Source organism: Lasioglossum baleicum, unplaced genomic scaffold (genome assembly GCF_051020765.1).
Source record: "Lasioglossum baleicum unplaced genomic scaffold, iyLasBale1 scaffold0664, whole genome shotgun sequence".
Lineage (NCBI taxonomy): Eukaryota > Metazoa > Arthropoda > Insecta > Hymenoptera > Halictidae > Lasioglossum > Lasioglossum baleicum.
Window position 1 is genome coordinate 26 of NW_027469724.1, and position 72,089 is coordinate 72,114.

Sequence of the window (72,089 nt, forward strand, 5' to 3'; positions counted from 1 at the left end):
TCAAACCGTTCGACAACGTTACCCCGTTCTATGAGATTCAAAAGGCCAATTCAGTAGCTTCAGCTATCCTGTACTTGTGAGAGTCAAACCAGGTGTTCAGGGAGTACATACGCTGAAGGATATTGGAAATAGATACCTTAATTCACGGTGTAACTTTAAAGGTACTGGGTCAAACCGCCAGAGAAAGCTATGAATTAAAACAATGTAATTCTTTTTACCCAATACCTTACCTTCCGCGAACCTATACCGCCCTAGCGAGTGTCTAGTTTAGTGTTGGCGGAAACAGGTTAGCAGACATGCTAGCATACGGACACCACATTTTCATCTATAAATATCAAAACTGAGTATCAAACCCTTAGAGATAGATACCACCTTCCTTGGGAGTCCAAACGCAAGGACAATCGCTTCACCAATCCGGTGATTCCGAGAGTCAAACCAATTGTGCCATGTGTAAGTCCACTGAATAGTATTGCTAATAGACACCTTAATTCACGGTTTGATTATTAAAGTATAGTATCAGAGGGCCGTAGTGCGTTACGAATTAAGTTAGAGTCAAACATTTTACAGGAGGCCATACCTTCGGCGAACCTATCCCGCTGTATCGAGAGTATAACTTCGCGTTCAGAGAGGCTACCTAATGTACAGTTTAGTGACGAAAATCGTAAATTCAAGTATGAATATGAAGATCGAATGTCAAACCGTTCGAAAAAGTTACCACCTTCTATGTTATGTGAGCGGTTGAGTCAATAACTTCACCTATGCTTGGATTCCGAGAGTCGAACAAGGTATTCCGGGTGTAAGTCCGCAAAAACCTATTGGCAACAGACTCATCACCGCGCGGTATGTATATTAAAATTGAGAGCCAAACCCTCGCAGAACATTACCAATTGTTATAAGGTCAATTTATTCCTGAATTCCTTACCCTCTGTGAACCTAACCCGCTATATCGAGTGAATAACTTCGTGATCAGAGAAACATGTTAGTATGCATTATAATTCCGGACACCTTGTTTTCATACATGAATAGTAAAATCATGAGTAAGACTTTATGAGAACGTTACAATATTCATTGAGAGTTGAACGGCTAAGTTAACAGCTTCACTCATCCTGTGATTCCTAGAGTCAAACCAGTTATTCTGGGAGTAATTTGGATTACAGTATTTGCATTAAACAACCTGATTCAGGGCATAAATATTAAAGAACAGAGTCGAACCGCTGCAGAACCTTACCTACTGGTATAGAGGCAAACTTTTAACCGAAGTACTTAACAGGCGTGAAGCTAACCCGCTGTGCCGAGAGTATAACTTCGTGTTCAGAGAATGACATTAGTATACATTTTAGTGATAGGCATCATTACTTCATGTATAAATTAGAAGATAGAGAGTCAAATCGTTCCAGAGCTTTACCACTTTCTTTGAGAATGCAACAGCTACGTCAAATTTTTCACCTATCCTGTCATTCCGCGAGTCAAACCCGGCATTCCTGGTGTAAATTTGCTGTACAGTATCGTCAATAAAAGCCCCACATCCAGGTATAAATATTAAAGTACAGGGTCACACTGTCGTGCAACGTTACCAATTGGTATTGAGTCTGACCTCTCACCGAAGGCCGCTGCTTCCCAGAATCTAACCCCCTGTATCATGGGTATGACTTCGTGGTCAGAGGAGCAAAATAGTATTAATTATAGTGACGGGCAACTGAACTTCATCTATGAATCAGAAGGTGGAGGGTCATACCGTTCGATAACGTTGCCACCTTCGGTGAGAGACGAACGTCTGCGACAATAGCTTCATCTATCCGACCAAACCGAGAGTCACACTAGGTATTTCTGGAGTAAATACACCGAACAGTTTTGGCAGTAGACACATTGATTAGCGGCATGAATATTAATGTAGAGAGTCAAGCCGTCGGAGAACATAACGAATTGGTTTGAAGTAATTCCTTTATCGAATACCTTACCTTCCTGGAACCTAACCCGCTGCAGCGAGTGTCTTGCTTAGCGCTGACGGAATCATATTAGTAGACATATTAGAAGACGGACATTTTGATTTCATATATCAGTAGGAAGATCGATGGTCAAGCAGTCCGAGAACGTTACCACCTACTTCGAGAGTCGAACAGCTATGTTAATAGCTTATCCTATCCTGTGATTTCGAGAGTCAAACCTAGTATTTCGGGAGTAAATCTTCTAAAAATTGTAGGCAATAGACACATCAATTAACAGTATGAATATTAATGTAGAGAGTGAAGCTGTTGCCGAACATTACGAATTGGAATAAAGTAATCCTCTTTACCGAATACCTGACCTTCCTATAACCAAACACGCTGCAGTGTGTGTCTTGCTCGGTGCTCGCGGAAAGAAATTAGTAGAGATTTTAGCAGACGGACACATTTTTCATGTGTAAATAGGAATATCTATGGTCAATCCGTGCGAAAACGAGACCACACTCTTCGAGAGTCGAACTCCTTAATCAATAGCTACACCTATTCTGAGTTTTCGAAGGTCAGAACCGGTATTCCGGGAGTCAGCCCGCTGTAATGCAACGGCAGTGGACACTAATTCACGGTATGAATACTACAGCAGAGGGTCAGAGCGTCGAAGAATATTACAATTTGGTATTGCGTCAAACTTTTACCGGAAGGCCTTACCCTCCGAGAACCTAACCCGCTGTATCAAGAGTATCACTTCGTGTTGAGAGGAACAAGTTAGTATACAATTTTGTGGCGGCACCTTAATTTCATGTATGAGTTAGAAGATCGGGAGCAAACCGTTCTAGAACGATACCAACTTCCTTGAAAGTGGAACGGCTATGGCAACATCATCACCTATCCTGAGATGCCGAGAGCCACACCAGGTATACCAGGCGAACATCCGCTGTACAGTAATGGCAACGGACACCTTTATTCGCAGATGGTACATTAATGTAGAGCGTCAATCCGTTTGAGAACGCTTCCAATTGGTACAACGTCATACTTCTTACCGGATACCTTACCTTCCGAAAACATAACCCGTTGAATAGTGAGTATTAGTTAGTGTTCAGAAATCAAATTAGTAGACATTTTAGGAGTCGGACACATTAATTTCATGCATTAATAGGAACATAGATGGTCACCCCGTCCGAGAATGTTACCAACTTCTTCTAGATTCGAACTCCTAAGTCATCAGCATCAGGTATACTACGATTCCGAGAGTCCAACCAGGTATCCCGGGACTAAATCCGCTGTAGAGTATTGGCAGTAGTCGCCTTAATTCACGGTATGGATATTAAAGTAGAGTCCGTTTGAGGACACTACCAATTTGAATAAAGTTTTTCTGAACAGCTTAACATGCCAAAGCCTAACACGGTGTACCAAGAATATAACAATGTATTCAGAGGTAGGATTTCAGTGACGGGCATCGTAGCTTCATGTATGAATGATGAGGTCGAGGGTCTTACCGTTCGAGAACGTTACCGCCTTCTACGAGAGACTAACGGCTAAGCCAACAGCTTCACATATCGTGTGATTGAAAGTAAAGCCGGATATTCCAAGAGTAAATACGCAGTACAGTATTGGCAATGGACGCCCCAATTCAGGGTTTGAATATTAAAGCAGGCGGTCAAGCCGTTGTAGAACATTACCTATTCTTGTAGGGTTAAACTTCTTACAGATCACCTTAGCCATCGATAAACTGACCTGCTGTATCCAGTGCATAACGCCGTGTTCAGAAGTACCAACTTACATACATTTTACTGACGAGCACCTTAATATCAGGCTTGAATTAAATGATCGGTGTCAACCCGTTCGAGAATGCTTCCACCTTCTTTGAGATTCAGATAGCTATGTCAATAGCTTCACCTATCCTGTGATTCCGAGAGTCAAATCAGGTGTTCCGGGAGTAAATCCGATGAGCACTATTAGCAATACACACTCTAATTAACTGAATCAATATGAGCGTACAGAGTCAAACCGTTGAAGAACTATACATATTGGCAGAGATTGAAATATTAACCGAAACTCTTACCTTCCGAGAACCAAACTCGCTGTATCGAGAGTACATCTTTGAGTTCTGTAAAAGACATTCGCATTCGTTTCAGTGGCGGGTAACTTAATATCATGTGTGAAATGGAATTTCGAGGGTCAAACCATCCGAGAACGTTACCACCTTCTGTGGAGACGAACTGCTATGTAAATAGTTTCACCTGTCCCGTGTTCCGAGAGAGAACCCTGGAAAACCGAGAGTAAGACCGCTGAAGAGTATTGGCAATTGACTCCTTAATTCACTCTATGAATGTTAAAGTAGAACGTCAAACCGTTTCAGAATGGTACCAATTTTTAAATGCCATACTCCTTAACGGATATCTTATCTTCCGAGTGTATATCCCGCAGTATGGTGAGTATTACTTCGTGTTCAGAGAATCAAATTAGTACGCATTTCAGTCACGGTTCGTTAATTTCGCTTATGAATTAGAAAATCGAGAGTCAAACCGATGGAGAACATTACCAGCTCTTTCAGGAGTCGAACTGCTGCGTCAATAGCCTCACCTGTACTTGCGATTCCGAGAGCCAAGCCTGGTGTTCGAGAAGTAAATCCACTGAATAGCATTGGCAACAATTACCTTGTTCAACGGTATGAATATTAAAGTACAGAGTAAATACGACGGAGGGCATTACCAAATGGTATAAAGTCTAACTTTTTACGGGATACCATGCACTCCGATAGCCTAACGCGCTGTATCGAGAGTATAACATGGTGTTCAGGGTGTGAAATTAGTATTAATTTTAGTGACGAGAACCTTAACTTCATGTACGAATTAGAAGGTCGAGGGTCAAACCACTCGAGATCGTTGTCTCCTTCTGTTATGGACGAACGGCTATGTCAATAACTTCACCGATCCTGAGATCCCGAGAGTTAACCCAGGTATTCCGGGAGTAAATCCGCTTAAGAGCATTGGTAATAAACACCTTAATGCACGGTGTGAATATTAAAATACAGCGTCAAACCGTTTGATAATAATACCAATTCGGATAAGGTTATTCAATTTTTGAATACCTTACCTTCTGAGAACCAAGCCTGCTGTAACGAGTCTCCGGCTTAGTGTTAACTGCAACAAATTAGGAGTCTTTTTCGCAGACGGGGAACACATGTTTGTGTATAAGTATCAGCATCGAGAGTCAATTCGTTCGAGAACATTACCTCCTTCTTTGAGAGTCGCAAATCTAAGTCAATAGCGGCACGTATCCTGTGATTCCGAAAAGTAAATCAGGTACTCACGAGTATACCGTGAATTAATGTGTCTAGAGCCAATGCCGTTCTGCGGACTTACTCCCGGAATAGCAGTGTTTGACCCTCGGAATGTATGTAAATGACCCTCCCACGAGAGCTGGAGCTTGTGACTTAGTTGTGCGACTCTCAGAGAAGGTGGTATCGTTCTGGAAAGATTTCACCTCGTATCTTCTTATTCATACATGAAATTATGATGCCCATCAATAAAATATATACTAACGTCTTTCTCTGAGTGCCGAAGTCAAACTCTTCATGCAGCTGGTTAGGCTTCTCGGAGTGTATGGCTGTCGGAAAAAAGTTTGTCTTTATACAAACTGTTTACGTTGTACATGGTTTGACTTTGTGCTTTGACATTTACAACGTGATTTATGGTGCCTCTTGCCAAAACTGTTAAGCGGATATACTCCTGATATGACATGCATGACTATCGGAATCACTAGTATAGGTGATGCTGTTGACTCAGCCGTTCGTCTCTCAAAGAAGGCTGTATCGTGCTCGAACGGTTTGACACTCGATCCTCAAAATCATGCAGGCCATTATGGGGCGTGACACTAAGATGTATTCTAATGTGTTTCTCTAAACACGAAGTTATACTCACGATGCAGCGGCTTATGTTCTCGGAAGTTAAGGCCATCGGTGAAAGGAGTGACTCTATACCATTTTGTAACGATGTCCTACAGTTTGTCTTTCTACTTTAATGTTCAAACCGCGACTTAAGGTGACCATTGCCAATAGCATACAGCGGATTTACTCCTGATATGCCTGACGTGACTCTCGGAATCACAGGATAGGTGAACCTTTGACCTAGCCGTTAGACTCTCAAACAGAGTGGTAAAGTTCTCGAACGGTTTAACTCTCGACCTCCGAATCCATACATGAAATTAAGGTGGCAGACACCAAAATGTATACTATTTTACTTCTATTAACACGAAGCTATTCTCACGATACTGTGCGCCAGGTTCACGGATGGTAAGGCATTCGGTAAAGAGAATTTCTTCATACCATTTGGTATATATCGCAATCGATTTCACTCCTTACATTAACATTCAGTCCGTGAATTAAGGTGCTTAGGGCCACGATAATGCCGCGGATTTACACCCCGCATACCGGGTTTGACTTTCGGTGTCACAGGGTAGGTGTGACTATTGACTTAGCTGTTCGATCTTCAAAGAAGGTGGAAACGTTCTCGATCTGTTTGACTCTCGGTCTTTATATTTCATACATGAAGGTACGGTACCCATCACAAAAATGTTTACCAATCTGATCCTCGGAACACCAAGTTATGCTCTCGACAAGACGGGTTAGCTTCTCGGAAGGTATGGTATTCGGTAAACGGGATGACTTTATACGAATTGGCAATGTTCTGCAACGGTTTGACTCTGTACATTAATATTTGAGCCCCAAATTAAGGTATATATTGCTAATACTGTTGTAGCCGATTTACTCCCGGAATACTCGGTGTGACTCTCAGAATCACAGGATTGAAGCTATTGACTTAGCCTTTCGAACCTCGAAGAGGGTGGTATTGTTCTTGTAAAGTTTGTCGCTGGATCTTCTTATTCATACATGAAATTAAGTTGCCCTGACAGAATTGGGTACAAATTTGCTTCACTGAAAACGAAGTTATACTCTCGATACAGCGAGTTAGGTTCTCGGAATGTAATATATTCGGTATGACAAATGACTTTATTCGAATTGTTAATGTTCTCCGAATATTTTACTCCATACATTAATATTCATACCGTGAATTAAAGTGTCAATTGCCAACACTCTTCAGCGAATTTATTCCCGAATTACCTGACATGACTCTTGAAATCACAGGATAGGTGAAACAATAGACTTATCCCTTGGACTCTCAAAGAAGGCAGTATCGTTCTCGAACGGTTTGACACTTGATTTGCTTGTTCGTACAAGATATTAAGGTGACCGTAACTTAAATGTATACTAATATGTTCCGCTGAACACGATGTTGTACTCTCGATACAGCACGATAGGCTTTCGGTCGGTACGGCCTGCAGTGATGCGCTTGACTTTATACCAATTGTAGAATTCTCAAAATGGTTGACGCTCTACTTTAGCATACATATCGTGAATTATGGTGTCTATCGCCAATATTCTTCAGCGGATTTATTCCAGGTGTACCTGGATTGACTTCCGAAATCACATGATAAGTGACGTTATTGACATAGCAGACCGACTCTCATGGAAGTTGGTAACGTTCTCGAACGGTTGGAAACTCGATATTCTAATTCATACAGGCAATTAAGGTACTCGTCACTAAGATGTTTATTAGTTTGTTTCGTTGAACACGAAGATATACTATCAATACAGCGCGCTATGCTTTTCGACGGTAAGGTCATCAGTAAAGCGATTGACTTTATACCAACTGGTAATGTTCTTGAAAGGTTTGACGTTATACAATGTTATTCAGGCCGTGAATTAAGGAGTCTATTGACAATACCGTTCAGCGGATTTACTCCCCGAATATCTGGTTTTACTGTCCGCACTACAGGATATATGAAGGTATTGAATTAACCATTCGTCTCTCGCAGAAGGTAGGTACGATCTTGAGCGGCTTGAGCATCGACCTTACAATTCGTACATGAAGTTAAGGTGCCCATCACTGAAATGTACACTAATTTTTTTTACGTGAACACGAATTTATACTCTAGATAAAGTCGGTGAGGTTCGCGGAATGTATGGCCTTTGGTAAAAGGTTTGACTTTATTCCAATTAGTAATGCTCACAAACGGCTTGATGCTCTACTGTGATATTGAAACCGTGAATTACGGTGATCATTGCCAATAGTGTATTGCGGAATGACACCCGGAATACCCGGTTTGACTTTCGGAATCACATGGTAGGTTATGCTATTGACTTAGCCGTTCTACTCGCAAGGAGGTTGGTAACGTTCTCGAGCGGTTTGACACTCGATCTTCTTATTCATAATGAAAATAAGATCCTCATCATTAAAATGTTTACTAATCTGATCCTCTAAACACGATGATATACTCTCGATCAACGGGGTCAGGTTCTCGGAGGGTAAGGTATGCGATAAAGTGTATGGACTCTATACAAATTGGTAATGTTCTCCGACGGATTGACCTTCTACCTTAATATTTATACCGCCAATTAAGGAGTCTATTGCTAATACTGTACAGCTGAATCATTCCCGGAATAACTGATTTGACTATCGGAATCGCAGGATGGGTGAAGCCGCAGACATCGCCTGCTGACTCCAAAAGAAGGTGGGAACGATCTAGAACGGCTTGGCACTCGATTTTGCTATTCATGCATGAATATGTGCTGCCCGTCTACTAACAAGTCCACTAATTTATTTCCGTGAACACTAAGCAGACACTCGCTACAGCAAGTTAGGTTCTCAGAAGGTAGGGTATTCGGTAAAAAGAATGACATTACACAAATGGGTAACTTTCTCCAACGGTTTGACGCTTCACGTTAATAATCTTACCTTGAATTAGTGTGTCTATTGCTAATAATATTCAGCGGCTTTACTCCCGGAATACCATGTTTGACTATAGGAATCCAAGCATAGGTGAAGCTGTTACCTTAGCCGTTCGAATCTCAATGAATGTGCTAACGTTCTCGCACGATTTGGCCCTCGATCATCTGATTCATAGATGAAATTATGGTGCCCGTCACTGAAATTATAAAATTTTCCTTCTCTGAGCACGAAGCTGTACTCTCGATACAGCGGGTTAGTCTTTCGGTGGGTAAGGTCTCCGGTAAAGCGTTGGACTTTGTAGGAATTAGTAACGTTCTCAAACAGTCTGACTCTCTGCCCTAATATTCAAACCGTGAATTATGATGTCTAATGCCAATACTATTCAGCTCTCTTCCTGCCGGAATACCTGGTTTGCATTTCCGAATCACAGGACAGGTTGTGCTATTGTCGTAGCTGTGCGACTAGCGAAGAAGGTGGTACCGTTCTAGAGCGGTTAGACTCTCGATTTTGCTATTCATACATGAATATGTAGTGTCCGTCTGGTAAAATGTCTACCAATTTAACACCGTGACCACTGAGCGAAACACTCCCTACAGCGGGATAGGTTCTCGGACAGTACGGCCTTCAGTAAATAGTTAGTCTCTATACCAATGGTTAACGTCCGGCAATTGATTGATACCCTAAATTAATATTCATACCGCAAATGAAGGAGTCGATTGACAATTATGTTCAGCAGACTGAAGCCTGCGTTACCTGGTTTGACCCTAGGAATCACAGTATAGGAAGAGCTATTGACTTAGCTGTTCGACTCTCCAAGTAGATGGTGACGTTCTTGGATGGATTGACTCTCGATCTTCCGACTGATACATGAAAGTAATGTGTCCTTCTACTAAAATGCCTACTAATATGTTCCCGTGAGCACTGAACAAGACACTCGCTGAAGCGGGTTAGGTTCCACGAAGGTAAGGCATTCGATAATGGAATTACTTTTTAGCAATTCGTTATGTTCTCCGCCGGCTTCACTCTCTACTTCCAAATTCATGCCGTTAATTAAGTTGTCTATTGCCACTAATGTTCGGAGGATTTACTCCAGAAATACCTGGTATGACTCTGGGTTTGAAAGGAATGGTGAAGCTATTGACTTAGCCGTTCATCTCTCACAGAAGGTGGCAACGTTTTCGAACCGTTTGGCCCTCAACCTTCTAATTCATGCATGAAATTGAGGTGCGAGTCACTAAAATGTGCAACAGTTCGCACCTTTGAACACGCTGCTGTACCCTCGATACAGCGAGTCAGTGTTTTGGAAGGTAGGGCCTTCGTTAAAACGTTTAACCTTATACCAATTGGTAACGCTCTCAAGCGATTTGGCACTGTACATCAATATACGTACGGTGAATTATGGTGTTTCTTGCCAACACTGTTCACCGGATTCACTCCCGGAATACCTGGTTTGTCTCACGGAATTACACGATTGGTGAATCTACTGACTAAGCTGTGCAACTCGCGAAGAGAGTGGTATCGTTCTGGGATAGATTGCCTGTAGGTCTTCCAATTCATACATGGATTTAAGGTGCCGTCAACAAAATGTATTATAATGTGTTCTGTAATCATGAAGTTATACTCTCGATGCAGTGGCTTATGTTCTCGGAAGGTAAGACCTTCGGTAAAATGGATGACTCTCTACCATTCGGTAACGATCACCTGCAGTTTGACCTTCTACTTTAATGTTCAAACCGTGATATATCACGCCAATTGCCTAAATTGATGTGCTCATTTTATCCCGTAATGATTTGACTCTCGGAATCACAGGATAGATGAAGATATTGCCATAGCCGTTCGAATCAAAAAGAGGGTGGTAATGATCTCGAACCGTTTGAAACTCCTTCTTCTAATTTATACATGAGGAAAAGGTACCAGTCACTAAAATTTATACTAATTTGTTCCACTGAACACGGAGTTATACTCTGAATACAGCGCGCTATGACTTTCGACGGAAAGGTAATCAATAAAGCGATTGACTTTATACCAACTGGAAATGTTCTCAAACGGGTTGACGCTTCACTGTAATATTCAATCAGCGAACTAAGCTGCCTATTGCTAAAAATCTTTAGCGGACTATCTCCCGGAATACCTGGTTTGCCTCTCTGAATCACAGAATTGGCGCAGCTATTGAATCAGTCGGTCGAGTCTTAAGGATGTCGTAACGTTCTCGAACGGTTTGACTTTCGGTCATCTAATGCATATTTGAATATAAGGTGTGCTTCTGCCATAATATCTACCAATTTGTTTCCGTGAAAATTAAGCAAGGCACACGCTACAGCGGGATAGGTTCTCGGAAGGTAAGGAATTCGGTAAAAAGAATGACTTAATACGAATTGGTAATGTTCGCCGACGGTTTGAGTTTCTACTTTAATATTCATACAGCGACTTAATTTGTCGATTGCCAATACAGTTCAGATGATTCACTCCAGGTATACCTGGTATAGCTCTAGAAACCACAGCATGGGTGAAACTATTGACTTCGCCGTTCGATTCTCCGAGAAGGTGGGATCATTTTCGAACCGTTTGACTCTCGACTGTTCTATTCATAGAAGAAAATATGGTTTCCTCCTGCTAAAATGTCTAGAAATATCATTCCGCGGACATTAAGCTAGCCACACGATACAGCCGGTTAAGTTTCCGGAAGGTAAGTTTTTCGGTAAAAGGAATGACTTTATATGAATTATTATTGATCTTCTATGGTGTGACACTCTAATTCTATATTCATACAGTGCATTAAGGTGTTCATTGCCCAATACTGTTCAGCGGGTTTACTCCCGGAATACCTCGTTTGACATTCGGAATCACAGTATAGGTGAAGGTTAGCCGTTCGACTCTCGAAGAAGCTGGTAACGTTCTCGATCGGTTTGGCAGTAGATCTTCCAATTGATACATGAAATGCATCCGTCTGCTATAATGTCTGCTAATATGTTCCTATGAACCCGATGCAAGACAATCGCTACTGTGGATTGCTTTCTCGGCATGTAACGTATAGGTTAAGAAGAATAATTTTATACCAATTGGAACTGTTCTACGACTGTTTGACTCTCAACCTTAATATTCGTACCGTGAATTGCGGTGTCTATTGCCAATAATGTTCAGCGCATTTAATTCTGGAATACCCGGCTGACTCTTGGAATCTTAACTATAGGTTAAGCTACTGACTCAGCCGTTCGATGCCCGAGAAGGTGGTCACGTTCTCGATCGGTTACAGTACCGATTATATTATTCATACATGAAAATAAGATGTCCGCCTGCTATAATATCCACCAATTTGTTTCAGTGTGCACTAATCGTGACTGTCGCTTCAGCGGGTCATGTTCATGGAAGACAAGGTTTATCGGAAATTTAGGTGTCGATTGTAAATACTGTTCAGCGAATATACTCGAGTAATTCCAGGCTTGCCTGTTGAAATCACAGGTGTAGGTGAAGATATTCTGATAGATGTGCGATTTCACAATGTTGGTGGTAACATTGTGGAATGGTTTGACCCTCGACTTTCTCATTCATACATGATGTAAATGTGCCCGTCACAGAAATGAATACTAATTTCTTTCTTTGCACACGAGGAAATACTCTCGATACAGCGGGATAAATTTCGGAGGGTATGGTCTTTCGCAATGCGTTTGATTTTATAACAATTGGTGACGTTCCCAAACGGTTCCACGCTATATTATAATATTAGAACCTTGGATTACGGTGCCTATAACCAACGGTGTTCAGCCGATTTACCCCCGGAGTAACTGGTGTGGCTCTCTGAAATACAAGGGAGGTGAAGCTATTGACTTAGCTGTGCGACCCTCGAAGAAGATGATAACGTTATCGAACTGTTTGATACTCGATCCTCTAATTCATACATGAAATTACGGTGCCTGTCACTAAAATGACTACCAATTTGTTTCTCTAACATGAAGTTGTACCCACGATACAGCGGATAATGTTCCCGGAAAGTAAGAAATGCGATAAAGAGTATGACGTTTTACCAATTGGATATGTTGTCCGAAGGATTGACTCTCGACTTTAACATTCATTCCGGGAAGTATGTTGTCTATTGCCACTACTGTTCAGCAGATGTATTCCTCGAGTACCAGATTTGACACTCGGAATCATAAGTATAGGTATAGGGGTTGACGCAGCCGTTCGACTCTCGAAGATGGTGGCAACGCACTCCAACTGTTTGACTCTATATCTTCTAATTCATAGATGAAACTAAGTCGTCCTGCACTAAAATTTCCACTATTTTGCTTCGCTGACCACGAAGTTATACTCTCAATACAGCTGATTTGAAACTCGGCGGGTAAGGTCTGCAGTAAAACGTCTGACTTTATACGAATTGGTTACCTTCCCTAACGTAGCGACGATCTACTATAAGATTCAATCCGTGAATTATGGTGTCTATTGCCAATACTGTTCAGCGGATTTACTCCTGATATACCTAGTGCGACTCTCGGGTTCTCAGGTCAGGATAAGCTATCGTCATAGATGTGCGATTCTCCTTGAAAGTGGTAATGTTCTGAATCATTCTGCCTCCGATCTTCAAATTCATACATGAAATTAAGGTGCTCGCCACTAAAATGTATAATAATTTGATTCTCTGAACACGAAGGTACACTCCCGATCCAGCGGGTTAGCTTCTCGGAAGGTCAGACCTTCGGTAAGTGGTTTGACTCTATACGAATATGTAACGATCAGCGACGGTCTGACGTTCTAATCTAGTACTGAAGCCGTGAATGAAGGTGACTATTGCCAATACTGTTGAGCGGATCAACTTCCGGAAAACATGGATTGACTCTCGGAATCACAGAATTGGTTGAGCTATTGACTTAGCCGTTCGATCGCAATGAAGTTCTCATCGTTCTCCGAAGGTTTGGCACAAGATCATCTAATTGATACATGTAATTAAGGTGGTCGTCGCTAAAATGAGTACTAATTTCTTTCTGTGAACTCGAAATTATAATCGCGATGCAGCGGGTTAGGTTCTCAGAAGGCGAGGCCATCGGTAAAAAGATTGATCTTGTACCAGCAGGTAGTGTTCTGCAATGGTTCGCCTCAGTACTTTTATATTGAGACGGTGAATTATGGTGTCTAATACTGTACTGTGGATTTACTTCCGGAATACTTGATTTCACTGTTGGGATCACAGGAAAGGTGAAGCTATTGCCTTAGCCATGTGACTCTCACAGAAGGTGGTAACGTTCTCGAATAGCTTTACCCTCGATTTTCTAATTCACACATGAAATTAAGTGTGCACGGCACTAAAATGCAAATTAATCTGTTCCTCTAAATACGATGTCATACTCCCGAAACAACGGATTGGGGTTTCGGTGGGTGAGGTCATCAGTAAAACGTTTTACATTATACCAATTGTTCTCGATCACAAAATTGTAGAAGTTCTAGTTTAAAATCAAACCATGAATTAAGGTGTCTATTGCCCGTACCATACAGTGAATTCAGTTTCGTATTATCTGGATTGACTCTTAGAATCACAGGACAGGTGATCCTACTGACTTAGCCGTTCTGCTCGCAAAGAAGGTGGTAACGATCTCGAACGGTTTGAAAATCGATATTCACATTCATACATGAACTTGAGGTGCCGTCGCTCAATAGTAAATATATGTGTTTCCTTAAACACGAATTTATACTTTTGAGATGACGGGTTAGCTTCACTGGCGGGAAGGCATTCTGTAAAACGATTGACTTTATAGGAACTGGTAAAGTTTTCGAAAGGTTAGACGGACTACTTTAATATTCAAACCGTGAATTATGGAGTCTATTGTCAATACTGTACTGTTCACTAACTCCCGGAGTATCAGATTTCCTATTACATACATGAAATTAAGGTGCGCGTTTGTAAAATGTCAACTTATATGTTTCCATGGACACTAAGCAAGGCACTCCCTACAGCGGGTTGGACTACTCTGTAGTTAAGACCTTCAGTAATGAGTCTGATTCTGTTCGTATAGGTAAGGTTTTCAACGGCTTTACGCCCTACTATAATACTCGACTAGTGAACTATCGTGTCAATTACCAATTCTGTACAGCGGATAGACTGCAGGAGTAACTGATTTGACTCATGGAAACACTGCATACGTGAAGCTATTGACTTCGCCGTTCGACTCCCTAAAAAATGGTGGCATCGTTTTCAAACGGTTTTACTATTTATTTTGCAATTTATACATGAAAATGTGGTGCCCCTTGCTAACACGTCTACTAATTCGTTTCCGTGCACATTATGGTAGGCACTCGCTACAGCGGATTGCGTATTCGGAAGGTAAGGCATTCGGTATATTGAACGACTTTACACCAATTTATAATGTACACTGATAGTTTGAGTCTCTACCTTAATTTTCAGAAAGTGAATTAAGGAGTCTATTGAATATATTGCTTAGCGGTTATAGTCCTTCAATATTTGGTTCGAATCTCGGAATCGCGGGGTAAGTGAAGCTAGGGACTTAGATGTGCGAGTCCCAAAGATGGTGATAACGATCTGGAAGAGTTTGCCCCTTGATCTACTAATTCATACATGAAATTAAGGTGGCCACCACTAAAATGAAAACTAATATGTTTCTCTGAACATAAAGTTACCCTCTCGATACGACGGGTTAGCTTTTCGGAAGGTGACGCTTTCGGTAAAATGTTTGCCTGTATTTCAATGGGTGCGTTCTACTTCGGGTTGACGGTTTGTATTAATATTCATACCCTGCACTAAGGTTTATACTGCCAATACAGTAGCGGGAATATGCCCCTGGATTACCTGGTTTGACACTCGGAATCGCAGGATATGTGAAGCAATTGAATGAGCCGTAGGACTCTGATAGAAGGTGACATTATTGTCCAACGCTTTGACTCTAGGTGATTATATGTACACATGAAAATGTAGTTTCCGTCTCCTATATTGTCCATTAATATGTTCTCGAGAACATTAAGGAGGACACTCGCTACAGCGGTTTGTGTTCTCGGAAGGTATGGTATTCGGTAAAAAGAATGATTTTATACGAATTTTTAATGTTCTGCCACGGTTTGACTCCCTACTTTAATATTCATACCGTGACATAAGGTGCCTATGGGCTACAGTCTTCAGTACACATACTCCCTGAACTGCTGACTTCATTCTCGCAAATACAAGACGGGTGAAGCTATTGACATATCCGTTCGGGTCTCAAAGTCGGTAGTAACGTTCTATGTTGGTTTTGCCCCCTATATTGTAATTCACACATGATATTAAGGTGCCCTACACTAAAATGTATATTAATGTGGTCCTATGAACACGAAGTTATATACGGATATATAGGGATATCTTCACGGAAGGAAAGGCCTTTGCTAATAACTTTGACTCTATCCCAAATCGTATCCATCGACAACGGTTCGACTCTTCGCTTCGAGATTTATACCGAGAAATAGGGAATCGAATGCCATACTGCACAGCGGATTCACTCCCGGAATACCTGGTCCGACCCTCGGATTCTCATGGTAGGTGAAACTATTGATCTAGCAATTCGACCCTCAAGAAGGTTGTTACCGTTCTCCAAGGGTTTGATCCTGGATATTCCTATTCATAAATGATACTAATGTGTGCGTCTTCTAATGTGTCACATAATTTGTTCCCGTGAACAGGAAGCAATGCAATTGCTACAGAGGGGGTTATGTACTCGGAGGGTAATGTGTCTGGTAAAAATTTGTCTTTCGATCAATTTGTCAAGTTCACCAATAGATTGATCGTGTACCCTCATATTCATACCGTGAGGTGAGATGGCTATTGCCAATAGGACATTTACTCTTGGAACACCCGCTCTGACTATTGACTTAGCTGCTCGATTCTCAAAGAAAGTCTATGGTTTTCGAAACGATCGACTCACGATCTTATAATTCATAGATGAAATTATGGTGCCCGTGACTGAAATGTATGCTAAACTGCTTCTGTGGTCACGAAGTTACACACTCGGTGCATGGTGTGATGTTCCCGGAATGTAAGGCCTTCGATAAAAACTTTGACTCTATAGCAATAGGTATCGTTCTACAGCCGTTTGATTCTGTACATTGATATTCGGGTCGTATATTCAGGTATCCATTGCCAATTTGTTCAGCGGTCTTGCGCCTGGAATACCACGTTTGATTCTCAGTATTACAAGATATGTGAGGCTATTGGCACAGCCGTTCGTCCCCCAAAGAAGGCGGTAATATTCTCAAACAGATTGTCTCTCGGAAATGCGTTTGACTTTCTATCAATTTGTAACGTCACCAAACGGTTAGACTCCCTCCTTTAATATACAAGAAATAAATTAAGGTGTTTATTGCCAATACTGTTCGGCGGATTACACGCGGAACACTAGGTTTGACTCTCGGAATCACAGGATATATGTAGCTATTTATTTATCAGTTCGACTCTGAAAGAAGGTGGTAACGTTCTTCAAGAGTTTGGCACACGGGCTTCTCATTCGTACATGAAATTAAGGTGCCCATAACTAAAATGTATACTGATGTGTTCCTCTATACACGATGCTATACTCTTGATGCAGCGGGTTAGGCTTCTCGGAAGGTAAGGCTGTCGGTAAGACGTTTGCCTTTATACAAATTGTTTAAGATGTACATGGTCTGACTCTGTACCTTAATATTTATACTCTGAATTAAGGTGCCTCTTGCCAATACCCTTCAGCCGATTTACTGCCGGAATTCCTGGTTTGATTCACCGAGTTACAGGACACGTGGAGCGATTGACTTTGCTGTGCGGCTCTCACAGAAGGTGGTATCGTTCTCGAATGGTTTGACCCTCCATCTTCTAATTCATACATGAATTAAGGTGCCCGTCACTGAAATTAATACCAAAATGCTTCTCAGAACACGAAGTTAAACTCTCGAAATAGCAGGATAGGTTCTCCGAAGGTATGGCCTGCGGTTAAAAGTTTCACTCTATAACAACAGGTTACGCTTTAGAACGGTTTGATATTTCTACTTTAATATTCATACCGTGAATTAAAGTGTCTCCTGCCAATACTGTCCAGCGGATTGACTCCTGGAATACCTAGTTTTACTCTCAGAATCACAGGATAAGGAAGCTATTGACATAGCTGTGAGACTCCCAAGAAGGGTGGTAACGATCTCTAACTGATTGACGCTCTATTTTAGTATTCATAGCTTGATTTATGGTGTCCATTGCCGATACTGTCCATTCAACATACTCGCGGATTGCCAGGTTTTATTCTCGGTATCTCAGGATGGGCGAAGATATTGACATAGCCGTTCGACTCTCCAAGTGCGTGGTAATGTTCTCAAACGCTTTGACCATCGATATTCTAATTCATATATGAACTTCAGGTACAGTCACTAAAACATATACTAATGTGTTCATCTGAACACAAGGTAATACTCTGGAGAGTGAGGGTTGGATTCTCGGAAGGTAAGGCCATCTGTAAGAAGTTAAATCTATAGGAATATGTAACGTTTTACAGCCGTTTGCCTCTTTACTTTAATATTCATACCCTGAATTAATGTGCCCATTGTCACTTCTGTAAAGGGCATTTACTCCCCGCGTTCCTGGTTTTGCTCTCGGGATGACGAGATAGGTGAGCTATTGACTTAGCCGTTCGCCTCTCACAGAAGGCGGCAACGTTCTCGAGCGCTATGGCCCTCAATCTTCATATTCATACATGAAGTTAAGGTGCCCGTCACTGAAATCAATACTAACTTCTATCTTTGATTGCGAAGTTTAACTCTCGGTTCAGCGGGATAGTTTTTCGGTTGATAAGGTCTTCTCTATAACGTTCTACTTTATACCAATTGGTAACGCCCTCAGACGGTGTGTTGCTCTTCTTTAATATTTAAACCGTGAATTCAGGTGTCTATTGCAAAAACGGATCAATTGATTTGTTCCCGGAATACCCACTTTGATTTTCGCAAACACAGCAAGGGTGATTCTATTGACTTAGGAGATCGTCTCAGACAGAAGGTGGGAACGTTCTCCAGCGGTTTGACCCTCAAGCTTCAACTTCATACATAAAGACGCCCGTCAGTGAAATGAATACTAACTTCTTTCTCTGACCACGAAGTTATACTTTCGATACAACGAGTTAGTTTTTCGGAGGGTAATAGTCTTCGGTGAAAGTTTTGAATTTGTAGCATTTGATAACGTAGTCAAACAGTTTGACGCACAATATTTACTTATTCATGCCTTCAGTTAAGGGGTCTGTTGCCAATACTGCTCAGCGGATGGAATACATGGTTTGACACTCGGAATCAGACGGTAGGTGAAGCTATTGACACAGCCGCTCGACTGTCTCTGTAGGTAGTGTCGTTCTCCCACGGTTTGACCCTCAATCGTCTAATTCTAACACGGAATTAAGCTGCTCGTCACCCCAATGTATAATAATTTCTTCCTCTGGAAACGAAGTTATACTCTCGTTGCAGCGGGTCAGGTTCTAGGGAGGTACGGCCGTCGGTGAAAAGCTAGACTCCATACCAATAGGTAAAGTAGCACAACTGTGTGACTCTGTGCTTTAATATCTATGGCGGGAAGTAGGGCTTCTAATCCCGATACTGTGCAGCGGATTTACTCCCGGAATGCATGGTTTGACGCTCGGAGTAACAGGATAGGTGAAGCTGTTAACTTGTCCGTTCGACCAATGCAGAAGGCAGCAACGTTCTTAAAATGTTTAACAAATGATTTCTTTATTCGTATACGTAAAGAAGGTGTCCGGCATTAAAATGAAAACTAATATGTTTCACTCGACACGAAGATTGATACAGCGAATCAGCTTCTAGGAACGTAATGCCATTGGTAGAAAGTTTGACTATGTAGCATTATTTAACGTTCTGTGACAGTATGACGGTCTGCTTTAATATTCATACCTTGAGATATGGCGCCTCTGGCCAATACAGTGCGGCGCATTTAATTCCGGAATACCTACTTTGACCTTCAGAATCTCAGGATAGGTGAAACTATTCAATTTGCCTTTCGTCTTTCACAGAAGGTGGCAAATTTCTCGAGCGGTTTGACGCTCGATCTTCTATTTCATACATGAAGTGAAGGTTCCCGTCCCTGAAATGTATACTGATTTCTTTTTCTGAACACGAATTTATACTTTCGATGCTACGGGTTAGTTTTTCGGAGGGTAAGGTCTTCGGTAAAACTTTTGAATTTATAGCTCTTGGTAACGCTCTGAAACGGTTTGACGCTAGATTTTAATATTCAAACCACGAACTAATGTGCATGTGGCCAAAACTCTTCTGCGGACATTCCACCGGAATACAAAGTTTGACTCTCCGAACTACAGGATAAGAGAAGCTATTTTCTTAGCGGTTCCTCACTCACCGAAGGTGGTAACGTTCTCGCACGGTATGGCGCTCCATTTCATAATTCACTCCGCAAAATGAGGTAAATATTGCGAATTATGTACAGAGGATTTACTCCCAGAATACCTGGTTTGAATGTCGGAATCACAGCATGTATGAAGATATTGGCATTGCTGTTTGTATCACAAAGTACGTGGTAACTTTCTCGAACGGTTTGACTCTTGATGTTCTTATTCATAATGAAATTAAGGTCTCCGTCACTGAAATGTTTTCAAAATTGATTCTGTGAACACGAAGTTATACTCTCGATAAAGCCGGTGAGGTTCGCAGATGGTAAGGCATGCGGTAAAATGTTTGACTTTATACGAATTGGCACTGCTCTCTATCGGTTTGACGCTCTTCTATAATATTCAAACCGTGAAATAAGGTGTCTATTGCCAATACTGACCAGCGGATGTTCTCTCGGAGTACCTGGTTTGACTCTCGGCATCAAAGGGTAGTTGAAGTTATTGACGTTGCTGTGGCACTATCAAAGAAGTTGGTTATGTGCTCGAATGGTTTGACATTCGATTCTGCTTCTCATACAAGAAAGCAAGGTTTCCCTATGCTAAAATATCTACTAATATGTTTCCGTGAACACTAAGCAAGACACTACCTGTGGCAGGTTAGGTCCTCGGAAAGGTAAGGTATGGGGTACAATTTTCATGTCCATACTAATAGGTAACGGTCTACAACGGATTGACTATGTAGTTTAATATTTATTCCGTGAATTACAGTGTCTAATGCCTATGATATACAGGGTACTTATGCCGGTAACACCTAGTTTGACTCTCGGAATCACAGGATAGTTGTAGCTACTGACTTATCCGTTGGACTCTTAAAGAAGGCGGTAACGTTCTCGAAAGGTGTGAGCCTCGGTCTTTAAAGCTATAGATGAAATTATGGCTCCCATCGCTAAAATATATACTAATGTGTTTCTCTGAACCCGAAGCTATACTCTAGATGCAGCGGTTTTGCCTCACGGAACGTAAGACCTTCGGTCATGAGGATGTCTTGATACGAATATGTAACGTTCTACGACAGTTCGACACTCTAGTTTAATATTCATACAGTGAATTAAGGTCTTCCTTTCCAATACTATGCAGCGGATTTACATCCGGTATACCAGGTTTGTCTCTGCGAATCACAGGATAGGTGAAGCTATTGACTTAGCGTTCTTCTACCACAGAAGGTTGTAACGTTCACAACTGCTTTGAATCTCGATATTCTAATTCATACATAAAGTTAAGGTGCCTGTCACTGAAATGAAGACATATTTCTTTTCCTGAACACGTAGTAATACCCTTGAAACGGCCAATTAGCTTCTCCGACGGTAAGGACATCGGTAATGTTATTGACTTTATACCTATTGGCAACGCTCTAAATGGCTTTGACTCTTCTCATAATATTCAAACCATGATCTTAGGTGACAACTGCCAATACTCTTCAGTGGATTTACTCGCGGAATACCGCGTTTGACTGAAGGAATCGCAGGGTACGTGAAACTATTGAGTTTGCAGTATAACGGTCTCGAATGGTTTGACTCTCTTTCTGCTTCTCCATAATGAAATTAAAGTGACCGTTACATAAGTATATACTAATTTCTTCCTCTGAAGACGAGGATATTTTCTGGTTACGGCGGCTTAGCGTTTCCGAAGGTTGGCATATCGGTTAAATGTTAGACTCTATACCAATATATAACATCTACAATGGATTGTAGGTCTGCTTTAATATTCAAACTGTGAATTAAGGCAGCTATTGCCAGTACTGTTCACTGGAATCACTACCGGAATACCTGGTTAGACTATTGGAATGGCATGAGAGGTGAAGCTATTGATACACCGTTCATATCTCAAGGAATATGGGATCGTTCCTGAAATGTTTGCCTTCCGATTTTTCTTATCGTTCGTGAAAATAAGTAGTTCATTTTTTATCTCAGAGGGTGAGGGCTTCGATAAAACGTTTGAGTTCAACCAACTGGTAACGTTCTCAAACAAGATGGAGTTCCATTTCATTTATGACTTCATTATGGTGCCCGTTTCTAATAGAGTAGAACGCATTTACTTCTTTAATAGCTGGTCTTCTCCTCGGTTTCACGCCGTAGGTGAGGCTAGTGACTTAGCTGTTCGGCTCTCGATGATGGTGGTAATAATCTCGAAAGCTTTGACTTTGGATGTTGATACTTATACACACAAATATTGGACTCCGTCCACTAGAATTTCTACTAATACGTTTTCGTGAACAATAAACGGGGCACTCGTTTTCATTTCCAATACTTTTCATGGGATTTAATCCTGGAATACTTGGCTAAGCTCTAGGAAACATAGGATGGGTGAAGCTATTGACTTCGCCATTCGACTCCCAGAGAAGTATGTAGCATTCACGAACGGTGTGACTGTCGATTTTTCAATTCATACATGAATATAGGGCTCCGGTCTGCTAAAATGTCAACCGATTTGTATCCCTGAATACTAAGCAACACACTCCGTGCAGCTGGTTAGGTTCTCGAAGGGTAATTTAATTGGTAAAAAGGCTGACCTTATACCAATTCCTAATGTTCTCCAGCGGTTAAACTCTGTACTTTAATTTTCTTACCGCGAGATAAGGTGTTTATTGCCAAAACTGTTGATCGGATGGACTCCCGGATTACCTAGTTTGACTATCGAAATGACAGGATATGTGTACCTATTGACATAGCCGTTCGGCTCTAATAGATGCTGGTAACTTTCTCGTACCGTTTGACGCTCGATCTTGATATTCGTATATGAAAATATCGTGTCCGTATGCTATAGTGTTTACCAATTTGTATCCGTGAACATTCAGCATGGCACTCACTACAGCGGGTTTGGTTTTCCAAAGGTAAGTTATTCTGTAAAATGGATGACATTATACGAATTGGTAACGTTCTTCCACGGTTTGACTCTCTGCTTTAATATTCTTACCGCGAACTATGGCGATCATTGCCAATACTGTTCAGCGCATTTACTCCTGAAACACCTGATTCACATCTCGGGATCGAAGGAAAGGTGCAGCTGTTGACTTAACTGTGCGACTTTCAAAGAAGGTGACAGCCTTCTCGAACGATTTGACATTTGATCTTCTAATTCATAGTCGATGATACGGTGCCCGACACTCAAATGAATACTCATTTGTTTCTACGAACACGAAGTTATACTCATGTTACAACGGGTTAGTTTTTCGGAGGGTAATGCCATCGGTAAAATGTTTGACTCTACAGCAATTGCGAACGTTCCCGATAGATTTGACCCTCGATCTTCTAACTCAGGAATGAAATTAAGTGCTTGTCAGTAAATGAATACTACTTCGCACCGCAAATCACTGTGTTTTACTCACGATACAGTGAGTTAGTTTTTCGGAGAGCAAGGCATTCTGTAATAAGTTTGACCGTACACTAATAGGTAATGTGCTACAACGGTTTGACGGCCTGCTTTAATATTCATACGTGAGATATAGTGTCCATTGTCCATACTCTTGAGCGCATTTACTTCCGGAATACCTGGTTGGCATCTTCGAATCACAGGATAGGTGATGCTATTGACTTAGCAGTTCGTCTCTCACAGACAGTGGTAACGTTCTCGAACGCTTTGACTCTGGATGTTGATATTCATACACAAATGTATTGGTGTTCGTCCGCTAAAATTTCTACTGATTTGTTTCCGGGCTCATTAAGCAGGACATTGGCTACAGCGGAATAGGTCCTTGGAAGGTACGGTGTTCGGTAAAAGCCATAACTTTATGAGCATCGGTATTGTTCCCCATTGGTTTGACTCTCTACCTTATTATTCAGACCGTGAATTAAGGTGTCAGTTGCCAATAATCTTCAGCGGACTTACTCCCGAATACCTGGTTTGACTCTCGGAATCGTACGATAGGTGCAACTAATAACTAAGGCGTACGATACTAAAGTAAAGTGGTAACGTTTTCGAACGCCTTTGCCCTCGATCTTCTAATTCATACATGAAACGGTATTGTGTAAAAAGAATGACTTTATACGAGTAGGTAATGTTCGCCGTCGGCTTGACTATTCACTTCAATATTCATAACGTGAATTGTGGAGTCGAACACAAAATTTTTCTGGGGCTAAGCTACAGGTATACCTTGCGTGACTGTTGGTATCATACGATAGGTGAAGCTATTGACTCACCTCTGTGCGACAATCAAGAAAGGTGGTAACGTTCTCCAATGGTTTGACGGTCGATTATGTTATTGATACATGAAAATTAGGTGCCACGCACTAAAATGTGCACTAACTTGTAACTCTGAACACGATGTTACACTCTTGATACCGCGAGTTACGTTCGCGGAAAGTAAGGCCTTCGGTAATACGTTTTACTGTTTATCAATTGGACACGTTCTCGAACGGATTGTTTCACTAGTTTAATATTCATACCGTGAACTAAGGCACCTATTGCTGATATCGTTCAGCGGATTGACTCCAGGAATATCTGGATTGACTCTAGGAATAACAGGGTAGCTGATACTATTGGCTGAGCTGTGCGACTCTCAAAGTCGGTGATAACGTGGTCGATTAGTATGGCCTTCGATTTTCTAATTCATACATGAAATTAAGGGTCCCGTCACTAATATGAATACTCATTTGTTTCACTGGACACTAAGCAAGATACGCCTTGCAGCCGGTTATATTCCCGGTAGGTAAGGCAAACTGTAGAAAGCATGACTATATGCCAACGTGTAATGTTGACCGACGGTTTGCCTCGCAGGTTTGCGACTACGGAATTACAGGATAGCTGAAGCTATTGACTCACCCGTTCGGCTCTCAACGAAGGTGGTAACGTCCTCGATTGGTATTGACACTGGATCTTCTAATTCATACACAAAATTAAGGTGCCTGTTACTAAAATGTGTACTAATTTGTTTTCTGAACACGAAGTTGTGCTCTCGAAACAGATAGCTTGCTTCGCCGAAGGTAAGGCCACCGGCAACGTGTTTGAATTTATACCAACTGACAATGCACTAAAATGGATTGTCGCTTTACATTCTTATTCAAACCGCGATTTAAGGTGTCTATATGCAATACTGTTCAGCGGATTGACTCCAGCAGTTCTAGGTTTGACTCTACGAATCACTAGATGGATGAAGGTATTGACTTATCCCTTCGTTTCTCAAGGAAGGTCGTAACGTTCTTGAATGGTTTATCCCTCGATCTTATAATTCATACATGAAGTTGAGGTGCCTGTTACTAACATTTATAGTAATTTGTTCCACTGAATATGATGCTGTACTCTCGACACAGCGAGTTATATGCACCGCAGGTAAGGCTTTCGATAAAGGTTGGCTCGGTAGACATTGGTAACGTTCTTAAATGGTTTGATGCTCTTCTTTAATATTCGAGCCGTGAATGATAGTGTCCATTGCCAATACTGTTCAGCGGATTTTTTCCGGTCTACAAGGCTTGAATCTCCGAATCACAGGATACGTGAAGCTATTGACTAAACTCTTCGCCGCACTGACTGTGGTAACGTCCTCGAACGGTTCGATGCTCGATCTTCTAATTCATGCATGAAGTCAAGGTTACCGTCTGCTGAAATATCTATTAATTTCCTTTCGTTAGCACTAAGGAGGGCACTCGCTACAGAGGCATATGTTCTATCAAGATAATGTATTCGGTATAAAGACGGACTTTATACCAACTGGTTATGTTCCCCGACGGATTGATTCCCCACTTCAATAATCATACTATGAATTAGAGTGATAATTGCCAGTACTGGTCAGCGGATTTACTCCGGGGAAACCTTGTTTTACTCTCGCAATCGCAGGAATCGTGAAACAATTAACTTGGCCGTTCTCTCTCAGATAAGGAGGCAACGTTTTCGAACGGTTTGGCATTCGGCCATCTAATTCGTGCATGAAATTAATGTGCTCGTCACTAATATGCATACGCATCTCTGATCTCGGTGTCATACCCTCGATTCAGCGGGTCAGTTTTTCGGAGGTGAGGCCATAGGCAAGGTATTTGACATCATACCAACAGGTAAGGTTCTCAAGCAGCTTCACGCTATACTTTAATATTCAAACCGTGAACTAAGGTGTCCATTGCCAATTCTGTATAGCGGACTGTCTCTCGGAATACCTCATTTGACTCTCGGAATGAAAGCAAATTTGCAGCTATTATCGCAGCCGTTCGACTCTCAATGAAGGTGGTTAACATTCGTGAACGTTTTGACTCTCGACCTTGCAATCCAAACATGAAATTAAAGTGCCAGTCACAAAATTTTATTCCAATTTGCTTCTCTGATCACGATGTTATACTCTCGAAACAGCGGGTTTGCTTCTCGGGTGGTAGGGCCTTCTGTGAAAAGTTAGACTCTACACCAATTGGTAACGTTGCACAAATGTGTGACCCTGAACGTTAATATGTATAACGGGAAGTAGGGTTTTCAATACCGACACTGTACAGCGAATATACACCCGGAACACATGGTTTGACCCTCGGAATCGCAGAATATGTGGAACTATTGACCTAGCCGCTCGCCCCACAAAGATGGTGGTAACGATCTCGAACGGTTCGATCCTCGATCTTCTAATAAATACGTTATATTAAGGTGCCCGTTAATGAATTGTATAATAATTTGGTTCTCTGTTCACGAAGTTATACCATCGATACAGCGGGTTCAGTTCTCGAATGATCAGGCCTTGGGTTCAAAGTTTGACACTATTTCAATAGGTAACGTTCTACAAAGGATTGACTCTGTACTCTAATTTTTATATCGTGAAATAGTGTGACTAGTACCCATACTGATCAGCAGATTTCTCCAGGAATACCTGGCTTGGCTCCCGGGAACACTGGATAGGTGTAGCTATTGACTCTGCCGTTCTATCTCAATGATAATCTCGTTCCAGAACGGTTTGAACCTCGAACCTGTAATTCATACACGAAATTAAGCTGCTCGTCATTAAAATGTGTTCTAATTTGTTTCTCTGTACACGCAGTTATTCTGTCGATAGGGCGGGATGGTTTCTCCGATGGTAGGGCCTTCCGTAAAATGTTTGACCCTATACGAATTGGTAACCTAATACAACGGTTTGATACTGCACTTTAATATTTATAGAGTGCACTAAGGTATCTATTGCCAACACTGAACAGCAAAATTAATCCTGGAATATCTGGTTTGAACCTCGGAATCACAGGATAGGATAAGCATTGACTTAGACGTTCGAATCTCAAAGAGGGTGGTATTATTCTCGAACTGTTTGACACCCGATCTTCTAATTCATACATGAAATTAAGGTGCCCCTGACAAAATTGGCTAAAAATTTTCTTCACTAAACACGATGTTATACTCTAGATACAGCGGGGCATGTTCTCGGAAGATAAGGCTTTCGCCAAAAAGTTTGATCCTATACCAGTAGGTTGTGTTCTACAACGGTTTTCCCCACTACTTTAATATTAATACGGTGAATTAAGGTTTTAATTGCCAATACTGTACTGCTGATTTACTACCGGAATGCTGGATTGGACTCTCGGTATCACATGGTAGGTGATGCTATTGACTTTTCCGTTCAACTCTCAAGGAAGTTGGTATCGTTCTCGAACTTTTTACCCTCCACCTTCTAATTCACACATAAAATTAGTCTGCAATCACTATAATGTGTACGAATAGGATTCTCTAACCACGAAGTTATACTCTCGATAGAGCGTGTTATCTCTTCAGCGGGAAAGGTCTTCGTTAAAACGTTTGACTTTGTACCAATTGGTAACAATCTCAAACGGTGTGAGGCTTTACTTTAATATTGAAACTGTGAATTAAGATGTCTATACGCAGTATATATTCAGTATATATATATTCAGGGTATTACTCCGTGAATACCTGGTTTGAATCTCCCAATCACTGCATAGGTGAAGCTGTTGACTTAGCCTTTCGTCCCTCACAGAAGGCGGCAACATTCTACAACGGTTTGACCATCGATATTCTAATTCATACCTGAACTTAAGGTGTCGTCACTAAAATTTGTACTAATGTGTCTCTCTAACCACGATGTAGTACTCTCGATACGGCGGGATAGCTTCGCGGACGGAAAGGCTTTCGGTAAAAAGCTTGACTTTACACCAGTTTGCAATGTTCTCGGAAGGATTGATCTTCTACATTAATATTGATAACGTGAATTAAGGTCTCTATTGCCAATACTGTACTGCTGACTCTCTCCCAGAATACCTGACTTGACTATCGGAATCACATGATAGCTGCAGCTATTTAATTAGATGTGCAAATTTCAAATATGGTGATAGTGTTTTCGGAAGGTTTGGCACTCGATATTCTAATTCGTACATGGTATTAATGTGCGCGTCACTAAAATGTATACTAACTTGTTGCGCTGAACACAAAGTTATACCCACAATCCAGCGGGTTATGTTCTCGGAAGGTAAGGAATCCCGTAAAGAGTATGACATTATGCCAATTGGTAACGTTCTCAAACAGTTTGACGATCTACTTTCCTATCAAAGCCGAGAATTAAGGAGTCTATGGCAATACTGTTCAGCGCATTTACTTCTTTAATACCTGATATACTTCTCGGAATCACAAGAAACGGTGAAGCTATTCACTAAGCCATTCGAGTGTCAAAGAAGGTGGTATCATTCTCGAACGTTTTGACTCAAGATCTTCTAATTGATACATGGAATAATTGTGCCCGTTATTTTAATATATACTAGTTTGCATTCGTGATTACGATGATATACAGTGGATACAGCGGATTAGGTTCTCGGAGGGTGAGTTCTTCGACAAAACGTTTGACATTATACCATCTGGAAACATTCTCAACTGATATCTGCTTTAACATTGAAACCGTGAAATAATGTATCCATTGCCAACAGTGTGCAGCAGACTGACTCCCGGAATATCTGGTTTGACTACCGGAATAATAGGAGATGTGAAGTTATTGATACTACGTTCGTGTATCGAAGAATGTGTGATTATTCTAGAAATGTTTGACTGTCGATTTTTCTATTCATACATGAAAATAAGTAGTTCGATTGCTATAATATGTACTAATTTGTATCGCTGTGCAGAAAGCAATATTCTCGGTACTGCGTATTTTCATCTCGGAATGTAAGGTCTTCCGTAAAACATTTGATTTCAACTAATTGGTAATGTTCTCAAACAGCCTGACGTTCTGTATTAATGTTCCATTAATTATGGTATCCACTGATATTAGAGTGGAGTGCATTTACTCCTGGAACACCTGGTATGTCGCGCGGAATCACGCGGTAGGCAATGCTACTGACTTATCTGTTCGGCTCTCGAAGAAGGTAGAAACATCCTCGAGCGGTTATATCCCTAGTCCTCCTATTAGTAAACGAAATTATAGTGCCCACCTTCTAGAAGGACTATTCATTTGTATCCCTGAACACTGGGCAAGACACTTGCTATATCGGATTAGGTTCTCGGAGGATAACGTATTCGGTAAAGATTTGTCTCTATAACAACTGATAATGCTCTCCATCGTTTTGATTGTGCTCCGTAATATTCATACCGCGAACTGAGATATCTGTTGCCAATACTGTTTAGAGCATTTACTCTTGGAAGAACCGGTCCGACTCTCGGAATCACGGTATGGCTGAAGCTCTTACTCTAGCGTGTGGACTCCCAAAGAAGGTGGTACCTTTCTCTAACAGTTTGACTCTCGATTTCGACATTTACACATGAATATGTGTTGTCCGTATGATAGCATGTCAAGTAATCTGTTTCCGTGAAGTCTAACTCGCTACAGGGGGATGGGTACTCGGAATGTACAGTATTGAGTAAAAGGAATTACTTTGTTTCAATTCATAATGTTCTCTAGCGGTTTGCCTCAGTTCCGAAATCATAATTCCGTGAATTAAGGTATCTATTGCCAATATTTTGCAGCGTATGTACTCCCTGAATACCTGGTTTGACTCTCGGAATCACAGGAGAGGCGAAGGTAATCACTTATCTGTTTATCACTTATTATCACTTATCTCGATTATCTGTCGATTACGATATTCATTCCTGAAAACGCACCCTTCTCTGCTAGTATGTCGACTAATTTGTTTTAGTGCACCATAAGCAGGGCACTCGCTACAGCAGGATTGGATATCAGAAGGTAGGGCATTCAAACATGGAATGACTTTATACGAATTTGTAATTTTCTCAAACAGTTTGGCACTCCACTTTAATATATGTACCGTAAATTGAGGTGTCTATTACCAATAGCGTTAAGCGGATTGACTCCCGGTGTAGCTGGTTGACTATCGAAATATCAGGGTAGGTGAAACTGTTGACTTAGCCGTTCGTTTCTCGGAGAAGGTAGCAACGTGCCTGAGCGGATTAGACCGTGGACTTCCAATTCGTTCATGAAGATTGAAGTGCCCGTCACCGATGTGAAGACTAATTTCCTGTGCACGGAGTTTTACCACGAAACTGCGGGTTACCTCCGAAAATCTAACCGCCTATATCGAGGGTATATCGCCGAGTTCAAAGGTACAAGCTAATATACATTCTAGTGACGAGCACCATAATTTTGTGTATGAATTAGAAGATCAAGGGTCAAACCGTTCCACACCTTTTCCACGTTCGCTGAGAGTCCAACGGCTAAGACAATAGCATGTGCTATCTGTGATTCCGTAAGTTAAACCAAATATTCGGGGAGTAAACCCTCTGAACAGTATTGGGAATAGACACCTAAAATCACGGTTTGACATTAAAGTAGTTCGTCAAACCTTCTGACACCGTTACCAATTGGTATAAAGTCAAACGTCTTACCAAAGGCATTACCCTTCGAGGACCTCACCCGCTGTATCGAGAGCCTAGCTTCGTGGTCACAGAAGCCAAATAGTATAAATTTTTCTGCCGGACAACGCCATATCATTTATGAAATGGAAGGTGGAGTGTCAGACCGTTCGATAACGTTACCAACGTCCGTGAGAGAAGAACGGCAATATCAATAGGTTTACCTATCCAGTGATTCCGAGAGTAATCTCAGGTAATACGGCAGTAAATTCGCTCAACAGTATTTTGCAATGGACACCCTATTTCACGGTTTGATTATTAACGTCAAGCGTCAAACCGTTGCAGATCATTATGTATTCGTAAAAAAGTCATTCTTTTTACCGAATACCTTACCTTCCGAGAACCTATCACGCTGAAGAGTGTGTCTTGCTTAATGTTCACGGAAACAAATTAGTAGACGTGTTAGCAGACGGGCACCACATTTTCATGTATAAATAGCAAAATGGAGAGTAAAACCGTTAGAAAACGATGAACACCTTCTTTGGGAGTAGAACGACTAAGCCAATTGCTTCATTTATCCTGTGATTCCAAGAGTCAGACCATGTATTCCGGGAGTATGCACGCTGAACAGTTTTCGCAATAGACACGTGAATTCGAGGCACGAATAAAAAAGTAGAGGGTCAAAGCGTAGAAAAACGTCGCGTACATTTATGGAGTCAAATTCATCAGCGATGGCCTTAACTTCCGAAAGCCTAAGGCATTATACCGAGAGTATAACTTTGTGTTCAGAGGGAGAAAATTGTATATATTTTAGTAACGGACACCTTACTTTCATGTATGAATCAGAAGATCGAACATCAAACGGTTCGAGATCGTTACGACGTTCTTTGAAATTCGCACTTCTAGGCCAATAGCTGCAGCTATCCTCTGATTCCGAGAGGCATATCAGGTATTCCCGGAGTTAACACGCTGAACAGCATTGGCAATAAACACCTCAATTAAATGTATGAATATTAAAGTACAGAGTCATACCGCTGGAGAACGTTAGCAATTGGTTTAACGTCATACTTCTTACCGGATACTTTACCTTCAGAGAACATTACCCGCTGTATCGAGGGTATAACTTCGTGTTCATCGAAACACATTAGTATCCATTTTAGTGACGGCCACCTTAATTTCATGTATGACTTAGAAGGTGGAGTGCCAAACCGTCCGAGAACGATATCACGTTCCTTGAGTGTCGCACGCCTAAATAAATAGCTTCACCCGTCCAGTGATTCTGAGAGTCAAACCACGTATTACTGCAGTAAATCTGCAGAACTGTAATGGCTATAGGCACTTTCATTCACGGTTTAGATATTAAAGTAGATCGTCAAACTGTTTGCAAATGTTACTAATTCCTATAAAGTAAGCGATATACCTAAGACCATACCCTCCGAAAAACTAGCCCGCTGTATCGAGAGCATAACATCGTGTTCAGTGATATGAATTAGTATCCGTTTTAGCGACGAGCACATTAATTTCATGTAAGAATAAGAAGGTCAGGGGTCAAACAATTCGAGAGCGTTAACACCTTCTGTGAGTGATGACCAGCTAGGGCAATAGCTTCACATAAACATTGACCGAAAGACAAACGCTCTGTACAGTATTGCCAATTGTCACCTTATTTCACGATTCGAATAATAAACTCTAGCGTCTCACCGTTTAAGAACGATTTCAATTGCAATAGCGTCAAACGTTTTACCGAAGACCTAACATTCCGCGAAACTCACCCCCTTCATCGAGAATATAACTTCGTGTAGCGCGGAAGAAATTAGCCGTCATTAGAGAGGGCGGGCTCCTTAACGATATGTATGGATTAGAAGGTCGAGTGTAAAACCTTTCGCGAACGTGACCATCCGCTTTGAGAGTCCAACGGCTAGTGACTTAGCCGTTCACCCTTTCAGTGACCAAGAGAGTCAAACTATCTATATCATAAGTATATCCGCTGAAAAGTATAAGCAGTGAGCACACCTTACTTCGCGGATTGAATATTAAAGTACAGCATGAAACAGCTTGAGGAACGTTATCAGTTGGTATAAGGTCATACGTCTTTCCGAAGACCTTACCAGCCGAGAAATTAAGCCGCCGAATCGGGAATATAACTTTGTCATCACTGATACAAGTTAGTATGCATTTAGTGACTGGCACCTTCATTTGATGAATGAATTAGAATATCTGGGTTCAAAACCGTTCGAGATCGATACCACCTTCTTTGAATCTCGAACGGCTGAGTCAGTAGCTTCCACAATCCAATCATTGCGAGAGCCAAACCAGGTATGCCGGGAGTATATCACCTGTACAGTGTGCATTCGATACCCTATCTCACGGTATAAACATTAAAGTGCAGAGTCAAACCGTTTTAGAGTTCTATGGATTGTGTAGAGTCAAACAAGTCACCGAAGGACTTACCTTCCGAGAAACTAAACCGCTGTATCAACAGTATAACGACGCGTATAGAGAAAAATATTTGTTTCCATTTAAGTGACGGGCACATTTATTTCATGTATGAATTAGAATATAGAGGGTGAAAGCATTCGGGAACCTTACCACCTTCTCTAAGAGGAGAACAGCTGAGTCAATAGCTTCACCTATCCTGTGATTCCGTGAGTAAAACCGGGTATTCCGGGAGTAAATCCGCTGAACAGGATTGGCATTAGAAAACATAATTCCCGGCTTAAATGTTAAAGTAGTGCGTCAATAATTTTGTAATCGTTAACTATTGGTATAAGGTCAAACTCTTTACCGACAGCTTCACCTCCGGAGAAGCAAACCCGCAGTTTCGAGAGTATTACATCGTGCTCAGAGGAACAAATTAGTATACATTTTAGTGACGTGCAGCTTGATTTCATGTCTGAATTAGAAAATGGGGTGCCAAACCGTTTGAGAAAGTTACCACCTTCATTGAGATTCGAACCGGTTCGTCAATAGCGGCATACATCCAGTGATTCCAAATGTCAAACGAGATATTCCGGGAGTAAATGCGCTCTACAGTAATCGTGATAGGTAGCTCAATTCGCAGTTTCAGTATTAGAGTAAAACGTCAAACCGTTGTTGATCGTTATGCATTCGTATAGAGTCAAACTTTTTTTCGAAGACATTACCTTTCCAAAACCTAACCCTCAGTATCGAGCATATAACTTTGTGTTCAGAGAAGCAAGTTATATACATTTTCGTTATGGGCACCTTAATTTCATGCGTGAATTAGAAAGTCGAGTGTCAAACCGTTCGAAAACGCTACCAGCTTCTTCAGGGTCGAACGCCAAAGACAATTGTTCACTAATCTAGTGATTCCGAGAGCCAAACCAGATATTCCGGAAGAAAATAGGCTGAAGAGTGTAGCAATAGTCGTCCCAATTTGTGGTATGAATATTAAAGTGGAGCCTCAAGCCGTTATAGAATGTTACCTATTTGTATAGAGTCTAACTCTTTCCCGAAGGCCGTACCACTCGAGCAGCTAACCCGCTGCATCGATAGAATAGCTTTCGGTTCAGAGAAGCAAATTAGTATATATTTTAGTGACGGGCAGCTTAATGACATGCAAAATTTAAATATCAAGGGTTAAACCGATCGAGAATGGTACCACCTTCCTTGAGAGACGAGCGGCTGTGTCAATAGCTTCACCTATACTGTGATTCCGCAAACCAAGCCAGTATGCCTGGAGTAAATCCGCTGAATAGTATTAGCAATTGTCGCCATAATTCATGTTTCGAATATGAAAGTACTGGATCAATAAGTTTGAAGTCGCTACCAGTTGGTATAAAGTCAAATTTCTTACTGAAGACCATTCCCATCAAAAGCCTATCCCGCTGCATCGGAGTATAACTGCGTGTTCATATATACAAATTAGTGTACATTGTAGTGACGGACACCTTAACTTCATGTATGAATTAGAAGGTCGAGAGGGAAATTTTTCCAGAACGTTAACACTTGCATTGAATATCGCACATCTAAGACAATAGCCTCACCTATCCTGTGATTCCGAGAGTCACACCAGGTATTTTAGGAGTAAATCCGCTGAACAGTATGAGCAATAGACGCCTTAATTGACGGATTGTATATTAAAGTGGAGCGTCATACCGTTTGTGAACGTTACCTGTTTGTATAGGACCAATAATTTTCGTGAAAACATTGCCTTCCAAGGATCGAACACGTGGTATCTAGAGTATAACTTCGTGTTTAATGAAGCAAAGTAGTATCCATTTTAGTGACGGGCATCATAATTTAATGTATAAAGTATAAGATCGATGGTCAAACCTTTCAAGAAAGTTACCACCCTCTTTGTGGGACGAACGGCTATGTTAATAGCTTCAATTGTCCAGTTATCCCGGGCGTCAGATCAGGTATTCCAGTAGTAAATCCGCCGAGCAGGATCGCATTTCAACACGGTATTGCACGGTGTAAATATTAAAGTACAGGGTCAAACCGTTGTTGAACGTTACATATTCGTATAGTGTCAAGCTTTTTACCGAAGACCTTACCCTCAGAGAAGCATAGCCTACTGTATCGTGAGCATAACTGCGTGTTCAGGGAAACTAATTATAAGACATTTTAGTCACTAAAATGTATACTAATTCGTTAATCTGAACCCGAAGTTATACCCTGCTTGCAGCAGGCTACTTTCCCGGATGGTATGGTATACGGTAAAGAGTATGACGCCACCCCATATTGGTAACGTTCCCAAACGGTTTGACACACACGATTTGACACACACACATTTATATGTATTTAATATTCCATCTGTGAAATAAGGTGTCCATATCCATACTGTGCAGCGGATTTATTTCTCAAATACCTGGGGTGGACTCTCGGAATCACAGGATAGGTGAAGCTATTGTCGTAGCTGGGCGTCTGCCACGAATGGTGGTAACTCTCTCCAGCGGATCAACTACCGATCTTCTTATGTATACATGACAATATGGTGTGCGTCTGTTAATATATCTACTAATTCGTTTCCGTGAGCTCTAAGAAAGACACAGACTGCAGCGCGCTTCGTTTTCGGAGGATAATGTCTTCGCCAATACGATTGACTTTATACCAACTAGTAATGGTCTCCGAAGGTTTGTCTCTCTACTTTAATATTCATACCGGGAATTAAGGTGTCAGTTGCCAATAAACATCAGCGGACTTACTCGCGGATTACCTGATTTGACTCTCGGGATAACAGGATTGTTTAAGCCATAGACGTAGCCGCCCCGACTCACAAAGAAGGTGGTAACGATCTGGAACATTTTGCCCCTTCATCTACTAATTCATACATGAAATTATGGTGGCCGTAACTTAAATATATATCAATTTTTTCTCTGAACACGAAGTTACACTCTCAACACAGCGGGCTAGCTTCTCGAAATGTAAGGCAATCGGTAAAATGAATGCCTTCATACCAATTGGTATCGGTCGCAAAGGATTTGACGCCCTACATTAATATTCAATCCATGAATGAAGGAGTTTAGGGCCAAAACTGTGCCGCGGATTTACACCCAGCATACCGGGTTTGACTTTCGGAATCACCGGGTATTGGCTTAGCTGTTCGATCCTCAACGAAGGTGGCAACCTTCTCGCTCGGTTTAGCCTTCAATCTTTATATTTCCTGAATGAAATTAAGGTTCCCGTCACTAAAATGAGTACTAATTTACTTATCTGCACAGGAAGTTGTACCCTCGATAGTGCAGCTTATCTTCTCGGAGGGTATGGCCTTCCGTATGGTGTTAATTCTGCAGGAATAGGTATTGTTTCACAGCGGTGTGACTCGGTACTTTAATATTCATACCAAGAATTAGGGTGTCTGGTGCCAGTACTGTACAGCGGCTTACTCCCGGAATATTGGTCTCACTCTCGGAATTACAGGATATGCGAAGATATTGACCTTGCCATTTCACTCTCAAAGAGGGTGGTAATGTTCTCAAACGCTTTGACCACCGATATCCTAATTCATACATGAATTTAAGGTAACGTCTCTAAATTGTATACTTATGTGCATCCCTAATAACGAAGTTATACTGTCGATAGAGCGGGATAGTTTTTCGGAGGGTATAGATTTCGGCAAAGCGCTTGACATTGTGGAAACTGGTAACGACCTCAAACGGAGTGACGCTCTAATTTGATATTCAAACCGAGGTGTACTGTCTTTATTGCCAATACTTTCGTGCGGATTTACCCCCGGAATGCCTGGTTTGACTCTCGGAAAACGCAGGATAGGTGATACTATTGACTTAGCCGTTCAACTCACACAGAAGATGGCATCATTTTCGAATGGTATGAACCTCGATCTTCTAATCCATACATGAATTTAAGGTAACATCACTAAATGGTATACTAATGCGCATCCCTAATAACGAAGTTATACTGCCGATACAACGGGTTGGTTTTTCGGAAGGTATGGTCTTCGGTAAAGCATTTTACTTTATAGGAAATGGGGACGTTCTCGAACGGTTTGACGCTCTACTTTAATATCCAAACCGCGAATTAGGGCGACTATTGCCGAAACTATTCCGCGGTTTTACACACGGCATACCCGGTTTAACGATCGGAATCCTGGTCTGGTGATGCTATTGACAGCCGTTTGACTCCCACAAATTTGGTATCGATATCTAACGGTTTGACTCTCGACTTTGATATTTTTACATGAAAATGTGGTGCCCGACTGCCAACATGACTACTAGTTTGTTTCCGTGAACATTAAGTAAGGCACTCGCTACATCAGGTTATGTTCTCGGATGGTAAGGTATTCGGTAAAAACAATGGCTTTATAAGAATAGGTATCGTTGTGCATCGGATTGATGCTTTACGATAGTATTTAAACAGTGAATTAAGGATTCTAGTGCCAATACTGTTCAGCGTATTTACTCCCGGAATACTTCGTTTGACTCTCGAAATCAGAGGATAGGTGTAGCTGTCGAATCAGCTGTTCGATGCTCAAAGATCGTGGGAACGATATTGATCGGTCTGCCACTCGATCGGCAAATTCATACACGAAACTATGGTCCCCGTCATTAAAAAGTATACTAATTTGTTTCTCTCCACACGAAGTTATACCCACGATACTGCGGGTTATGTTCTCGTAAGGCAAGATATACTATAAGGAGTATGACCTTATACCACTTGGTAACGTTCACAAATCGGTTGCACGCTGTAATTTGATATTGATGCCGTGAATTAAGGTGTCCATTGCCAATTCACTACAACGGATTTACGTTGTAGTGTTTAATGACGAACGCGTACCCACAGACTATTTTACATCGTGCACACAGCTGAAACTAACATTTAAAAATCTAAATAACAGAAAATCCTCCAGTTTCGACAACGTTCCTAATATCGCACTGAAAAACTTGCCAATACAATACGTATACAATTACGCGATTCTTTTCAATAAGTGTTTAAACCGAATGTATTTCCCCATCGTGTTGAAAATAGCCAAATTAATAACAATCAAAAAGAAAGGAAAGGGCTGAAGCAATCCAACGGATTACCGACCAATTAACCTCCTCGCGAATATTAGCAAAGTTTGCGAAACTGTCATAAACAAATCCCTGACCAACTATTGTGCGCGAACAACATTACCCCGGTGACTCAATTCGGGTTCAGGTACAAACATTCTGCGATCCACGCGATTTCCAAATTTACTTCGGATATTTGCTTGGCGAGAAACGCCGACGAATGTGTAGGCGCGCTCCTAATTCACCTGGAAAAAGCTTTTGACATGGTGTGGCTGGACGGCCTCTTCTTTAAACTGATAAAGATAGGATTTCCTCCGCACCTTGTCAAAATGATCAGGGACATAGTGCATGGCAAAAAATTCATTCGCAGGAAACAATTGCTCGTCCGCGAAAGCATTCGCGATTGAGAATGACTTACAACAAGGCAATGACAATTCGCCCATCCTGTTTAGCATTTACATAAGCGACTTACTCCGCATGTACGATCTAAATAACGATCTGAACATATTCACAATAGCCTTCGCCGACGATCACTTAACATGCACAAAAAATAGCAAACCTTCGGTCTTGAAAACGCGATTACAGGAAACATTAGAAAAAATTCAAGATTACTTCCACACATGAAAGTTGAAAATTAATACCGGAAATGCGAAACTATTCTTTTTCGACCGTACATTTCAAACCGTTCCAATTACGACCTAATGAAACACTGGAAACAGTTTCAACTGCACGACGGAAAAGACGAACGGACAAAAATGGCGAATAAAAAAGTGGTTCGTTACTTAGGCGTACATCTGGATTTTAAGTTAAACTTTATCAATCATGTCGAAACACAGATCGAGGAAGCTCAGAGGGAATTCGCCAATCACAAGCGTTTTGTTTTATTCAAAATTGCTGAGCGCTAAAACCAAAATTATTTGATACAAAGCACATGTAAGACCGATACTCACATATGGTTGCCCCATATGGTTTAATGTAACGGCAAGTACAATAGAGAAGTTGAGGAGTTTCGAGAGAAAATACCGGACTCCGGAGTCGAATTTCGCAAAACGTATTAGCAATCATAAACTTTACGAATTCGCGAAAATAGTCAGAATAGATTAGTTCATGCTCAGATTAATTCGTAATCATTGGGCAAACATTAGAAATATAAAGAGCAATAGCCTCATAAATAGCTCGATATACCCGAACCCCGGGTATTTCGAAAGAGCCCGCCTAACAGGATACACGCCGCCAGAAGCTTTTGTAGATCTGGACGGTCAAGGGTACATCCAGAACGAGGAAATCGTACACTGGATCTACCGCATGCCCAGAAAAGCGAACAACACGGCAATTCTGTATAACACAGACGGCAGTCTCAACATCGCGTCGAAGATTAACACAAAAGTATCAAAAATAGATCGCGATGATTCATATCGCAAGAACATAAACAAATATTGGTGGCTTGATACGCGTTAAAATCAACTTGTATATAGTGTTAGGCAACATTTGTAAACTCTCATGTAGAAATAAACAATTTACAAACATCGTGGTTTTCCCCCACCCTTAGTTGTACTGTTCTAACCACATTTCTTCCGTAATTTTTCAGATTGCGTATAAAGAATAAGTTTTATACACTGTACTCTTGTAAGAATAAAGATATATACTCACTCCTCATCCTCCTCCTCCCGTCCCCTCTTCCCTCCTATCCATTTATTTATTTACTTATTAAGTAATTTATTTTTATTTTTTCTTCTAGTCATACCCCTTGCCCATCTAGAGCCATAAATCGTATAGTTTTGGGTGCGTTTCTGTCTGTAGGCAAACTCGCCACTAAAATAAGATAGCTCCTAAGTTAATATTACCATATAGCGATAAGCGCGGTAGTGTAAGATTACTTATAAGGTCGCGAGTGCTCCACGCGGGGGCCATCGATCTCGTAGACTAAGTTATCATCTGTAAACCTTTTGTACGTTATGGTTCATTTATATGTACACAAATGTTGTAATATGCACAATATACGTATGTTAAAATAAAAAGAAGGAAAAAATCACTGGTTCTCGTCCGATCACCAAAGTTGAGGTGCGTTGTGCGCGGATAGTACTTAGATGGGTGACCGCTTGGTAACTCCGCGCGTTGTTGGCATAACTGCATTTTTATACTTTCCTATACCACCTTTTTCTACAAGTTTGCATTCTGAAGTCACTGATCTGGTCCATGCACACCTGTCAAAGCCCCAATTTTTTTAAATTCCGCTATATCCTATTGCGCTGTGCGGAAAGTCATTTCGTGTTTTTTCTTTTTTTTTTTGTGGAAAGGACAGACGATCTGTTTAGAATGTATAAACATCTTATTAAATTATATATTCTCCATTTTGGTCCAATACCTTTTACCACCTTTCGGGCAGGCGATTGATTCCTCGCTGATAAAACTTCTGATCTCTGCTGGCAAAAAACTGGTCACCGTGATATTTGACAACCAGATTTGAAGAGAAGGTCTTTCCGTTCAAAAAATTTCGCAAAGACAGGAACAAGAAATAGACCGAAGGTGCGAAATCTGGAGAATATGGTGAGTGTAGTAGTAAATCCCATTCAATCTGTAAAAGCTTTTGGCGAGGTTCCAAACTTGTACGAGGTCTCGCATTATCATGGTTGAACACTATACCTTTTCTACTAATCATTTCTGGTTTTCTCGGATTGAGTGAGTCACACAGTTTTGTACAGCTGATTACAGTACATTTCAAAATTAATCGTGGTATTGTCCGGCAGAAGCTAAAACAAAACGAGCAAGCAAACAGATAGCATAATTCAACTGATCACAGTTGAATCACACTCGTTGAGATTTCATAACATATATAATATTATATATATGTAAGAGCAGGGGGATGATGGAAGAAAAAGATTGTCTATCAGCTAAAATTAATTTCACTTCTTGGCCTACCCTACAATTATCAATATGCCACTGCTATGCGAAACGAGCTTGTAGAACTAAGGGTAGAAAGTTCAATTAAAATCGGTATCTGCTTTCATACAGCTACCGAATCACTCTGCCATTCCAACTATCGAAATGCAATACTCTCGCATGCGCCCTTCTGTCCCTATTTAACCTTTCACGCTGTCCACTTTTATTAGCAGGCTTTCTTCGTCATGCACACTTTCTCGGGCAACTTCGACCTATGTGGGCCTGGACCTCCAGACACTCGAACATTCCTAAACTATCCATCGATACTTTCACTCGGCCCTGTCATAGATATCTCATTTATAAACAGTCCTATTACTCGCAGCCTTCTCGTAATCACTTATTCCCAAACACACTCGCTCACGGCATTCGACCATAAACATAGTCACTCGATTCTACATGTATCTATACAAGGCGCATCCAAATAATACAAAGAGCGTATGAAAGTTAACTGTCACAGTCGTTGCTGCGTGAATATGCGCCTTCGTATCTATGACGATCCCTTAAGAAAAAGTAGCTGAAAAATTGCGCTAGCGCATAACTTTCCCGACTAAATTTTTATTCATCGCGTCGTATTGGAAAAACGGAATGACTTTCCGCACGACTCAATATATTATTTATCAAGTATAATGTTAGCAAAAGTTTATATATAGAATTTTCATAATCGTATAATTAGTTTTGTTTTCAACCAAATTACACTTTGATTCTTTATGTACGCGATCTCAGTGATACGATCGCTTTGGACAAAGCATCACCGTTCAGGCCCGTCGGCATGGTCCTTGTGCCGTTCGGTGACAACAGTCTACATGCGTCATAAATAACATGACTAAAGCTCCAATATCTGCGTAAACAGAAATATACAGATCTAGATCAAACTATTGACCAGGATGATTGTTTCGATTCAAATGCTTATAACTACGAAACAAATTGACTAAAAAATTTGTGTGACACGTGTATTTATTTATTATTCTGGTTTATTATTTCATACCAACAGTAACATAAATAAAGTGATATACGAAATAATGAAACAAAAACATGTTTATTGAACGTTTTAAGCGTGAACAAAAAAATGTTTGTCAAACAAATTTTCTTTTTTATCATTTTGTTTCATAGATATATAAGGAATTAGAATCAGAAAATCTCGCTGTTTTGTCCACCTCTGATGAGGAATTTGGAACTACTACGAGTAGTAAATTCATTTTGGTAAAGACTAAAAGCAGGGCTGAATTCGGCGGCACTGCAAGACCGATTCAACCCGCGGTGGCGTAAGAGCGAGCACTACATTGCCACCATTTTTCAAAAATCAGATTAATATTCTGATTCAAAGATCGGGAATGTACCAGACATTAAGCTGATAAGAGCAGATACTACACTTTGATCTTAGCTAAAATAGCCGAGAAGCGATAGATTTTGTAAATAAAATCGCCTTATTGTACAACGAGATGTTAATTTTCACTTTCGAGAAGGAAGGAAGTATATTTGCCACTGTTAGGTGTCTCTACTAACTCGATACACAAACGTATGCGTGTTGCATGAGCAAGTAGACATTGCGCGAGTAAGAGATAAAATCAATTTTTAATAAAAACAGAAAGAAAAATTTTAGGAAAAATATATTATTTTCATAACTTCACTTTATTCACAATCGTACGCGTTAAATAAGTATTGCAACAAATGGCAATAAAGTATTAAAAGATAGTTCCTTAAAGAAAAAAGAAATATTTTAAATGGATTATTCTATAAGAACCAATGATTTTATGTAAGTAAAATAAATGCGGTACGTATAGAACAAAATACGAAGAAGTACATAATAATTAATTATTAATAAGTAATTCATTATTCAGATGAGAAACTTGATCAAGCTCCAACCTTTTTCGTATCATCGATCTTTGTCATCACCATTTTCATTATCCATCATCATTATCAACATAATTTTTGTCATATTTCTTACTTGTTTTTTTTTTTTTTATTATTCAATCTGACGTGATTCGAAACCTTCTTTGTAATTGAAATGCTAATAAAGTACATGATATACAAATACATTTGAAAATATACTACGTCCTCGGAATATTTATCGAGTGTTATTATATATTTGTAGAAAATCATCGCAGCATCCTTTGTATGAATGAACGATGAATGTATATTGAATGGGAACGCTTGGGCCGTTCATCGAAAGCGCGCAATAACGAACATCGGCATCGGATTCGGCTCAGGCGTTCGCTTAATATCTCAAATGCATGCGGAAGGATGAAAGTGACTGCGTGCAACAGGATCGCATGGATATAATTGTCAGTGTCAAGTGCGTGTTTATGATCGAATGATTAGGGTACGTGACCGACCGCGAGATGGTAAGTGCTAATATGCATGACTGAAATTTCGACGCGGTGATATTGAAACAATGATACTTTGAAATGCATACTTTTATTTCAAGGCAATACCGCTAGTACTTAGGCGATGAAAAGGTACAATGTCAAACTGATTGATCGAAAGCTCGGTTCCGTCCGATTGTTGCGGGTTTCCAATCAATATTCCGGGTTCAGATACGATTTCGTACTTTTTCGTTTTTATAACGCATAAACTATCGTTCCAGAGTTACATTCAACATAAAAAATAATATACACGGTTAACGGCTATTGACAATTAATAACATACCTAGATATGGTGGCCTGTGGGCTACTGTGTTTGCTCCCGTATTGCACGTGTTCCGTACCTGGTTAGGTAATTATCGTTAACCACGACTTTTCTTCGGTATAATCGTGAAATAATTCTGTTTGTTCGAAAATTTCTACGAATAATGCGTTAACCCTTCACATACCGTGCCGCAGTAATTTTGATCCGTGATGAGAATCACTCGAATGCAATAACACTCACAGTGATGGGACCTGCTGCGTGCCTGAAAAGCGACAATTCCACGAACACGTTAGAGTACCGCCAAAAAGTCGAATAGCAAAGACTGTAAACAAAGAAAATCATCGGTTCTAACAACGACCTGTCAATATGCACGAAAAAGGATAGAAAAGATGATTTAGGGAGTTGCCGAGCCGAAGGATCGGTGCGAAAGACCATTAAAACCGGTTAACAGCACGTACTCGTCGGTTTTTAGAATAGTGCAAGGATACGAAAATAAACAAAATTGCAAAGGCTTCTTGCCTCTGCCCGCCCGTGTATTGTTACCCGCGGGAACACACATTAACACACTTACGCGGGGATAACGACTCCCTGCATGACTATTTAGGATGTTGTAATTACGGTAGCAGAAATCGCGTTTAAAAAGGACAGAACGTTGGCTTTCACTTGTCAGAAAGTATTGATACATACGGTGTTTGAAGCAATTTCCGCTGAATCAAATCCCATAAATACATGCAAGCGTAGTACACATGCACGTATACGCATATATATTAATCAATTAATAGAAAAAATGAAATTTTTAGTTAAAAAAATGTTATTTTATTACATTTTGTTAGGAACTAAATTAGTTAAAAATGAAGTATGGAATATAGAAGAAGAAAAAAAGAAACTAGTTTAAAGATCAGTCGGGTGAATGCAAAGTTGCTTGTTTGCTGGTAGTCGTTCTGCAGACGCTTCGATCTGCGTCGTCTCGAAAACTTGTTGTTCCATTTGCCAATTTGTGATCTCGTTATGTAAAGTTGAGTAAGACACGTCTATTCCGTACTTTACTTTGTATTCTCCACATCTTAATTTTAATATAGATACTTATTAATTTCATGAGTTGCTTCTTTTGCTTACGCGATATATATATAAGAACAAAAACTAAAATATGACGTGAAATATGTTTTCGTTTAAGTACAGAAAACTCCTCTCATACGTACACAAAATAGTCAAACGAGCCCTAAGTGATGCTCAGAAAACAAAATACTCAATCACGAGAATCACAAATATGCAACTCAGAAAGCAGTTTTATTGTCTAAAAAAAGTGAAAGGTGATTAAAACGTGTGAAACTATTTAACAAGGACAGCGATTGTTGCAAGTACTGTAGTTAAATAAGTGATTAAGATTTCGTGTATAATTTATTGTCAGGTTTTCCAGGTTATGGAAATCACGACATAACATTGGCATTTACCGATAGATATATAGAAATAATAAATGAAGAGCGTATATACATATATTGAACACAGAGAGTAACTTACGTCAGAATTTAATAAGAGGTTTAGGAGTTAAAACAGCGAATGATACGAGACATACCAAACCTCCAAGTAAGAATCTTAATAAGCATTGAAACAGAATTATTTACAATCAAGTTCTTCACATACTCACGTTTTAGGGATTGAAATCGGACAATATCCCCCCCCCCTTCCGCACCACGATCAGGGTGGCGGGATATCTTCTAATAGATTTCCTCCACGAAAAAAAATGAGGTCCAATTGAAATTGGATTCATAAGATTATAACAACAATTTAGGAATGCTTCAAAATATTTAACTAAACAATGGATTGTTTCGAAATATAATTTAGTATTTCTTATTAATCCAATGATTAATATTATCATATTATCATTATTCTTATGTTTAACTTATCTATGAATTTATTTAAATAGATATTTTGATTATACTTATTTAATAATACATCTGCTATGTATAATTTTAATAATTTATTCATTTTCTGTAATTGGTCGAATTTCTAATAACAATTATTCGGTACTCGTCTCTATTGGATCAATTGCTCAAACAATACGAGTTGCTACTAGAATATTTTTTATGACTTTCATATGTATAATATTATATGAAGGATTCGTATTATAATATTATGCATTAATAATGAATATTAGATTTTAATTATAATTAAAGTGATAAATTTTAGATTTTAATTATTAATTAAATTAATAGATTTTAGTTATTATTATTACATGATATAAATTTCCTTCATTATGTTAGTTTAAGTAATAATTAGGGCTGCTCTTTTAACTCTACTTGAAATAAGGTTGTCATCATTTATCCAATATCATAAAGCTCAAAATAAGGTATGATTCATTGTATTATTACAAATTTTCAGGCATGCTTCAAAGTTAGTACTTAAACAATGATTTTCTTTTAATTATGAAATTATACTTTCTATTGGTATAATGACTATATACATTTTATCGTTTACTTTTTTCATTTATATATCTATGAAGTAATTTATGCATATTGTGTGAATATATGTATTCAACGATTCTTTGATCTTTATGTTAGTTTAACAATTTTCCCAAGGTCTATAATTCGCTGATTTCCTAATAATAAATTTTCAATATTCGGATCAATTAGATCAACTGCTCAAATAAGATCAATTGAAATTAGAATACTTTTTATGTTTTTAATTTTTACTATTTTAATTGATAGATTTTTAAAAAAGTATTATAAATTAAACAGGACAAATAATGGTATTAATTTTATTTCGAGTAAATAATAATTTTAACTTATATAAGTTATTACAAGTACTGAATATATAATTTTTTGATGGTATGAATTTTACTTATAGTTGTCAAATACATTGTATTTGAAGGAAAATTATTGTCTTATGTTCAATACCACAAGGGTCCAAATTAAGTTGGATTTATATGGTTATTACAAAGCTTGTGAGATGCTAAGCAATAATTAACTAAGGAATGATTTATTTTTAATTATAATGTAATTTTTCATATTAGTCCAATGTTTATATCCATTTTATCTTTAACTTCAGGATTAAATTATCCATGAATTAATTTAATCTGATTTTTTTATATATATATTCAATAACTCATGCTTTCATCCTATAATTTTAATTACTTTTGCCAATTTTAATGTGATTATTTTAAATCCTATAAGAGTGAAGATCGTGAAAAGGTGATTAATAGAAAGCACACTACCAGCGTGTGCAGCAGCGAAGCGAAATGACTTCAGTTGGCGAATGTGCGAGTGTGCCCATTTTATGTATACAAGAAAATAATCGCGCATCGTATTACATTATACAAGATATCGAATAGCGCAACTAATATATATTTCATTAATGACTCACGAATTCTTTCAATAAATATATCTCTATATAATCCTACTCTATTCTAATCTATGTACTAATCCTTTGCTTCGAATAATGCAGACATATCACCTAAATCACCTGTTAAAAAGTAGAAAGACATTTCTAATTTGCGTAATTCGATACGAACAAATTTCGTGTCAGCAAGTAAAATAGCTCAATGCCGATTTCCAAATAAACAAACATATATAAATATAAATTCAGGAAATTTTTATTTGTGGAAATAGATAAATGTAAGTTAATTCTCGCATAGCTGAAAAATATTTAGTTGGGGAAAAAGAAATCCACTATCTTTATGATTTTATGTTCTAATTTATTTTATACATTATTTAAAAAATTTTCTACCATTTTTAACTCGATTCGACTATCTTTCCCCTGCGTTTAACCGCGTTATAAAGTGGCAACGCGGAAATAAAAAGTGGATTACCTTGTACAAAAACTTTTCGGGTGTGAAATTGTCAGTCACTACAGTCCGTAGGTCATTCTCTTGATGTTTCAATTAACTTAAAGCTACATTGGACTACCATTTTCCTCCTTTATTCGGCAGAACTTTAAATAGTAATGGCACGACAAGAGAAACTGAAGTCAAAGCAAGGGATATCGTTGAAAAATGATGGTCGGATACTTTAGACGAAACCTTTATTCAAGGATTACAAGGAGTCTGAAATTTATATCTTGTTATTTAAGAAAATGTCACCGCGTAATTTTGTTCCTCTTTCGTTCTTGCTTCATTTTATATATTTTCCTAATTTCATTTAAAATACTTTCTCCCCGTTTTTTCGGGAATCTATAATCCTTGGAGGTCCCATCGTGAGACATAACACATGTCTAGAAAACCCGTTACGGTCTTCTGTTAGTCAGACTCTAAAGGACAGTTTTAGTTCACACACGGCATTTTCTATTTTTCTATTCATTGTACGTTTCGCATTCTTCAGTTATTTTCCTCGGACACTGGACACTAGGAATCCTTGTCGTTTAAGCTTAGACTCCAGGCAACAGGACTTAAAATTTGGCTAATAGGGCCATGCTACAGAACCAGGCCATGAGTGCGTAGTGAGACGACCTTCGAATCTCTGATCCCTAGGATTCTACCACCCACAAATACTGCAGGAAATTTTCCGAGACGATGAATTCTGCTAATCTTCGGACAAATCGCAGGAACGGCGAGGGACTTCGTCGCCGATCACCACGTGTTCTAACATTTGCTGTGTCAGTCTACCATGTGACATGGTCAATCGCTGGAGTAGCTTAGTATTCACGGACCTGATCGAGCGTAGCAAGTACGGGACCTTGATGTCGAGAACTTCTTCTGCATACCTGAGCTCCAGTATGGATAAGATATGGGAGAACTTCCTCGTGTCTGCTGTGATCCCGTTTAGGACAAACTACTACTTGAGCGAATCATACGTCGAACCGCTCCGGATGACTTATGTGACAGTGTTGACAATTTTCCTATTCAAATTAAATATCACTGTGATTATTCAATACCGACATTGAATCGTAACAAAATTGGTTGGCGCAAATATAAAGCAATAACAGGCCACAACATTCGCCAAAAAGAAAATTATTCTGAAATTGAGGCACCCATCATTAACGAAACACTTTGAAAACTTGAATCCATTATATGCGGCAAAAAAGAACTCTTCTATGATATATAAACCAAAATACTTCGGGAACCACACTACACCTTGGTGGAATAATGATGTTAATTTTTCACTTAAAGAAAGTCACCACGCATATAACTCCATAGAAAAAGAAACCTACATCGAGAACTTAATCCAATTCCAGAAATAGCGATCCTAATTTCGTAGAACGATTAAAGAAAGCAAAGAAAGTCATCGACAACATACAAAACATCAACAAGCACATGTGCAGTAAAATTAAAAGAATTAACAGAGGTAGGCATTTCACTGGAACAGAATTTCTGGAACTAGACGAAAACAAACTGGTTACCAATGACAAAGATCTCGCCAACTCTCTTGCTGAAATATCCAAGCTAAACTCAGGTGACTGAAATTACTCCTCAGAATTCCTTGAGCATATTAATCACCATGGGAAACAAATCATAGGGTCAGTAACTAATCAGGAGGAGTACAACACAGACCCTATTCCTGAAAATGGAGTCATGAAAATTCTTCAGATGATATACGACTCTTCGCCAGGTCCAGATTGCATTCCGAATCGATTGTTGCAAAATCGTCCACTAATAGGAAAAAGTCATCTTCCTAAGGTGTTTAACACCTTTCGAATTCATAGAATCTTCCAAATTGCTGGAAAATGGACAAAAAAAACTATATTAATAACTGAAAAAAACAAAATAACGGCGTACAGCTATCGCCTAATCGCAGTAACGAATAATATGTGCAAATTGATGGCAAAAATAATAAACCGGAGACTCAGATGTTACACGCATGGTAAAAAATTTTTAACAGCAGACCAACACGCATTCCGAAGACATCGGTCTTCCACTGACGTTCTAACAAACATACTGACGTCTGTGACGCTTTTCGAAAGAAGGAATACATCATGGAATTCTGATTAGGCACTGACAGAACGTACGACATGATCTGGATATGTAAAGTCATAAATGCACTTCTCATACTCGATAATAACGGCCCCAAGCTATCTTCTATAGTAAATTTCTTAATCAACAAAGTCAACCAAATTAGAATCAATGAAATTTTCGACTCCAAAGAGTCAAGGCATTTTCTTCCGGAAGAAACCAAATCATACAAATTCTCCAAAGGTCATGATGAACGATGCAAAATTAAATTCGTGGTCACCAATAAAATACTCGTTCTACTCTTCGATAGCAGATTAACCAGAACCATGCACTTCAAATCTTTGATGGAATCATGTTTGTGAAGACTAAAGATAATTAAATCTCTAGCCAGTATTAATTGGGAATCAGGTCAGGAATCTCTGAGAAAAATTATCGAGCTCCAATTCTCTCCAGAATTGACTATCCAGCAATTATTTATTTTTCCGCCAAGCCCAGAATTTTACGAATTCTTGATCCCATACATAACGCGACCCTGAGAAAAAGGCCACAAGATATTGTCCCACTTGTCCAATTAGCGACATTCTATTGGAAGCTAAAGAGATGCCACTGGAACAACGAAGAAAATAATTATGCGACATATTCGCCGTTACAATGCTCATCACGCCAAGTAACCACACCTTTAATTATATCTTCGGAAAGGAGTACAAAAATCTTTATGCCAAAAAATCTAATTTACCTGCACCACCTTCCATTAAAATTAGCGAATGTCTATCCTAACCTACATTAGGAAGAATTGCAGCCACTAAATCTAATCAAGAATCAAGAGCCCTTTGTACCATTTTAACCCCTCTAGTTGACGTAGATTTAGCCGACTCTATTGAGAATAATAGAAGCAGACGAGAAGACCGAATTTAGATTTTTAGAATTAAATAATAATAAATATATTCGCTATAATAAGTTATACACAAATCTCTCAAAATCTGTCCGCGAAGTGGGATACATCACTGCCACCGAAGTCAAATCAATTAAACATCGCTAGCCTAACCAAACGAACGATGAATTACAACCAATTCGAGCACCCATAAATCGATAGTTCACGTGAAAATGTGTTAGAGCGACTTAGCGATAAAGTCGGAAGCCAACCGAAGAATCGAGTGGCGCGCCTCGACTAGAAGTTAGGAGAAGAATACTCAGCGATTTTTTCGAGTGATCAAGTTGCGGAAAATCGGGTGTTTGGTAAAGGGCAAATGGTGCCCTGACTGGTGAGTTGGAACCTAGGGCGTTTCCATCCTCCGTGAACCTGCCACCGCAAATGGAGGAAAGCTCCTTCGACTGAAGACGGTGGTGGAGAAACCCCTTTCCACAATAAGACGACGTGTGTGGTGATCATCCGCTCATTAGGGATCTTACAGATAATGGAAAATATCCATTTATGCGTTCTTAGTGCGCCGATATCTTAGTGTTCCACGCAAGTGTACTGACACTGACTTTTCGTGGGCCCCTTGTTAGCTGGACCTCAACTGTGATTGCAGTGACTTTGAAACAGGGTCGCAGGGGTTCGCGTGCCTGGGACTGGTCGAATCAATAAATAGAAAATTTCCTAATGAAGGCGACGATAATACGACATGGTTGAAAAATTCTTGCTATTCGATCACTTGGATTCAACCATTGGAAGAATGTAGCGAGAAGACGTTTCGCAAAGTGTGGAATTGGTAAACATAGATTTTAACATATATTTATATACATCGATCTAAAAAAAGAGTGATGTTTGAGTGAACGAGTGTGAATAGAATATCAGTATGAGCATATTTACGACGTTAGGAAAGAACGAGTATGCGTGCAGTGAATGAACGGTAATATGGATTGTACATGTGTGTGAGTAACTTATGAAGGGAAAAAAGGAGAAACCAGAGAGTAAATGAAACGTTAGTAATATCGGTGATAGTAGATGTGTGAGAGTGTATCGTACAAGAGAGTCGCGATCCATTCATAAAGTTTAAAATAAATATGTATTATTTTTGAATAAATATATTACCTACTACTAACACATACCGGACGGTAGGCAATACAATGTAATAAGTTTTTCTTTTAGATATTAGCATCTTATATATTCGCACACGTATGCATGCGCGCGTGGCAATGCCGAATATCCTTAAAGATTAAATCTTAAAACTAATTGGTTTACGATATTACCGATTTACAGTTAATTATAACCATTTTAAGTATGTACATGTTCCTCCATAGTGAATTTATACTTGCTTTTTTTTTAATATGCATAAATGACGAGCAATAAATAGTTTTTATATGATTTTCTTTCCCTTTTCTATATGATAACTCTTTGCACAGTACGTATTCATCTTGCTGAAGGATATCCGAATATTAAATAGAAAGATAAAATAATTAAAAGCAAATAATTTTTAAAACTATCAAAATGTATTTCCCTTTGCCTGCGATAAAAAAGATTGTATATCTAATTTTTATACCTGTACAGGAGAGGTCTACTTGAATGAAGTTTGTAGAGTTGTAGTACTTAAGAATAGACACCGAATGATGTTTTGGCACTCAAAACAAAACTACTATAATTTCAATTTTCCATTTATTTATTTATTTATTTATTTATTTATGGTTGATGTTGATGACAAGCTACAGCTTTAAGACTAATTGCTGATTGTTCTTCAGAATTTTTGTGACCAGGCTGCGTTGTTTCACACATGTGTTTATTTGAAGCTCCGCTATTTATATATAATATACCTACTTGTGCTCTCACAGAAATCATTTCATAATTTATTTAATTCTATCGGTTGCGGAGTACAGAGCATGCTATCATTTTTATATTTACGAACAAAATGTAATTTTCCTTCCTCTTTCTCTAAGAGGGGCAATTTTATTGTAAAAATAGGAGAGGACGTTGGCTTGTGATCAAAAAATGTGAAAGAAGCATGTGACATTGAAACTAGAAATATATCGACGTACAACTTAGATTAAGAAAATATACAATAATATTTCGATTCAATAAATTATTAATTTGCATTGTTTTGGCAGAAATATTCAGTTCCTCAAGGTGGTAGAAATGTGAAAAAATTAAAATTACTAACTGTGGTTGGAATGGTAACGACATACGTATTTGGTATAACACTCATACAAATATATTACTAGGAGATCCTAAATCAGCTGTTGGATGTTGGTCATGGAACCCCTGGAAATCGGGAGTGGTTGCACCAGGCGGAGCAACGAAACATAAGTGTGTAAAGTTCCGTGATATTTACGGAGGAAATAGGAAAGGCAAGTTCGTGTTGTGAAATATATAAATAAATATAATGAACTTGATAGTACACACGGATATGTAGATAATAATATTATTCTATGAAAGGCTAGTGTAATGAAGGAAGTTATTTGATTTGGTAAGCATGACAATATAAGGATAATATAATGTCTTACACTGGGCATTGGGACCTGATGATACAATTTTGGGGGCATTGGGCGGAGATGTAATAGATAAATTCTCAAGAATTTTGATAAAACTATGAAGACTGTGAGATGGGCCAATTTGGGGGCCAGATAAATTAAAATTTTACAGAAATAAACTGATTTTTTAACAGGATATCATGGTTAAATTAGAAAAAGAAGTCACATTTGATATTCTAATTTGATTTTATAGGACGTCATGCTACCGAATCACAGGTTGAAGATACTATTCCCCGATAAAAACAGCGTATGCCTAACCTATTATTTATTGTATTAAATCTTGCTCGCCACGATATTAGTCGAAAATATCAGTAGAGTACAAAATCTCACAAAGAAAAGTGAATGCCTAATCTATTAGTTATTTAGTTACGTCTGCTCGCCGCGATATTAGTCGCAAATAGAATATGCAAACTCTTTAAAAACACAGTGAACCTAACCTATTATTTATGTAAAAAGTTGTGCTCGGCACGATATTAGTCAAAAAAGTCAATAGCATACTCGTACTTTTTAGAAACGGTTTAAAGCGATCGTGTTATTCCTGTAAAAAGGTTTTCTCACCACAATATTTAGCGAATATATCAATAGGATGATAAAATCTCCAAAAGCAGCGTGTACCTTACCTACTATTTATGTAATAAAGCTTGCTCCCCACGATATTGGTCAGAAGTACCAATAGAATACTCAATCTCTGTAATAGAAGTGCAAATATAACCTATTGTTTATCTAAAAAATGTTGCTCGCCACGATATTAATCGAAAATGTCAGTAAGATACTCAAATTTTCTAATAACAGCGAAAACCTAATCTATTATTTCTGTAAAATGGTTTGCATGTAATAGTTTTAGTCGGAAATAACAATAAAATACTCGAGCTTTATAAAAACAGTGAATCAAACCTATTATTTCGGTAATAATGTTTACACACCATAACAATACTCGAAAATATCAATAGAAAAACTGAGTCCCTGAAAACAGCGTAAGCCTAACATATTATTTGAATAGAAAGGTTTGCATACCACATTATTATTCATAAATAGCAATATACTACACAATTTTTCTAGGAATAGGAATACCTAACGTACTATTTATGCAATAAATTTTATTAGACCCGATATTAGTCGCAAATATAAGTAAAATACTCAAGCACTGTAAAAGCAGAGTAAACCTCACAAATTATTTATGTAAAAAAGATTGCTCGCCACAATTTTAGCCGAAAATAACAATAGAATACTGAACATTTCTGAAAATCTAGTAAATCAAACCTATTAATTCGTTAATAACGTTTGCTGACCACAATATTAGGCGAAAATATCAACAGCATACTCACAATCTTTAATATCAAAGTAAATCTAATCCATTATTTATATAAAGAAGTTAGCACGTCACAATATTAATCGAAAATATAAGTAGAATCCTAAACCTCTCTAAGAACAGCATAAGCCTGACTTATTATTTATGTGTAAAAGTATGCTCTCTACGATATTGGTTGAACATATCAGTAGAATAATTTAACTCTCTTGAAATAGGGTAAACCTAACCTATTATTATATAGAAAGATTTTCTTTCCATAATTTAGTTTGCATATTTACATTATAACCCAGTTTTCATAATTTATGGTGAGGTGATGGTCTAGGAAGCGATTTATGATACCACATTCAGGGGGACGGCGTCGTTGCAGTAGCCACGCGGCGCCAGAACAATTTCTGACTGTATTTGCCTCTGACGGGCCCATCTGCCCTTTGACTCCCAAGCTTGAACTAGAAATTATATGAAGATTTGATTTACGTGATTAATTCATGTGAACGGAAATATAATAACTGAAAGTTTGTAGTATCCGTGTAAAAGTGTCAGTCGATAAGAAAATTCAGGATAAATGGTTCTCGTCGCTTTTTCATAATTTTAAGTAATTACGTAAGGATCCAATGTTATTCGATATATTCCTTAACGTTATGTTAAGGAAAATAAAAGTTTTTTCATTGTGTCATGGGAACTGTTCGAGAAATTCGGTTTTCTAAAGGAGGAAAGAACCTGAATAAGTTTGGAAGTTGCGTTAGTATATGGGCAAGCATGTAACAAAATGGCGTGTGTATTACATTGTAATATGTAATAATAAAGATACGTTGTAATATTTCTAGTATATTCAGGCTCTTCAGCACGAAACATAAGGATGCAGAAAATACAGGAAAACGAATTGATTTGCCCATGAGCATATCGAATTTAGTTGCCACTCGATTTGGACGTTGCTGAAATGTACGAATAATTTTTTGAATGCTGCATCGAAGTCAAGAAATCGATTGCTTTTATATGTGACGAAATAAACTTTTGGTAAATTAAAAATATTCGTTATCAATTACCCTTTCAATACCAAATGAAATAAAGCCATTTAGATCAATACCCCTACTTGGTTTTGTGTCCTTTGCCTTGATACTACTGTATTATCGAGGAATTTAACTAAATTTGTAATTTATCAGAATATGAAGTAATTTAATTCAACAGATTTATCCGTTCATTTCATTACAATACTTTTCTAATGCATTTTTCATTTTTTATTCATTACAATCTGAAATTATTTGAATATAGGACAATTTTGCGAGAAATTTCGCATAACTCACAACGAGTATTTATAAATTGAAGATGGTCTATCATATAATTAATAATTATACACAATTATTATCCATTATTTTGAATGATTCTTGTAATTCCCTTTTGAAATTAATAAGAAACATAGTCCGGATGTTTTATAATGAAGAAAAATTAAAATTAAAATCCTTTTAATAATGGGAATTAAGAAGTAAATCAATTTATTGGTTATATTTATTTTTCATTGCAACAGATTAAATTCTCTGTAATGTACTGTTAATCCATCATAATGCTATCGAACTTGACATACTCATACATTTGAATTTTATTATTATATTTTATCTGCTATTTAACATTTATATACTTCATTATTATACATCACAGTGTTCATAACAAATTCTACAGTTCCTTTTAAACAATCAAAACAGTACATTAAGCACATCGCATTTGACTATATAATTTTAATTTTATTAATATGTCTAGTTATCCATAAATTGTTAATTAATTAGTTTCTACAGACGTTGATTATTTTCATAATAATATCTGTTTCCTACATCTCATTATATAACTTTGACACATTGAGCATTATATTTTATATTGTTTCAATTTTCAAAAAATTTGTCAAATGGCTGATAGCTTTTCTCATAGAAATATTGATATAAGTTATAATATAATTTCAGGGTTTTAAGTCTAAAATATTGAATTGTACCTTAATGGTTTTAAAATCATGAAAATTTAGCTGAAAGTTAACTAACAACTGCATAAGCACTAAACTTTATGGCATAAAGCAAGTAACGTAGTGATTTAACTTTCCCTAGCTAACAACCATTTATGACGATAATAATTATTTAATCGTACAATTACTAACAGAATATTTGATAAATTACAAATTTTATTTCGTATTTCCATAGTATTTCAACAATATACACATGTTATGTCAAGAGGATATACATGTTACTAATCGTACGATGTAAATCATTTATTACAAAGAAGCTACAACTGATTTTGAGGTTCTGAGATGAGAACTGCGTGACACTATTGTGCCTCACATGATAGAAACTTGTATTTATGGAAATCGAGGATTCACCAAGGACTTTAACCAGCAATAATTAATTTCATATAGCAAACTAATATGAAATATTATTGATTTGTTTAAAATCCATTAGTAGCTCGACACATTTGCGTTTGCAGCTTCGCCTTACAATACAAATGTTATTTAATTATTTATTTTCCCCGTATCATTGTATAAAGTGCTCGCATTAATTATTTTCTATTTCGAAATAATTATGGATGTGTACTCATGGAATAAACATTGAGGAGGTTAACGCTAAATTATATATGTACACTGCGCATGTGCGAAACTCGATACTTTACCACATGAATGTAACAAAATGGAATTAAAAAAATAACATTTCCATTTTTGATTGGAGCAATCCACATTCTCGTGTATCGATTTACACATTTATAACAAATCACATTTATTACAAGAATAATATCAGAAAACAGTAAAGAAATTATTACATTGAGTCAAGTGATATAAATTGGTTTTCATGTAGATTCATATACCATATTATATACTATTTTTAATTATTCTATTGTAAAAAGAATGTTCATGGTGTTTTTCTCAAGTACAAGAATAATAAAATGCTTTTCTAAAGTTTAATATCTTGGACGGAATTTATAACATTAGTGTATATGAAATTTTGATAATTACAATGTGCATCATAAATGTCGGTGCAATTTTCATAATTTAATATAATAATCAATTAATGTAAGGGTGTTAATATCACCCAGTTGCATTAGATACATATCAAATTTTTTTTTAGAAAGTAATGGAAGTCATTTCATACATGGCATTTTAGATTGAGCCATCGATAATGTAAGTATTGTAATTCATTTGTTTAGGAAAATTCTAATTCAAAAATATTGATTTCAATCTATAATTGATAATTATAACCCTTTTTCGATCATAGCGCATACAGTATACCTTAATTTGTAACAAATAACTTATTTTAATTATTTATGTGATTTATTAAATTTTGATTAGAGTAATTTATGAACGAATAACATATTTTTTATTTGTGAGTGAAGTGAAATTATTTTTTTTCTAATTTTATTAGAAATACAATAATTCTATGTGTATCGACGGTACTGATTATACGAAACCAGTAGCAATGGGGGAAGCAAAGGAGGAGGTGAGGAAGGCGAAGATTTCAAAATATAAATGAAACAAACGCCCCATGGTTTATGAGGTGATAGCTCGTTCGAGAGACATTTATGTGGAGCCCATTACCAGCGTCAGGCAATACCACGCTAGTCTCCATCCCCGAGGTCAACCCCATGTCAGTGTAATGCTACCACATAGCTTCGGCAAGTTCATCCGTCGAAGCCCACGCCGATTCTATGGTAAGAGCAACGGCCGTACCATCTATGGCTAGTCCCACCCCCATCGACTCAACGACTTCGGGCGACTCCACAACGGTGGATGAATTTTCCCTCCTCTGGAGGCCTGACGCTAACGGTGCCCTGAGCCCTGACCGCACCATATGTACCTGTTCGGACCTGGGTCTAGGACACGGCAAACGTGCCGCTCCTGGGCTCCGTTTCCACTCCCTACCAGTCTTCAGAACCCGCACCTCCATCTTAATTATATTCATTAATATTGGGGTATGAAATAATATTAACCATTTAGACACTTTATAATTCCGCTTATTGTGTATTTCTTACGATATCGGTCTTTTTTCTTTTTTTATTATAGTTTCAATTACGTCTCTTTATTTGTATTGAATGCGCAATGAAGGACGATGGCGGGCGGGAGGGAGGGGCTATAAAAAACCCTCCTGTCTCATTAGATGTATGTATGTTTCAGGGTTATCTCACCCGGCTAGAAAGTCCGAGCATTTCCCTGATTTCCGGGTCTTCGGTGGTTGATTCGCCGCCACGGGGTCTCTAATCAAATATATAAATTTTTCTTTATTGAAAATCTATACTTATGTATAAATTGTATTTGTGCTCGGCGACAGGGACATGACTAGGGGGTCCATATAATAGGCCGCAAGGGTAAAAGTATGAGTTTAACTGTATGAATACAATAATTTGACATGTACCAGTTATAATCCTTGAAACACCATTTAGGCAATATTGTTACTCCTTGGGAAATTCCATATTTCCAACCAAGCACCATGAGAGTGTATGTCATTCAATACTCCTTTGGAGCCGCGATTTTTAAACTCTCGCGACTTCAGATACGCTCTTATCTCATTCGTTTGAAGCGCTGAAAAGCGGAACGATTGAAATTCCGAAAGTCGAAACGTCGAAAGATCGAAACTTCGAAACGTCGGAAGATCAAAACGACGAAACGCCGAAACACCAGGGCGCCGAATTATAAAAAGGTCGAGACGCCGAGGCACGAAGGCACTGAAGTAAAAAAAAAGGTCGAAACGCCGAGTCGTGGACACAGTACACTAACTATTCGAAACCAACACACACGTCTCCTCAAGGAACAGTTCACCATTAATTGTTAATTGAGATCAGCCTAGTAACGATATACAACCAGCATTACTGCTTATACGGAACGATTTAAACGCCGTATCACCAGTTCAAAGTTAATAAAAGTTTAAACGTCGGACCACGGTCTCTCGAATGATCGAGCATTCGATCCCGAGATCTACTAGTCACTCCTTAATCTCTTCATACACTTTACAATATTTATTCGTTTTGTCACGTTCCTATTTTTGACCTATTAATCAACTTGGCCCGTCTGACCTTTCTTTATTTTTCCTACTGTAACATTCAGAATTCAAATGCCCTAATAACCCACAAGAGCTACGCTTGTCACACTGACTCGATGGTTTTGAAGCTGGAATATATCCTGCAATCTTTGCCTCCTTAAATCGTTTAGGCTTCATACAATGGTAACCGTGGTTACTATAGTTTGACCTTCCATTGCGGCCTACTTGAGCACCCTAATCCCGTTTTTTCCGTTCCCTAACTGCTTTATAATTTTTAACACTCTCTATCCTCTTTATATCCGACAGGGAACACTCTTAAACATTTCTCTAACTAGGCAAGTGTTTTGTTCGACGTTGTTATCATCGTGGATTTCATATATAATTAATTCATCATCTTACTTTCAGTATTATCTAGCTTTAATTTATTTATTTTTTTACCCTCTCAGAAGAATGTGTTTGAAAATTCGGACCAGGTAAACGATTATAGCTGCCCGGTATTTCCAATAATTTACCAAATTTTCCTTGTCCGGGAATGCCTAATAGTGGCGGTCGCAGATACATCCTATGAACCCGGTGTACCTTGTACGCTGTCCTACCATGCCTTCGAATTACCACGTAACTTTAGAGTTGACAAATATAATTTATGGGTGTCATTCCAACCATATACAACACCTAGTATACTGACCTTTTCTAGCCATTTAACCGCTCTTAAATATATAGCTTTCGAATGGAATTCTGGCAACCAGTTTTCATTTGCATATCTACTAGATTTCGTAATAGTCGAATCCGCTTGTAACAATCCTGCTATATTGTTTTGTAATTTCCTCTTTTTCTCTTCTTTGTATTATAATAAATAAGAATGTATAAAATTGCAGTTGAACCAGCTTGCGTTATTAAAGGTATATAAACCTCATCTGGTTAGTTCTCTTTATTGAAAAGTTGACCGAAACGAGTACATTCATTCTTACAATAATGTACAATTCATACTGCCAATCCATTTTTATAACAATACGAAGCTAATGTAACTAATCTAAAGTAATATCTGGCATATAACTGGGCAACTTAATTATGTAAGAGAAGTGGTGTACGATTTATCAGCTTGAAGATTGCTAGATTTAATTCTGGTAAATGACACGTCGTAAAAGTATTTTTTTTTTTAGTTAACCAGTGTTGAAAAGATAAATCTCGCTATCTCCACAAATCAATCTAGGATGTATGCTGTGAATAAATATCTTGGTTTACAAGATCTAACTTCAGAGAAGAAATGTTTATGTAAACATTAAATTAGAAAGGGGGTGTCAGCTAACTGCACCATGTACCCTCTTGACCTGACTTCTCCCACAAATCAGTCTCTGGATGAGATACCCAAGGAAACATATACCCACCTAGAGGACTACTCCGATTACATCCCTCGATATTTCAATTAACTTAATGCTACGATCAACCTCCATTTTCGTCCATTAATCGAGCGAATTTAAAATACACAGCGAGAATAATTGAAGTCAAAGAGAGGAAAATTCATTGGAAAATGATCGTCGGATTCTTCAGGCGAAACGTGTATTACGGGATTATAAAGAGTCTGATAATTATGCGTTGCTATTTAGGAAAATGTCACCATCAAATCTTACTCCACTTCCTTTATTCTTTTATTTCATATGTTTCCTACATTTCATTTCAAATACTTTCTTACTCTTATATACTATAATGATATGTCAATTAAACAAGCAACAGATATACATCGTTGGAAATTGTAGAACGTATTAATGAAAAAGTATCAAGAGTTGTTGTTATAATTTTGGTTGGAAAATAGAAGTCATTCGATCTATGTAATATTCGTCATGTAGAAATTATATATTAAGATGTGATGTAAATATATTTTTCATAATATTCACTTTCTTAAGAAATTGTTAATGAAATTTTACTACGAGATTGAAATATTTTTTAAGTCTGGAATTCGTAGAAATTTATTGTACATTGTATACGATGAAAGATTTGCTGGTTAAAAATTAATTACAACACTGACATTTCAAATATATGAAGCACGTTAAAGGAAAAAAGCCTTGCACATTACACAAAGCTTTTTAATGAAAATACACACACAACTACATATCATACTTAACTGTTACAAATAACAACCAAATTCTATCTTAATAACAATCAGCACGAAATATAGTACCAAGCAGATTGCACCTTATGTAATTGAAGAGCTTAAAAGCAACAAAGCAGAAATTTCGAGGAAAATAAAAGAAATCTTATTCATTATATATGTCGTAATATAATTATAACAAAATGATTTTCATATTTTAAAAAGGACCTATTTATTATTGCTATTACTATTTACCTTAGATGTATTAACATAATCGGGGAAAAAATTTGGGCCGACTTCGAAAAGTTTGCTGGCACATTCAGCTTATTTTTGTACAAAGTTCTTCCTTTTTTCGACGTAACATCTTTTCAACCTTATTTTCTTTCTTAGAATTTTATTATCATTATTTATCGTCTATATCATCCTTCTAAAATTGCTCATAAATAATTCACGAAACGAGCAACTTCGAATAATATCATGCTCTAATGAAACCATATTCTGCATCAGACACCAAAAATGTTTTTTATCCCGTCTGAGCTATAACCAATCGGAAACACGGTGGGTGTCCAACTGAATACATCCGTAACATGAAACACGATATGGGGTAATCTGTTAATCGAGGTCGAATTAATAGATTCGTGTTCCTCAAGTGGACATGCTATGCATTGCTCACTTGAAATCCGTTGCTTCGGTCGAGAGGTAAATGTATTTCGCACACTCCGCCTAAGATTCTCGCTTCTAGTAGGCGTAAGATATGCGTAAAATTCTTATAGTCGAATAATACATTGCACGAGTAATACGTACTTCACGAGCAACCCAAGATTATTGTCGTTAACGTAAATATTACGAAATATATGTGTCGTTAAATAAAATTAGGAACAGAACATTCATACGAAGAATGTAAAGTTAATGCTTTAGGGATAAGTCTACGCTTTTTCATCTACTTCTAGTGTCTATCTCACTTTTTCTATTTGACGTTTATTAAAATGCCTTTATAGCCCTACAGTAACCGGTAAGGAGAAGAATGACATTCAGTTGACATTTTTTCAACTCGCTTATTACCGTCACAGTCCAGCCTCAGGCTAGAACTAGAGTCATGATTTTATTCGTACATTTGCATCATAAATACTATTTACGCGTGATCTGTACACATACTTCGTTTCTTGGCGATGAGAAGCAATAAATTTTATACTACTTATATTATAATAAATATTATGAGAACCATAATTAATTTTTATTTTTAAATTGAAGTTTCACTGATTAATTACAAAACTTGTTTTTTATGGAATTCAGATAATGAGATCCTATGATGAAGTGAAGATTAGTGATTGAAATGCATTACAAATGCAAAAGCTATTAAACTACATAATTTTCTGTTTACATTGTATTGCATTATCCGTTCGCAATAACATTTTGTAACGCCTATTATTCTGCTCCATTTATTCGGATTATATTTATCGAAACAAAAGATAACCAATGCAGTGGTAAGTTTACTGAACTTCTCCTGGATTGGGATCAGTAATTTGTTAAATTATTTAACTCCACGAAACGAAAGGTAGAAATTCACTTAGACAATAAATACTTAAGCGCGAATCATTCTTGAAAGCCAGAGAGTTTATAAATGCGAAAAGTGAAGATATCTTTTGTTCCTATAATATCTTCATTAATAGCTTCCCAATGTCTTCATAATTAATAATAATTCCTAAATATTTTCGATACGCAAAATTGTATTGTAATAAATTGTTCAGTTTCAAGAAAAGATCACTATGATTCGCAATTATACGGTATCATAGTACACGTACGCATAGTACTATCAACTAAACTTAAATAAAGAACTCCACATTGAAAAAATTACCACTCAATGCTTTTGTGTGATAATTACTTACTCTACACTAAATATTCAAAATAATTTCCATTGTCTTCAAGGGTTCATATACATACAGCAGCTGACAAATGGAAATTACAAGTCGGCATTTATTCAAGGGAATATCTGTCTTTTATACTAATTACAGAATAATAAATTTAAAAGAATAATAAAAATATTTATATATACATAAAATTCATTGATTTCATAGAACACAATTGCTTCGTTTCATAACCTCTTTTCAAGTACCAAATGATAGGCAAATCTTTTATTCAAAATCTTTTTAAAGCAATGGTGTTATAGGTCGTTGCATTCGTCTTGATGTGCAATGCAAAAAATATTGCTGCCTTTGAAAGAAAAATATTATTTTCAGATAAAATTATAATTTATAGTATTCTTTATTTTGAATAAAAAAATTGTTCACGATACGACTTCTCGTACCGATGATATAACGAAGGTATTAACACCAAAATTGTACATCCAATTCCGCACGAATAATAAGATATAAGACATAATATCACAATTTTGCTTAAATAAATGTCAATATGAATTCAAATTCGTTTTTGCAAATGACACTATACATTTTTGACCTAACATTACTGTAGCCTACATCTAATGTTAATAACTTAAAATACTATGACATTGGGGTCATCTAGAAAACAACGAAATGAAAATTACGTCAATAAATAACAATTGCTGTAAATGGGTGTTAGCAACCAGTATTTATAATTATGAATTGAAGTTACATTTACATCACAAACCTCGGGTAAATGTTGTATAATCAGAAACGTATTTAAGAAATTATCAGCGAACTGTTGAATTGTGAACAATTCATAACAAGGAAAAAATGTAAACTTGAGATAGCTTCGCTTAGCACTTAGGATGGGCCACGTAGTTTCACGAACAATTGTTGGACCATTATGATCCCATTGCATGGCATCACGATTCTCGAATTTCTCACCACTTGATTTTTTTCTATGGAATCATCTGCAGTCAATAGTTTATGCTGTTTCGATACAAAATTTGAAATATTTAAATTTTATATTGAATAATAATTTAACAATATTTGTGTTACTTTTTTATTTTGAATTTAGTAAAATAATTTTTTAATACAATACTGCTTACGCACTATAACTATTACTTTGCCTATTTACACACATAGGGTTTGTCATCGGATAAGCAACAGAAAACACGATTCTATTAATAGTATAGGTTTATTCACAAATAATTCTCAACGACTTTTTAATCGCTTCCTTACAATCATTCAACTTCTGACAGCTACTCACGACTACTCGTATCCTATAGCTCTTCTTTTATACCCATGATTTCTTCTTCAGTCATACATTTCGACACGTGCCCTCGCTCGGTGAGTCACGTACCCTAAACATTCAATCCTAACATCGGTTCGATACTGTCACTGATATCCAAGCAATCATCTTGCACAATCCAAGACTGCTGTTTATTATTACATTGTTGCGCGTGTTCGGGGAACGCCCAAGCGTTTCCTAGCAATCTACATTCAACATTCATTCGTGCAGAAGATGTCGTGATTATCTCGTACAATTATAATTATATATACATTACAAATCCAGGTAATATGTTAAACGTGAAATGTTGAAAACACAGTCCTGAAGTATTGACAAGCATTTTTTAATAATGTAAAAATTTTGAAGGAAAATAAAAAAAATGTCACAAGTCAGCAATTAGCAACGTTTATTTCTTCTCCATACTACCAGCCGACATGTGACCATGTTACGTACCAGCTCATAGAAAGTGTTCCCGGACTGTACATAATCTAAAAGCTTTGTATCATACGATTCATCTCACGTACCATCTGCGCATATTCAATGTACATCCAGCGGGACGCGCATGTTAAAAACCACCGTCATAAGCTTTGTAGACTGAATCAATTTCTAATACGGCAGAATCCATCAATAAAGAAACTAGATTCAGCGAATATAATAGAATCTTGAAATTCTAATTTCTATTTTAATAGATCAGAACAGAAGGTTGAGAATTATCACTGATAAAAACAATTTTTCAAACAGCGCAATGATTTAGAAATTTTTATTTTTACCCCACTTGGTTTCTTACTAATTAAAATTGGTTACACATTGGTTAAAAACAATTAAAAGTCTACTTGGCTACGAATAACAATTATAGATGATGGAAATTGTTCTTGGTTATGAATAACCATTATCATGACAATTTTCATTATCATGATGTATAATTACACGCCATCAATGACATGTCAAACGAATTATCAGACACGTCGAGCAACAATAGGTATGAATATTCATGAAGAAGGAATAGACAAAGTATTACTCTGATATATTTATGAAAATAAAATCCTGGCTACAATGATGGATATTTAATAATCAAAAACAATTTCTATTCTTCATAATTGTTATTCGTTGCCAAATTGATTTCTAATTATTTTTAATAATTTAAAGCATTATAATACGACCAGTATAAAATTTTTCCACAATCTATAATGCTGTATTCGAAGTTTATAACTCTTCTTGCAATATGTATGACAGCTTCATTATTCACTGAAAATTCATTAATATCTAATGGATAGGTGCCGGTTACATTAGTAATATATGTTCTTGCCGTTATGACCGCTAAATATTGAACGCCATATGCGTTGTATATTGCACTTTACAATCTATAGACAACATCATGTAATGGATGTATCCATATAATTCGAAAGACAAATTGTTTTATTAAATATATGTTCACTATAATGCATATAAATTGATGTTTTTCCTTCGCATTGTTCTTAATAGTAACATCATGAAGTTACATTAATGTTTAAACAGTTTAACAGCATAATACCAAACTTATCGGAATCGATCAAAAGACCTACAGCTGGAAAAATGATGGAAGATGAACTTGAACTCGTAATTATAAACTGAATTCATAATACGTATGTTAAATGAAAAATCGAAAAATCATTTGACTACGATAATAATGCTGAAAACAGAATTTCTAATAAAAAATTGGGAAACGATTATTCAAACTGTGAGATGCGCGCGGTGCTTGAAACCGTCGTCATCTATCTGCTTTAAAGCATGTCCTCCGAATAAAAGAAAAGACATAAAGATTGTACGAATGGATGAAATATATAAATATGTGAAATATAAATATATAAATATAGATAAATTTAATTTTTTCTAACAAAAATCACTAATTTTGTTAACGAAATACACATATATTCCAACCATTTTTGTGCAAATAGTACTAATAAAATTTCTCCTATGGATAAAAATATGACAAACATGCCACACTAATGTAAGCTATAAATTTTTCATTAAGAAGCGAAGAAAACATAATTTACTTTACCTAATTAGTTATTGCTTGATTTGCTTTCAGTACAAGTTAAAACTGAAATTGATAAATAAAATTAATAAATAAAACTTTCATATTTCCCATTCATTTACTCAATTATGCATAATGCAACAAGAACATTAAAGAAATCGAAATAATGTATCAATTAAATAATATATTGGGCTATTATGCTCTGTTCTCCTTATTAATGGCATTAATATATATCAAAAACATTATTTATCTAATCTTCGTCTGTATTTTGATAGTAACGAAGTAATTGTTTTCATCGTATCCTAAATTTTCCAGATAATATGTTAATATATATTTCATGAATATTTATGCATCCATACTTCGTATTATTTTAAATTACAGAACACAGTAGTAAAATTTTTAGATGAACTTATTGTTTCCCGTATAGATGTGTATATCAGATGAATACAAACATTTTGATGGAATTTACTGACGAAAAAAAGATTATATTACTTCAAACAGGATAATTTATTTAATCAACTATATACTAGCTATTTTTTCACTGTTCATCAACTTTCTGTTATAGTTCTTACAACACATTTTTTAAATAAGACAAAAAATATCACATCTATAGAAGATTCAGACATTTCCCCTTCAAAATGTTTTGGAATAAGAGAAATAAATTGTAATCTGATGGTTATTAGGAGAACATGATGAATTCAATGAAACATTAGAATTCTTTTCGAAAAGATTACTATATATACTGTAAAATGTATATAACATTATTCATTACATAGTTTTCAACAAGAAATGTATATATGCAGTGTAGGAACTTGTAAATTTGCAATGATGACGGAAATAACAATATCTTTAATCAATAACAAATATTTAAATATGCTGTTGAACACTATGCACATTTAGTAAAATAATTTTCAAACTAGAGTACGTTTCACTTCACATTCGCATTTTTTGATACAGACAAAAATCCTCATTATGTACTTGGAATATTATTCGAATAGGAATATATTCGCATGCAATATACAATATATGTTCTATTATACTGAACTGTTCTTGAATACACGTTACGTTATTCAACCTAACCTCGAAATTCCAATATCGATTTAAAATGACGTTATGACGATTTCAACAGAAACATAAATAGTATGCCTTAGAGTATTTTGCTTTAGAATGTATTTATTTTCTCAATAACTGTACATTTATAAAAAATTTGATGTAAAATTTATTACAAATTTATTATTCGCTATAATTTTTCCATAAAGTTTATACCGCCAATCATTTACATTCAATTAAGAATTACAAAATTGTATAATCATTGTAGCTGGCATGCCAATTAGTACATGCCGATTTTCGATTATTTGATAATGTTCTATTTAACTAGTACGCATGTGATAATCATCGAAATACAAATTGGTTGAACAAATACTTGTTAGGAATACAAATAGATATTGCATACAAGAACACGATAATTGGGAAGCAATTATGAAAGCCAATTGAAAAGCAAAAATGAAATAATTTGAAAAATACAAACCAATTTATAATATATTAATTTTGTTGAAAGTAATTTATCACTTTCCCTTTACGAATATTAATACAATAGAATATTGTGAGGTGGCAGTATGGATTATTGGGTGATCTGGAATGTCATCATTGAGACAGGTATTGAGTACTATTAAAATATTTTGTTATTTAAGAATTCATCTCGTGTTAATATTAAAACTACACGTTAGGTATTTAATGTTAATTTATTTAGTTCTACATGTAAATTAGCATGAAATAAATATAGGTTGGAATATCCACCTTTGACTGAATTAGTGAAACGTAATTCAGGAGAGATGATTTTTAAAGAAAACTTTTACTTTATTGTTAATTACTAATAAAAAAATTTTTCTATTTTTCTTGTTACTTTTCAAGCATACGTTAAAATCCTGAATGAATGAAAATCTATAAAACTATTTTAGAAATCTCTTTAAAATTTTCAAAATGTCTAATGTGGTTTGATGACTTGTTGATGAATTTGAAATATATACAAGAATAAAAATTAAATTTCTCAAATTTGATATAATGATTTAATGAAATGAAAAATGATTGACAGCGTTATTATAGCAATACATATTTACAGCAACATAAATTAAAGGAATAAAATTTAATTGCATAGAAACAAATTTTTAACATTTCACACCTTTTTCTCTTTAACAGAAAAAGTCAGATGTCGTAGGGATCATATTTTCATTCCGTAACTCACTATATGTAAAATATGCAATATATTAACAGAAAATAAAAGTTAATATAAAAAACTTCGATCACAAAATAACGTAATAATGATAATGAAATTGTCCTGTCAAAAAAAGGAAATTATAAAAATAAAAAGAAAATAAATTCATAAACATATTGTCAACAAATTATCACAAAAATAGGAATTTTTTGATATAGCTTTAAGTATTTACTTTAATTTCGTTTCAAACTTGTCGCCTACTCTTATTTTGTATATGGCTAGCTGAAACAACCAATCGAATTTTCTTGACTAAAAAATGCAAATTTCCAAATGAATTAATTGAATAACATGAAATGATTACAAATTTCATTTTAGTATATTCTATATTTCTTTTTCTTTTCTATAATATATTCTAAAGTTACCACTGTAAATTCTTGCAATGAACCCATTGAGAAAATAAACAATATTTGTCTCGTGATTACCCAAATACTTAAAATTCACAGTAAGTAAAATTTGATTAACTTGTGCTAAATATACTAATTTGATAACATCAAATTTATGAAAGTTATTTATATTGACAAGATTATCGCAAGCTAAATTAATTCTTCCTATATACTTTACCGCAAAAATAATAAAGGAAAGTTGGTCCAAGATGAAACTTATGACAATTCTCGATAGTTAAACCATCTAAATTCATCGAGTTCGGTCTGCGACAATTTAAAATTTTTGCCATATATACAAATCGTAACGCGTTTTGATGTCTTTAACCTGTCGATTTGCAATTTTTCTGATGACTAAACTAAGAGGAGTTTGCTCATCGTCAATAATGATATACAAGCAAACTATGGGAATATTTGGACACGAATTGATTTATTTTTTGTCTCTCAACAGAAAAATATTAATAGACGCGTCTGCTAAGATCATTAGCTTACAAAATATTTTAATTTGAACATTGCTAAAAAATCGTAATTTTTTTATTATAACACAATATTTTGCTTTATTCATAAAAACTTATTGGTAACGATGGTATATAAAATTTAAAATATCTCAGAATGCACTAATTTGTTCGATATTCGACTGTACTACCTTTGTAATCGGGATCCATGAGAAATCAAATGATAAAAAAAGTCGCAAGCTTGCATCTAAAAATACAATTGCATTTTGCAGCCGCACTAAGAATATTTTCACTACACTATGTTTATATTAAGTAATGCAAAATTTTCTTTTAGGAATTTTGTTTTTCTAGAAGATATAGAATTATAATTTGATTGGCTGTCTAATTACTGGACTCACAGCCCTTATATACAAGTTATAATAGAAATTGAGATTACATAATGTTATTCGCGAAATTCGTATAAATGTGTACTAAGAACTGAATTTTAAGAGAAAGAATAATGCTTTCCTTTTTCTATAATTTTTCTTTATTTCATTCACGAAATTAATATTTACATATTTAAATAGATAACAAAATAAAGGCGCGTACGTGTATATGAGTACTTATGTACAACTGTACCGTACCATCGTAGTATATTGTAATTGATATGAATAAACTAGTCTTAATCTTATGAAACACCCCACATATGTTGAACTCTGATGTAAAATTTTTATGAATTTATTCCAATAAAAATTTATTTACCATTTCCTACTAGTGAAAGAAATGTGAAGATATAAAAAAGTACTTGGAATTTTTACTAAAAGTGATGATAAATATATGAAATATGAAGAAAGTCGTAATAACATTACCCTATACGGATTAAAACTTGAAATATAACATGTATGTACGTATATAGATGGTTACGTTTGGAGAGTATAAATCAGTAACACGTGAGATTAAGTTTCTATCGATAAAGGGTAATACTACTTTTGAATATAATATGTTGGTATCCAAAGAGCCAATTTATGAATTAACATGCTCAGTAAAATGTACTTAGATAGGTATGTTGATAAGAATCACAATTACCATTTATCTATATTTGTATTACATTCCATTGAAAATAACCTTCTCACGATCTTCTTAAAAATTTATATTTTTGTTACATTGTTCCAGGCAGCAAGTACTAGGTACCTGTTGGAGACAATCATATTTTCAACTCATAAGAAATTAAATTGGTGGACACCATTAAATACTCGAATCACTCTTTGACACCAGATTAATCTGGACCATCCTCATCAAATCATTGAAGCAATATGATCTGAGAAAGCGAAACAATTAAATCCATAACCAATATTAACTGGAGATCAGAACAAGAAATTCTGACACAAACATATCGAGCTCTAATTCTCTCCAACTTGACTGTCGAGCAATTGTTTATAATTCAGCCAAACCTAAAATTTTACGAATTCTTGATTCCATACATAACGCGGCATTGCAAATGGCCACAGGACTTTCCCCCACTTGTCCCTGAAAGATCGTTGGACCGAAGACGATGATAGAGGAACCGCTTTCCACAAGACGACGAGTATGGAAGTGACTCGCGTGATGGGGAGAGATAGTGGTGGCGTCTGGAAAATGCCTTAAGGCGTCGTGATCCATGGGTACCATGCATGTGCACTAACGCTTACTTTTCGTAGGCCTTTTGTTAGCCGAATCTCAAGCGTAGTTGCAATGTTATTGAACGTGCGTGCGTGAGACCGGTCGAATCAATAAATAGAAAATTTTCTAACGAAGGCAACGACGACACGGTACTTGTTATTCGAGCACTTGGATTCGACCCTTGCACTTAAAGGACTGTAACGGGGCCATCCTGTGTGTGTTCCGCGACGGAACATTTATTAATCATTTTTCACCTATTTGATCTCAGTAACATGTAGTCTCAGTTTGGTCCCATACTTCTTGGGCACCTTGTGTATATACTACCAGTAATTTTACTGTCATTAAGATTATTTTTATCTCAATTTTTCGTTCAGTTACTAGTCTTTATGTCTATGGAGTCAAATGAATTTTTGAAGGCATCCAAACACTCGCATCGAGTTGCTGAGGATTAAGTAAATAATAATGGTATATTAAGAAATAGCAATATGAACTTTCGCCTATTATGATTCCAAGCCTAATTGTAATTCTACTCAGTCACCGATTCTATACGTTG

General features: G+C 37.4%; 1 non-coding gene across 1 annotated transcript; it reads right to left on the minus strand.

Moving 5' to 3' along the window:
• Positions 1 to 42,449: 42,449 nt before the first annotated feature.
• On the minus strand, positions 42,450 to 42,642 carry LOC143220292 (U2 spliceosomal RNA). The gene has a single exon (XR_013011614.1). It is a non-coding gene; the product is annotated as a U2 spliceosomal RNA (small nuclear RNA).
• Between the last annotated feature and the right edge of the window lie 29,447 nt (positions 42,643 to 72,089).